At 46.6% G+C, this 72089-nt stretch overlaps 1 long non-coding RNA gene across 1 annotated transcript; it reads left to right on the plus strand.

Annotated features, from left to right (window-relative positions):
- The first annotated feature begins 29172 nt into the window (after positions 1-29172).
- On the plus strand, positions 29173-59168 carry LOC118892792. The gene is made up of 2 exons (XR_005019347.1): positions 29173-29718; positions 58846-59168. It is a non-coding gene; the product is annotated as an uncharacterized LOC118892792 (long non-coding RNA).
- Positions 59169-72089: the final 12921 nt, after the last annotated feature.

Here is a 72089-nt window from a genome sequence, read left to right on the forward strand (position 1 = left end):
ATTTGTTTTCCTCGGTCAGGGGGCCAAATTGGCGATCGTGGTCTAGTTGCTTAATTTGTGAGTGCTGGGAAGATGAGGCTAAGGAACGAGATCCCAGTCATTTCGGATAAGCATGGACTTGCCAGCTGGGAGAACCTAAAGGCTCACGCAGACGTCTCACTTTAGAAAATGGGGAAACTGAGGCCCAGAATGAGAAACAGACTGGCTAGCTCATGGCAGAACTGGGACTCACTCCTGGGCCTCTTGGCTTCCAGACCTGCTGTTCTTGCTGAGTCTCGGGCCCAGGAATGAAGCCTTTAAATGTCTTGAGAAAAATTTGGGTTGTACTTGGAAACTAATTTGTCTTTTTTAAATTTTTAAAAATTTATTTTTATTTTTTATTTTTATTTTTTTTACTTTGTATCTGTTAATCCCGTAGTCCATATTTGTCCCTCCCCTCTTCCTCTCCCCTTTGGTAACCACAGGTTTGTTTTCTTCGTCTGTGAATTTGTTTCTGTTTTGTATATACATTCACTTGTATTATTTTTTAGATTCCACATATAAGTGATATCATATATTTTTTGCCTTTCTCTGACTTATTTCACTAAGCTTAATGTTCTCTAGGTCCATCCATGTTGCTGCAAATGGGATTATTTCATTCTTTTCTATGGCTGAGTAGTATTCCATTGTATATATAGTGCATCTTCTTTATCCATTCATCTGTCAGTGGACATTTAGGTTGCGTCCATGTCTTGGTTATCGTGAATAGTGCTGCTATGAGCGTTGGGGTGCATGTTTCTTTTGGAATTAGTGTTTTCATTTTTTGGGGATATGTACCCAAGAGTGGGATTGCTGGGTCACATGGTAGTTCTATTTTTAGTTTTTAAGGAACCTCCATACTGTTCTCCATAGTGGCTGCACCAATTTACATTCCCACCAACAGTGTTTGAGGGCTCCCTTTTCTCCACATCCTTCCAGTATTTGTTATTTGCAGACTTTTTGATGATAGCCATTCTGACACGTGTGAGGTGATACCTCATTCTGGTTTTGAGGTGCATTTCTCTAATAATTAGTTTTAATTTGTTTAAAAAACACCACAACTATCTCTCATACAGTTAGGAATCTTAAAAATAAAAATGAACAATAACAACAACAAAAAAACCTAGACTGGCTTAAACAAGGAAACAGCAAATTTGGGGATTGTCCAAACCTAGAACCTACCCTTCATTCAACTCTACCCTACTGGTGCAATGGCCTTGACCTCCATCTAGGTCCCCTCACCACACAAGGTGACAATGGGTGAGACAGTTGCAGCCTTCACATCCACATACCGTCTCTTCCTGTGGCTATTCTAGAAGACCCCAATCCACCTCCCTTGCATCTCATTGGCCCAAGTTGGGTCACATGCCCATTTCTTTTTTTTTAATTTTATTGAAGTATAGTTGATTTACAATGTTGTGTTAATTTCTGCTGTACAGCAAAGTGGCTCAGTTATACATATATACATTCTTTTTCATATTCTTTTCCATTATGGTTTACTACAGGGTATTGAATATAGTTCCCTGTGCTATATATAATAGTTTGCATCTGCTAATCCCAAACTCCCAATCCTTCTCTCCCCCATACCCCACCTCTTGGCAACCACAAGTCTGTTTTCTATATCTGTGAGTCTGTTTTTGTTTCGTAGAAATGTTGATTTGTGTCATATTTTAGATTCCACATGTAAGTGATATCATATGGTATTTGTCTTTCTCTTTCTGACTTATTTTGCTTAGTATGATAATCGCTAGGTCCATCCATGTTGCTGCAAGTGGCATTATTTCATTCTTTTTAATACATGCCCATTTCCAAATCAGTTCCTGTAGCTCTTATTGGCTGAAGACTGGATTAACTTATTCTTCTTTTCAACATATATTTAAGAGCCTACTACATGCAGCATAGTGATGAACAAAACAAAGTTCCAAAAATGGACTTATATTCTAGCAGGAGGATATAGACAAAAACAAGGAAGAAAGTAAAATACACAGTATTTTGAGATGTGATAAGTAGAGAAAAATATGGAGAAAAATAAAGTAGAGCAGGGAGATGGAGAGCACAAGTCGGAGACGTTGCAATGTTAAGTAGTGGGGGGGGGGGTCTAAGCAGAGACCAAAGAAGGTAAGGGAGTGAGCCATGAGGGCATCTGGGGGAAGAGTATTCCAGGCAGTGCAGGCAGCCTGTGCAAAAGCCCTGAGGCAGGAATGTGCTTGATATTTTTGAGGAACAAGGAAACCAAGTGTCTAAAGTGAGGAGGAGGGTAGAGGAGTGAGGTTAGGGAGGTAAGGGGAACAGCAGGTGGTACAGCTCTTGAGGCCTGTGGTGAGAACTTTGGCTTCTACTTTGAGTGAAATAGGAAGTCCATAGAGGGTTTGAGCAGAGAAATGACATGATCTAATTTTAAAACAGAAATTTTCAATCTTGGCTGCACATTAGAATCACCTGCAGAGCTTTAAAAATACAGATGCTGGACTTCCCTGGTGGCACAGTGGTTAAGAATCCGTCTGCCAATGCAAGGGACTCAGGTTTGAGCCCTGGTCTGGGAAGATCCCACATGCTGCGGAGCAACTAAGCCCGTGTGCCGCAGCTACTGAGCCTGTGCTCTAGAGCCTGTGAGCCACAACTACTGAGCCCGTGTGCCACAACTACTGAAGCCCGCATGCCTAGAGCCCATGCTCCGCAACAAGAGAAGCCACTGTGATGAGAAGCCTGCGCACTGCAACAAAGAGTAGCCCCCACTCGCCACAACTAGAGAAAGCCCATGCACAGCAACGAAGACCCAACACAGCCATAAATAAATAAATAAATAAATAAATAAATAAATAAATAAATAAAAAAAAATACAGATGCCCGGATCCCACCCCCAGAGGTTCTGATACAATTGAGTGGAGATGGGGCCTGGGAATCAGGATCTTTAAAAGCTCCCCTGGAATCCACATGATTCCAGTGTACACCTGGGGTTGAGAGCCATGGGTCTATATGCCAAATCCTTATCTCTGACTTAAAACTCTCCCTGGATGTCCAAATTTGAGTTAACGTCTAACTCCAGGTCTCCATTTGGATGCCTAATAATCATAATAATTATCTCCGACTTAACCTGGCCTCAGTCGAATTCCTGACCCCTCCCCAAACCTGCTGTGCCTGTAGTGTCCTCTGTCTTAGTGAGTGGGTTTTCTATCCTTACAGTCCTCAGGACAAAGCTTGGCATTGTCCTTGATTCATCTCTTAGTCTCACATCGCACCTCCAATTCTTTAAAAGGTCCTGTTCACTCTGCCTTCAAAATATATCCAGAATAGGGACTTCCCTGGTGGCACAGTGGTTATGACTCTGCACTTCCAATGCAGGTGGCCCAGGTTCATTCCCTAGTCAGGGAACTAGATCCCACATGCATGCCGCAACCAAGAGTTCACATGCCACAACTAAGGAGCCCGTGAGCTGCAACTAAGATCTGGTGCAACCAAATAAATAAAATAAATAAATAAATATTAAAAAAAAAATATATATATATCTAGAATCCACCACTTCATATTATGTCCACTGCCACCCTCATCAAAGTGCCCATAATCTCCAGGTCTCATCGGGCCTTTAGCTGGTTCCCCTGCTTCATCTCCTGCCTGCAGCAGTGGTTCCCAACCCAACTTCAATGGATTCATGTGGGGAGATTTAAAAACTATGATGCTGAGTCCTCAGAGTCTGCTGGAACTGGTGGGCCATAGCCAGGCACTGAGAATTTTAAAAGCTCCCTAGTGATTCCATTGTGCAGACAGGGTTAAGAACCACTGAAATGGAATTTAAATCCATGAATTTGGCTGTGATCACCTGGGCAAGGGGTGTACTTCGAGAATCAAAGAGATGCACAGACTGAGTCCTGGGTTCTCCTACATGCAGAGACTGGGAAATGAGGAGGAACCAGGAAAAAGACCAAAAAAGAGACTGATCAAATCACTGTGGCAGAGTTAGAAGGACATTGACCAAATCAGACACACTACTTGAGTTGCCAGTGGGAGGCCAGAGTCCCCCAGCACCCAGGGCAGCACAGACAAACAATTGAATGGATACCTGAATCAGCTGCTCCTGGAGCAGGGAAGGAGCAAAATGAATGTTGGGTGGTCAAAAAATGTCTACTAGTCCAGTTTGTTTCTTCTGCATGTAGCTGCCCAGTTTTCTCAACACCATTTATTAATGAGGCTGTCTTTCCCCCATTGTGTATTTTTGCCTCCTTTGTTGTAGATTTCTTTCCCATATAAGTGTGGGTTTATTTCTGGGCTCTCTATTCTGTTTCACTGATCTATGTGTCTTTTTTTGTGCCAGTACCATACTGTTTTGATTACTGTGGCTTTGGAATATAGTTTGAAGTCAGGGAGTGTAATACCTCCAGCTTTGTTCTTCTTTCTCAAGATTGTTTTGGCTATTTGGGGTCTTTTGTGTTTCCATACAAATTTTAGAATTATTTGTTCTAGTTCTGTTTTGGTATTTTGATAGGAATTGCATTGAATCTGTAGATTGCCTTGGGGCCTATGGTCAGTTTAACAATATTAGCTCTTCCAATCCATGAACATGATATATCTTCCCATCTGTTTGTGTTATCTTCAATTTCTTTAATCAATGTTATACTGTTTTCCAAATATGGGTCTTTTACCTCCTTAGTTAGATTTATGCCTAAATGTTTTATTCTTTTTGATGCAATTGTAAATGGGATTGTTTTCTTAATTTCTCTTTCTGATAGTTCATTGTTAGTGTATAGAAATGCAAAAGATTTCTGTACATTAGTTGTGAACCCTGCGACTTTACCAAATTCATTGATGAGTTCTAATAATTTTGGGGTGATGTCTTTAGGACTTTCTATGTATAGTATCATGTCATCTGCTTTCTCACACCATATACAAAAATAAATTCAAAGTGCATTAAAGACTTAAATGTAAGACCTGAAACGATAAAACTTCTAGAAGAAAACATAGGCAGTACATAAGCTCTTTGACATTGATCTTAGCAATATTTTTTTGGATATGTCTCCTCAGGCAAGGGAAACAAAAGCAAAAATAAACAAAAGAGACTACCTCAAACTAAAAAGCTTTTGTACAGTGAAGGAAACTATTAACAAAATGAAAAGGCTGCTTACTGAAAGGGAGAAGATATTTGCAAATGATATGTCTGATAAGGGATTAATATCTAAAATATGCAAAGAATGCATACAACTTAACATCAAAAAAATGAACAAGCCAATTAAAAAATGGGCAGAGGATCTAAATAGACATTTTCCCAAGGAAGACATACAGATAGCCAACGGGCACATTAGTGATGCTCAACATCACTAATCATCAGGGAAATGCAAATCAAAACCACAATGAAATATCAACCTCACACCTGTCAGAATGGCTATTATCAAAAAGACAACAAACAATAAGTGTTGGAGAGGATGTGGAGAAAAGGGAACACTTGTGCACTGTTGGTGGGAGTGTAAATTGGTGCAGCCACTATGGAAAACAGTATGGCGATTCCTCAAAAAATTAAAAATAGAACTGCTATATCATCCAGCAATTCCACTTCTGCCTAGTTATTTGAAGAAAAGGAAAATACTACTTAGAAAAGATATATGCACCCCTATGTTCATTGCAGCATTATTTTTAATAGCCAAGATATGGAAGCAACCTAAGTGTCCATCAACAGATGAATGGATAAAGTATATCTATATCTATACACACACACACACACACACACACACACACACACACACACACACACACACAATGGAATATTACTCAGCCATAAAAAAGAATGAAATCTTGCCATTTGAGACAACATGGATAGACCTGAGGGTATTATGCTAAGTGAAATAAGTCAGACACAGAAAGACAAATATGGTATGATTTTCACTTACATATGGAATCTAACAAACAAAACAATGGACAAACATAACAAAACAGGAAAAGAGTCATAGATACAGGAAAATCAGATTGTCAGAAGAGAGGGGTGGGAGAAGGAGAGACATAGCTGAGGGAGATTAAGAAGCAGAAACTTTCCAGTTGCAAAATAAGTCATGGGTATAAAATGTACAGTGTGGGGAATATAGTCAATAATTATGTAATATCTTTGTATGGTGACAGATGGTAACTAGATTTATCATGGCGATCATCTTGAAATGTATAGAAATATCAAATCGCTATGCTGTGTAACAGGAACTAACATAGTGTTGTATCTCAATTATACTTCAAAACAAGCAAACAAACAGACTCATAGAAAAAGAGATCAGATTTGTGGGTACCAGAGGTGGGGAGTGAGGGGAGGGGGAATTGGATGAAGGCAGTCAAAAGATACTAACTTCCAGTTATAAGATATATAAGTACTAGGAATGTAATATACAACATGATATATAGAATTAACACTGCGGTATGTTATACACGAAAGTTGTAAATCCTAAGGGTTCTCATCACAAGGAAAAAATTTTTTTTTCTATTTGTTTAATTTTGTATCTATATGAGATGATGGATGTTCACTCAACTTATTGTGGTCATCATTTCATGATGTATGTAATTCAAATCATTATGCTGTGCACCTTTAACTTATTCAGTGCTATATGTCGATTATATCTCAATAAAAGTAGAAGAAAAAAAAAGAAATGTCGACTAAACCAATAATGATGATGACGGTCATGAAAATAAAAATAACGTTAATTGTATTAGTTAGCTCGGGCTGCCGTAACAAATACCACAGACTGGGTGGTGTAAACAACACAAATATATTTCTCACAGTTCTGGAGGCTGGAAATTTCAAGATCAAGGTGCAGCAGGGTTCAGCTTCTGGCGAGAGCTCTCTTCCTGGCTTGTAGGTGGCTGCCTTTTCACTGTGTTCTCACATAACCATTCCTTGTTGCATGCACATGGAGAGCTAGAAAGATCTCTCTCTTCCTCTTTTAAAAAGGCCACCAGTCCTATTGGATAAGAATCCCACCCTATGACCTCATTTAAACTTAATTACCTCCTAAGAGCTCTATCTCCCAATACAGTCAACTGGGGGTAAGGGCTTCAACATATGAATTTAGAGGGGACAAGATTTCAGTCCATAGCGTTAACACATCCACAAAATGGAGAGAACATTAATGCCTACTTCACAGAGTTCTTGAGAAGATTAACTAATAGCTGGCTCAATGCCTGGCACACAGCAGGAAGTCAAGGAATGTGGGCTATTGTTAGGTTGATTGTACATTGTTAGTATTTGCAGACTTAACCTCAAGTAAAGTTAGCCCACCAAACCTTCTATATTCCTTCACTTTTCCATCTTTCCAAATGCTGTTCCCTCCTCCCTTATCCTCTCCAGGCTAACTCCTACTCTTCCTGAAGGTTGCAGATCAGACCCCTCAGCTAAATTTCAGGGCCCCTCCTCTAGGCTCCACAGCCTCATATAGAAAGATCCCCCTCCCATCTTGGCCCTCAGCCCACTGCATTATAATTGGACCTGGTCCCCCATTTAGACTGTAAGCCCCATGAGGGCAACAGCTGGGTGTTAGCCTCTATAATCTCAGTGCCCAGCCCAGGGCCTGTTGCAGAAAAAGAGCTCAATAAAAGTTAGGTGAACAAATAAGTTAATTAATGATTGATTAATTATAACCATCAACATAAAACAGGCCTCAAAAAAGGCCCATTCTTACAGAATAGATGTGGCCTTCATAACCACACCGGAAAGGATGTTGCCGCTTTCTTAGGAAAGGAACCTGGTAGAGTGATTCAGCCACTGTCACTGGACTCATGGTCTCTTGGGGGGGAACCCTAAATCCCTCTCACTACAAATACCAGTTAAACTTACTTGGCTATAGGCCCCAAGATATTACAGCCAAGTGTGATATTAAGTGTGAATGCCTATCTGCCTTCCTCTGGCCTTAATCCAGGCCAAGCCCCAGGCACGCCCCAGGCACACCCCAGGGTTGTATCCAGCCACCTTTCTGTCCCACCTCCAGGCACATAGGGCAAACAGGAGCTCAGCCCAAAAGATAAAGTAACATTTAAGCCAACACCTGAAGAATGAATCAAAGTTATTTAGAATATTAGTCAAGATAGGCCAATTACTGTAACAGCCCCAAATCACAGTGGCTTAAGCTAAAACAAGTCTGTTTCTGTCACAGCCCAACAAGTTGGTGGGACTTTGCTCCACACAGTCACTCAGGGCCTCAGGTTCCTTATGTCTGGACTCTCCTCTAGGTCTTTGGAGTCTCCTCTCTTCAGAGAGTGGATGGGGAAGTGGGGCAGCACTGTTCCTGGGAAGTTTTAATAGGCTGAGCCTGGACATGGCAACATGCTCCACTCACATTCCATTGGTCTGAACTCAGTCTCTTGGCCATAGCCAACTGCAATGGCTGCTGGGAAATGTAATCCAGCTGTGTGCTCAGGAAGAGGAGGAACACGGATAGCGTTGCTGGAAGGGGTGCTCTAGATAGGGAACCATTGTGTGCAGAGGTCTGGAGGAAAGCTAGCAAAGCATACTGGGAAACTAGCACACCCTCAGCCTGGCTGTCACTATATGTAGAAGGAAGGAATGGTGACAGGAAGTGACTTGGGTATCGTGCTCACCCTGGCCCTTAAAGGGGGGCCACGGATAGGAGCTTATGCTCAAGAACATCAGTTTGGGTCAAAGAGCTGAAGTTCTTTCCAACTCAGACTATCAAGTAATTCTGTGAGCCTGTGATTGCATAGGATTTTTAAAATCATGCTTTAATTTTTTATTTATTGATAGGTAGTACACTCATATGGTTCAGAATTTTTAAAGGGCAAATGGGTAAATCATGAAATTTCCTTTCCACTCTATCTCTCAGGCACCCACTTCTCCTTCCTGGAGGTGCCCAGTGCTATCAGTTCCCTGTATATTCCTCCAGAGATGTTTTGTGACATGTAAGTACCATGTGTATTTACATTTTCCCTTTGCCCATTTTTGCACTAATTGTAGCATGCAATATCAAGTACCTTACTTTTGTCTGAGAGATTTTTTTCATGACAGTGTGTAAAGAGCATCTTCACCTTTTTTATGCCAGCAGAGGATTCCATTGTATGGAATCTTTTTTTTTGTTTTTTTTTTTTTTAAACTAGTGATTGGTGCAAGGTACAATGTTTGGTAGGACAGGAGTAAGTTGTTTTTCTCTATTGAAATTTTTTCTTCAGTTAGCAAATTTTCCACACAAAACACTCAGGAATGACTTTTTTTAATTTTATATATTTATTTATGGCTGTGTTGGGTCTTTGTTTATGTGCGAGGGCTTTCTCCAGTTGCGGCGAGTGGGGGCCACTCTTCATCGCGGTGCGCGGGCCTCTCACTATCGCGGCCTCTCTTGTTGCGGAGCACAGGCTCCAGATGCGCAGGCTCAGTAATTGTGACTCACAGGCCTAGTTGCTCCGTGGCATGTGGGATCCTCCCAGACCAGGGCTCGAACCCGTGTCCCCCGCACTGGCAGGCAGATTCTCAACCACTGCGCCACCAGGGAAGCCCCATTGTATGGAATCTTAAACCACCAAGATAGTCCCTTATTGATGGACATTTAGGTTGTTCCCAATTTACAAATTATCTTGCAGTAATTAAGTTTGTACATGTCACTTCACAAATGGGTGAGTCTATTGGTAGGAAAAACTCAGATGAATGGAACTTCTAGGTCAAAAGGTCACACTATTCAAACATGACCAGACATGAACCACCAGGCCACTCCCCCTGCCCTGTCTGAGCTCTTCTCTATTCCTCCCCAGTGATACAGACCTGGATGACACCCCTGAGAGGGACTGTGCCCTGCCATGCGGCCCCTGGTGTGGTTCAGTGGGCAGGAATCACCCCTCCCTTGGAAGATGGCATATACTCTCCTCAGAGTTTTGGTCAGAGACCTCTCAGTGAGGAACATCCCTTGGTCCCATGGCCCAAGCTCAGCGACACCTGTTTCCATGGCTTCCCTTCGCTCACTAACCCAGCCCCACACCCACCTTCAGCTCCAGCTGAGGAAGTTGTGGTAGCCAGAACAACGCCCCCTCTAAAGATGTCCATGTCCTAATCTCCAAAACTTGTGAATATGTTGCCTTACATGGTGAAAGGGACTTCACAGGTATGATGAAGTTAAGGATCTTGAGATGGGGAGGTGATCCTGCATTATCGGGGGTGGGCGCAATTAATTACAAGGGTCCTTAAAATATGGGAGAAGGAGGCAGAAAGTGAAAGTCAGAGAGAGACTGGAAGATGCTATACTGTTGGCTTTGGAGATGTAGGAAGAGGCCATAAGCCAAGGGATGTGGGTGACCTTTATAAACTGGAAAAGACAAGGGGATGTACACTCCCCTAAAGCTTCCAGAAGGGACATCCCCAGCCACCACCTTGATTTTAGCCCAGTGAGACCCGTTGGGACTTCTACCTTCACAACTGTCAGGTAGTACATTTACATTGTTTTAGCCACTATGTTTGTGGCTGTTTGCTACAGCAGCCATCAGAAACCAACAGCAGCCCAGTACTTTTTCTCTCCTGACTCTCCAGCCTCTCCCTCCTCTCAGAAGACCTGACCTCAAATCCCAGTTCTATTTACCCAGGGGCTGCTCTTGGGCATCCACAGTATCTCTTTGGGCCTTGGTTCTCTCATCTGCAAAACGCAGCTCATGATCAAACTGACCCCACAGGCCTGCTGTGAGGCTTAAATGAAATTGTGCTTGTGAAGTCTCTTAGCAACAGTGGCTGGCACAAAATTGGTGCTTGATGATATTTTTAGTTGTTGAGCATAATTCTGTAACTTTCATTTCTGCTTCTAGAACCACCTCCTGCTCTGGCCCTGACTAGGGCCCTACCCCTTCCTGAGGGGTCAGCCCCTTCCTGCAGTGCTTGGACCAGCAGGGACCCTCAGGGTATAAACTCTCTCCTTCCCACAAGTCCCGGGGGCAACACAGCCCTGACCACTGCCCTCATAGCCAGGAGGAAACTCAACCTAGGTTCAAATCCTTTCTCTGCCGCTTCCCAGCTATGTGATGTTGAGGGAGTTACTCCACCACTCTGTTTACTCCTTTGTAGAATGCCCACAGTGAGGTCTCGCCCAGGGTTAAGTGTAGTTGATCCTGGACTTGTAGAAGATGCTCATAGACACCATCAACCACTGGTCTCCCAAACTAAGGAGGCCTGCCTTCTCAGCCAGGACCCGATCCAGGTTTGGTGGACCCTGGAGCCTATACAATTTGTGGTCCCTCTTTAAGAAAGAGCATCCATTCTGGAACTAATAAGCAAGTATAACATGTTGCAGGACACAAGGTTAATGTATAAAAGTCAATTGCTTTCCTCTATATTAACAATGAACAAATAAAATTTGAAGTTAAAAACACAGTATCATTTACATGAGCACCCCCCAAAATTAAACACTTAGGTATAAATCTAACAAAGTATATTCAAGATCTATAAGATGAAAACTACAAAACTCTGATGAACAAAATAAAGAAAAAAAAACTAAAAAAATATTTGTGGATAGGAACACTCAATATTGTCAAAATGTTAGTTCTTCCCAACTTGATCTATAGATTTAATGCAATCCCTATCAAAATCCCAGCAAGTTATTTTGTGGATATCAGCAAACTGATTCTGAAGTTAATATGGAGAGACAAAAGACCCAGAATAACCAACACAATATTGAAGGGAAAAAAAAAAAAACAAACAAAGAGGATTGACACTACCCAACTTCAAGACTTACTAGAAAGCTACAAAGTAATCAAGACAGTGTGGTAATGGCAAAAGAATAGACAGATAGATCAATGGAACAGAATAGAGAGCCCAGAAATAGACCCACATAAATATAGTCCACTGATCTTTGAAAAAGATCAAAAGGCAAACAATAGAGCAAAATAGTCTTCTCAAAAAATGGTGCTGGAAACTGGACTTCCACATACCAAAAAATGAATCTAGACATAGACCTTACACCCTTCACAAAAATTAACTCAAAATGGGTCATAGACCTAAATGTAAAACACAAAGCTATAAAACTCCTAGAAGATAACAGAGGAGAAAACCTCAGTGAACTTGGATATGGTGATGCTTCTTCAGATACAACACCAAAGACATGACCATCAAAGACATAATTGATAACCTGGACTTCACTAAAATGAAAAACTTTGCTCTGCAAAAGACTGTATCAAGAGAGTTAGAGGACAAGCCACAGACTGGGAGAAAATATTTGCAAAACACACATCTGATAAAGGACTGTTATCCCAAATATACAAAGAACTCTTAAAATTCAATAGTAAGGAAACACACAACCTGATTAAAAAATGGGCCAAACCCACACCTCAGCAAAGAAGATACTCAGAGCATGTGAAGATACAAATGAGCATATGAAAAGATGCTCTACATCCTAAGTCACCAGGAAAATGCAAATTAAAACAACAGTGAGATACCCCTACACACCAGTTAGAATGGCGAAAATTCAAACACAGACAACACCAAATGCTGGAGAGAGGTTGTGAAGCAACGGGAACTCTCATATGTTGCTGGTGGGAATGGAAAATGGTACGGCCACTTTGGAAGTCAGTTTGGTAATTTCCTACAAAACTCTTCCCATGCAATCCAGCAGTTCTAGTCCTTGGTATTTACCCAAAGGAGTTGAAAGCTTATGTCCGCACAAAAATCTGCACACAGATGTTTATAGCAGCTTTATTTATAATTACCAAAACTTGGGAGCAACCAAGATGTCCTTCAATAGGTGAATGGATAAATAAACTGTGTTACATCCAGACAATGGAATATTGTTCATCCCTAAAAAGAAAGGAGCTATCAAGCCATGAAAAGACACGGAGGAGCCTTAAATGCATATTACTGAGTGAAAGAAGCCAATCTGAAAAAGCTACATGCTGTATGATTCCCAGTGTATGACATTCTGGAAAAGGCAAAACTATGGAGACAGTAAAAAGTGGTTGGGACTTCCCTGGTGGCGCAGTAGTTAAGAATCCGCCTGCCAATGCTGGGGACAAGGGTTTGAGCCCAGGTCCAGGAAGATCCCACATGTCACGGAGCAGGTAAGCCCGTGCGCCACAACTACTGAGCCTGTGCTCTAGAGCCCGCAAGGCACAACTACTGAAACCCACGTGCTTAAAGCCCGTGCTCTGCAACAAGAGAAGCCACCGCAATAAAAGCCCGCACAACAAAGAGTAGCCCCCACTCTCTGCATCTAGAGAAAGCCCACACGCAGCCAAAAAGACCCAACACAGCCCAAAAAAAGAAAAAAAAAAGAGTGGTTGCCGGGGGTTGGGGGAAGGGAGTGATGAATAAGTGGAACACGGAGAATTTTTAGGGTAGTGAAAATACTGTGTAGGATGTTATAATGACAGATGCATGTCATCATACATCTGTCCAGACCCATACAATGTACTACACCAAGAGTGAACCGTAATGTAAACTATGGACTTTGGGGGATTATGATGTGTCATGTAGGTTTATCCTTGATAACAAATGTACCACTCCGGTGAGTGATGCTAATAATGGGGGAGGTACTCATGTGTGGAGGCAGGGGGTATATGGGAAATCTCTCCATCTCCTTCTCAATGTTGTTGTAAACCTAAAACTGCCCTAGAAAAATAAAGTATTTTAAAAGAAAGAAAGAGCAAACTTTTACCAATGTGAAGTAGGGTCTTGGAAGACACCTGTGCCAGAGAGGGTCTCCATTAGCTTTTGCCTTCTACTCTCAACCCTTTCTCCTCCATGGTACCTGTGCTCAACAGCTTCCAGAAAAACCCCTCCAAACAGGCTAACTGTCAGGGGCAGTGACCACCTTGGCCTCCCTGCAGTCTCCAAGCTCCCTTGGTAAGTGAGCAAGACCTCCAATGAAACAGATGCAAACTCCCTCCCGAATGAGACCTGCTCCTCGGGCTAGAGGGAAGGTTGCCGAATTTGGCAAATCAAAATATTGGACACCCAATTCCATTTGAATTTCAGATAAACAACAAATAATTTTTTAGTATAAGTATGGACATTTTGCAGGGGACATTTAGCAGGCTGTCCTGTACGGTACCTGGCAGCCCTGTCTCGCAGGGTCCCAGCAAAGTCAGGTTCACTGCCATGGGAAGCAAAATTGATTTTAGCCGTGGGGCTCCTGACTCTTCTTTCCCAAAGAAGGATGTGGCTATTCAAACTCAGGGTGTGTCTTTCAGAAGCATTCCTGGTCTGGAAAGTGGGTGGAGATACCTGATCTTCAGCAGAAGAGTAGCCAGTAGCAGAAGGGATTTGGGGCAACCGCCCCCCAAGCAGGTCGGTGACTGAATGATCGACCTGGGATTGTGAAGATCTCACTTCTCTCTGAACCTGTTTCTCCACCTGTAACATGATGGCCCCTATGCTCTTGGACGGGGTGAGCATGAAATAGGAAAATATATATGTAAAATGTATGCCTAGGAGTCAGTGGTAAGTATCCCTATGTTAGGTTTTTGTTGTTAGCTATTTAGGAAAAAAAACATTTTCCCAAACTGTTGGAACTGCTTTGCTGAAGCTGGCAAGTGCGGGCTCTCGGGTCCACGTGGTCACCAGCCGGGCCCCCCTCCGTGCGGAACCCTCTGTTCTGTGTTGAATGAGCCTATGTCCTTTGTTCCTGCAGTGGGTTCTGGCAGGCTGCCCACTGGACTGTTTTTCCAGGGCTCCATCCTGGAGCCTCCCCTCGCTTTGCCTCTGACAGCTGCAGGCTCCATGGTCCCCGAGCACAAGCCACTGCCACCTATCCCCCGCTTCTGCTGTCCCTCTGCGCAAGCCAAGGCCGCCAGCCCTGCCCTCAAGCACACCGGGAGCATCTCTGGGGTGCCTCCACCTGTCCCTGAAGAGTGACCACGGCACACTGAGGTGTGGGTTGCACTCAACCTGGTACATTTTGTCTTACGTGAGCCTTGCGGCCGCCCCTGAAAACAAACATCAGCGCACCCACTTCTGCAGATGCGGAAACCGAAACTGGTGGAAAGAACACCACGTGAGCAGACACCTGTGCTGGCATTTTACATGCCTGATCTCATAGTTTAGAGCGGGCAGATTTTGTGGTTGTTGTTCCTATGAATGGAATACATTCAAACATTAGAAAAGCATGATATTAAAAATAAGTCTTCATTCCCAAGTTCAAGAGCCCTCATCTCTCTCTCAGCAGGGTTTCTCATTTGGGGCCAGATAATTCGTTGTGTGGGGCTGTTCTGTGCATTGCAGGATGTTGAGCAGTATCCTTGGCCTCTACCCACTGGGTACCAGCGGCACGCCCCGCCCCCTCAGTGTGACAACCAAAATGTCAGATGTCCCTGGGGGGCAAAAATCACCCCTGCCGAGAACCGCCGCTCTAGAAGAATCACTGTTAATAGCTTTCTGAAAATCTTTTTAGAATATTTCTAAGCACATGTGTGTGCCTTTATTTTATAAACAAAGATGGATTAATATATACAACTCTTATACACCACTTGCTTTTTTACTTAACAATATATTATGCGCACACACAAATCTGCATTTCGCCTTTGAAAAAACAAATGCATGTTAGTTCTTCGTGGGTCTAGCTGCGATTGATGTAACCAGTTTCCTAACAATGGGCATTTGAGTTGCTTCCAGAACAGTGCCACGAGTAAGAGCACAGAAATCGGGAGTCTGACAGACAGACTGGGGTCGAGGCACCACTCTTCCTTCCACTTAGCAGCTATGTGACCTTGAGTGGGTTATTTCATCTCCACAAGCCTCAGCTTCTCTATCTGTCAAATAAGAGGAAATGACTGGCTCCTGCCTCCTGTGGCTGTTGGGGACCAATGGCGAATGTTTGGGGTGCAGTCGGCACAGTGTCTGCCACTCGGATGAGTTCGCAGCTCTTTTATTCTGTATAATATTTGTCTTTACAACGAGCCTGAGATGGAGGTATTATTTTTGCTTCACGGCAAGGGAACTGACCTAAGGACCCCTTCTGCTGACCAGTCAGTCCGCCCACAGCCTTGAACCCCGCTGCCAATCCTGCGGTGGGATCACTGGGGCGCTTGGCTGAGGCACTGACATCACCGGCGTCGAGGTTGTGGGCGTGGCTTTGTAAATAAGTTTTGAAAATCCTTATCATCTTGTCTGTCCCTCTCCAGCCCCTTGAGTCAGCAGTACTGGCCCTGGAACAGACTTTCTGTGACATTTCCAGCTTTTTCCCCCCTACTTCCATTCTAATTTACCTCTCTGGGCTTCAGTCTCCTCATCTGGAAAATGAGGTTTAGAGGTTCAGTGATTTTTCAAGGTTCCTCCTAGCAGCAGAACCATCCTGGAACTCTGCTTTAAATGCTGCTGGGAGATTGATGACCCCATGGTGGCAGTCACACTTAATGAAAACTCTTATTGATTGTGCTTCTGTGTCCGGGGCTTTTCATATATCATCTTATTTTGGTCAAAGGCTCTGACAAAGAATCATTGAGGTAGACGGTGCTGTCCCTGTTTTTCAGGTGAGAAGACAGAGTTCCAGAGGTGTGCAGTGATGTGGTCGAGGACTCGGGGCCAGTGCTGGACAGAGCTGGGAATCAAACTCAAGCCCGTCTGGGTTCAAAGGCTGTGCCTCCTGCACCCCTCCTCCTGCCCCCATCCGATATCTCGTGGCTTACAGGTTTAGGTTTGTTTTGTTTTGAGGCAGACATTGTTTTGTCTGGACTACAATTCAGTTCAGGTTTATGGAAAAAAATAACATTCATAACAACACAGGTGACCTTCAAGTTTTAGCAGCAAGCTCGGTGCCTGGGGAATGATTTTTACAAACCCCGCTCTTCCTTTCCTCTTCCTTGTGAAGAGGAAGGCCTGTGCCCTGAGCATTTGCTTTAACTTTCACAAAAAGCAGCCAAAGGCAGGTGTGTCTCTCCAACGCTCCTTTGAAATGGAGGGAGTGAGGAACAGAGATGTTATTGAGGCTTGGGGCTGAAATTTGAGGGCAAATTGAAATCTTGAAGAAGTTGCCTGTGCTGATTTCCTTTGGACATTAAGAAGTCTGTCAGAAGGCTGCTAATTGTCAGGGCTTCCCAGAGTTCAGAGTAGGTTCCCAGAACGCGCTGCAAGAGAGAAGGACAAAGGCAAATGAGAGGAGGCTGCATGGCCCTGATTCCCTTTATTCTGCACGTGGCTTCAAATCTGGGCTTGTAGGAGCCTGGCATGATGGACACAGACACACGTGCAAACACTTTTGTATGCTGGTGAGTGCAATGAAGAGGGGGGTGGGGAGAGGAAGAGGCGGAGGAGGGGGAGCCTCAGAAGGCCTGGATTCGGGCTCAGCCCAACCACCGGCTAGCTCCCTGTGTGACCTGGAGGAAGTTGCTTATCTGGCGGGCCCCAAAGTCTCAGTCTCTAAGAGAAGATTGGACATTATACTATCTCACTCTTCCATTTGGGTCTAACAGAGATGACCTTGGCCAATACCATGTGGAACTCTGTTTCCTAGGAACATACTCTGAACAGCAGCAATAGGAAGGAACGATAAAAGTAGCTCAGACTTATTAAGCACTAAGTGTGGGCTACGCACTATGCAAAACATTTTGCATGGCTTATGTCACTTGTGTCTCCTAATAAATGCAAGAGCTGGATACTTTTATATCCTCACACTTAAAGATGAGAAAACTGCGGCTCAGAGAGGCTGAATCGCTCAAGAGCTAGAAAGTGGCAGACCTAGGATTCGAACTAGGCATTCCCTCTGCAGTGCAGCTTCAAGAGGCAGCCATAGGCCTGGATGCAGGGGTGGATATTGCCAGGCCTCATCGAATGGCCCGCACCCCAGGTTCCACAGAGCCAAAGGCTGACCTCCCCCAGCTGAGTGTCCCTGGCTTAGGCAGGCATTGCCGGAGTGTAACGGGATCTGCTTCGAGAGGCCCCAGCAGCCAGAAACCTGACCTGCTCCCAGACCTGTCCCTGAGAGGGGCTGGAGGACAGCTTGGGGCTTGGAGATTGGTTCACTCCAGCCCAGCTCTTCCCTGGCAGGCCAAGTGGCTTTTGGCCCTTGTTAATGGCATCAGCTCAGATCAGTGCCAGGGGGAGCCGCTGGCCATGTGGGGCACTCTGGGGGGGGGGTGGCCCCTGGTCCCTTTGGTTGACACACCACCTGGTTCGAGTTGGCAAGGCAGAAATTGCAGGTGGGAGGGCTGCCCAGGTGCAGGAGTCAGTTTCATTCCTGCATGTGCATTACTTGCAAACCCGAACCACAGAGCCTGCCTGCAAATTCCAGACCACGCTCCTGGAAGCCGACCTGATCGAATATTCATGGACACTGATGGGTTGTCGTCCTCATGAACCCCATGATCTGCATTTATTGCTTTGGCGCTATTTTATGAGAGTGATTTTCCCTCCTTTGCTGTGTGCCACATTTTCACCATCCTCCAAAATAATCCGCCTTAGAGCTACGTGCACAGCTGTGGCTTACCAAAATTGTGCTCAGGCCTCAACCTGGGAAAGAAAATTAATTTATATATCAGACACTGATGACAGTGATGGAAGCACTTAAATATTTGTAGAGGTGAATGGCATGGAAGGAAAAAAAAAATCTTCCAATCAGACACTGGGTTTAGTCAAGGTTTAACACAGAGTACTCATACAGCAGCACATCTATGAGTTAGATGACATTATTACCTCCATTTTTCAGATGAGGAAACTGAGGCACAGAGAAGTTAAGTAACTTGCCCAAGGTCTCATAAATTGCAAAAGGCAATTTGCTGAGCCCAATTTGTACTTATTTGGAAAATGAGGGATGATAATTCCTAATTTATTAGGTTCTTGGGAAGATAAGATTCTGTAAGAGAGGAGCGCTGAGCACATAGAATGTTCTCCTTCATCCTTCCTTCCCTCCCTCATTCTTTCTTTCTTTCCTTCCAATGTTGATCAAAGTCGCCATTATGTCAGGTCTAGTGCTAGGTCCTGGGGGTGATAGCCCAAAAAGTCAAACAGCACCCTCATCCTTCCTCTCTCCTGAGAGATTGCCATTCTGCTGGGAAGGGGGCAATAAACAATGACCCTCACATTGTCTCACACTCCCCCGGTGCCACGGGGGGTGTCAATATTTCCCCTCATGTGGCTTCTGCCTCCCCCCTGGTTCTGGAGGAAGAGGTGATTCTTACCGGCAGGCAGAATCAGAGAATCTTTGCCATCTGTTACCCCTTCCTTAGCATTTTATGTGAGCAAAACTCTGACCCAGGCAGAGGCCAGAGAAATGGAGTGTTTGCCCAAGGTCACACAGGGAGTAAGCAGCTTAGCCAGGATTTGAACAAGGCGCGTCTGACCCAAGCCCTGTGACAACGCCGTGCATTCCAAACTCAGGCCACTCTGACGGGTTCAAAGTCCCCCCTACTTTAAGCCCAAATCCACAGCCTGCCATTTGCATCCAACAGCTCCAACCTTGGATCCAGCCTTGCTTGCAGCATTCCCCAAATAGAAGTCACTCCTTTCAACTTGTCTCTGGCAAATGTTTGGCATCGTGACTCTGTCCTCACTCAAGATCCCTGATTCCTTCTATCTTCTTGTTAGAAAGGATGTTGAGTTCCTGTCCCTTTCCTGGGACACTTCCTAGACCTGCTACCCTTCATCAAAGAAGTCCCCTTCTAAGCAAGATACCTGAAGTCGAATGGGCCACTGCAGATGAGGGCTAAAGAGCGTTGTGACCGGCGTCTCACCTGCCGTAGTGAGCACTTGCTCTCAGCCTTCCTGCTGGGCACACGCAGCACAGGATCATCGTTGAGTCAACAAGAACCCCTGGCTGATGGGCACACCTGCTGCTGCTACTCAGGCCGACTGTGCAGGCACCCACGTGCTTGGAGCACCTCCTGGATTCCAGGCTCAATTCCCGTACAATGCTGCTCACAATCGTCACCCCCTCTCTCCAGCGCAGGTCTTATCAGCTCCATTTGCACATGAGACAGCTGAGGCTCAGAGAGGGGCTGTACTTAGAAGCACAGAATTAAGTGAAAGCCCCCAGTTTGGTATCCCAGTGGTCAAGTTTTGAGTCCCAACGGGCAGGACCTGTAACTACCCTGTGAACATCATGTGATTGGATTCAGTCTCTCATACATGCCACTCACGATATTTTAGGGTTCCGAGTATCTCAGCACCCTAGGTTGGGCTGTGACCCCTAACTTTGTAACTTCCGGAATTTAATCATCATGACAGTCATCAATGTCATGAATAAGACGCTGCTGAGTTCAGAGTCCTGAAGTTTCCGCTAGGGACCTGCCCCTCTCCGGCCTCTACCAACTCACTGACTTTTGAATCTTGACCCAAGGAATCCAGCGAACGTACGCTCATCCCCCCAAACTTCTCCAGCTTGTCCAAACGAACATTGCATGAGACCACTGTGGTGGACCTGGTTAGTTTTGAATCTACCTCTGTTCCTCTTCCGGTACTAATATTTTTATTTTCCTTTGGGGAAGATGGTAGATTAAAATATTGCTTCTAGTTCTTCATTCCCATAGAACAGGATTATACATCGTACCCTTCACCTCCTGAGTTTTCAGAGCTTCTCAGTCAAGTAGCTTTATCTCTCCATGGCACCACCGTTGGGCTTGGTCAAGAGACTTGCGCTGACCTATGGGATGTGGTTGGACACGAGGTGAGCAGCGTCTCAGTGTGCTTGTGAGGTTTGGTCTTCTGTATGCCTGTCATCTGAGATGAAAAAATCATGTCTCCTGGTCCACATGGGATGAGGAGCGAGTGGCGCAGACCCAACTCACCCTGGAGCCTGGAGCCCAGCCCGGGCGACCCCAGCAGGGGCATAGTTTGTCCTCAGATGCATGAGCAAGAAAAAAATGCTTGTTAGTGTAAGCCACTGGGTTTGGTGGCTCTTAACCAGGATTAGTGCAGTAAATCACCAGTTCCTGCAATGAAGCATCCCCCTTCCATCCTCAGTTGCTTGGATGGGGCTGGGCACCACCCAGGGGGCAGAGCATGCTCCAGGTGTGGTTAGCAGGCGTCCCTGCGCTGGTGACTCTCCATTTGCCACCCCCCTCCCATCCACTCTCTGCCCAGCTGCAAGCCCAGGGTCCCTTTCTCCCCTGCAGTCCCCACTGGGCTGGTAACACTGTTTTCTTTCCTTGCCCCTCAGGCCAACAGAAGGTATGAGATTCTCTCCGTGATCCTCCCAGCTGCCTCAACATCCCTGTCGGTTCCCTATCTCTCTCTCTCTTTTTTCTTTTGTCCTACCCAGTCACATGGAGGTTTTCTTGCCCTTTTGGAAGTCTGAGGTCTTCTGCCAGCGTTTAGTAGATGTTCTGTGCGAATCATTCCACTTGTAGATGTATTTTTGGATGTATTTGTGGGAGGGGGTGAGCTCCACGTCCTACTCCTCCATCACCTTGATTCCTCGCCTGTCAGCTTCCTAATTCACCCCATGTCTCCGTAAACAGACCAAGCAGTACTTACATACAGAATCCCCCCACCCCCGAGTGGACCCTCTACTGGGATTCGGTCTGGTCCAGTATCACAGTCTTGATTGCAAATCCCAGATGCCCGTGGGCAAGTTACTTAACTTCATTTTTTCCCCAGTTGACAAAATGAGGATTATACTGTTGCCCTTTTGAGGTTGTTGTGAGAAAGAAATCAGATGACAGATGGGCAGTGCCCAGCCTTGTGCTTGACTCCTCGAGGCTGCAAGACAGGTCATCTCTCCCAGCCCATCTTGCTATGGCTGGCATCAAATCTGGTGCCAGGCACACACTAAAGCATTAATAAATATTTGTAGTTTGAAAAGCTCTATGGTAGATTTTCTTCCTTTGACCTTTTGATTATTTTCCCTCTTGAAATAGCAGAATAAGGCCCCTAGTGCCATGGTGACGGTCTCTATAGAAATCCATAGCTTGTTCTCAGCACACCCACGGATGCCAGTGGGAGGCTGGCATAGATTTGGACCAATGGAGAGAAGGCATGTTTAGCCTTGTCCTGGTTACAAAGAACATTTTTTTTTTTCTTTCAAATGGACCTTCCTGTCCCCGATTCAGCATCACTTAGGTCTCCAAATGTGGGTTAATTTTCCAACAGCTCCTAGAAAGAGTGTATTTCCAGTCTCTCCTGGGACAGACAGAGGAGTTTCGAACAGGGTAAAGCAAGTTTCAGTGGAGAATATTTGGAGCCTGCCAAGGAGTCAGGTGGCTCTGATCTCATTCCTGCCAGGGGGTGGGAGTGTGTTTGCTTAGAACAGGTAATCCTTTTGGATGCTGTAATCTGAGGTTAGAAATAGACTTGTGTTGCTACCAGAAATCCCTGATGTTTTGGCCTGTTCTTTGTCAGGCTTGCCCTGGTCAAGGTTGGGTATGTATTTGCTTAGGAATGGAGGTCCTTTATGAAACCAGGGAGGGCCTCTGTCCCTTTAAGAGGGTCCTTGAGGAGAGACAGTCAGAGAATCACAGAGATGAGGGCCAGATGGCCAGTAAGCAGGATGACAGTGAGTTAGGGAGAGGACCAGCTGGGCCGTCTGCTTTAGTCACCTTGCAGCGGAGAAGCCTTCAGTCGGTGGCTGCAGTTGGAAGATTTGGGTGAGGGCTGGGCAGCCTGATCCAGGGACCTCAGAAAGGTCTGACTGGCCCCACCTTCTGCCTGAACTGGGGACTCAGAGTTCTAGACCTGGGGGACAGTCGGAAAGCAACAGGAAAAGTATGGGCTGTGGGGTCAGACAGCTCCGGGTTCAAATCCTAGCTGTGTTCCTTGGATGGTGATATAATCTGTCTGAGCCTCCAATTCCTCATCTGTGAAATGGGATGATAATCCCATCTCACAAATACACTGTGAGGTAAGTACAAATAATGGGTAGACTACCCTGCATGGGGCAAAGCTCAGGAAATTTTAGTCCCCCGCTCCTCTGGAGAGCATACTAATAACTTTTTAACCAAGAGGGGCATAAAGGAAAATCTTTCTCTGAGAGTCTGGAATCTTGGCAATTTAAAAGTGAAATCCCCAAATCCTGCTTAAATACCTTACTTAGAATGCAAGCATATCACTTAGGACTGACTGGTTTTTCAGCTCCCTGTAACAGAAAACCTAGATAATAGTGGCTTAAACAAGATAAAGATTTATTTTTCTCTCATAGGAAACTGCAAACAGTCGAGGACTGGAATGGTGGCCCCCTAGCAGTTCCCTCCAAGGAGCCAAGGCTCCTTCCATCTTTTGGTTCTGCTATCCTTACAGTGTGGCTTCCACTGTGAAGGTCATTGCATGGTCATAAATGCTGCCAGAGCACCAGCCATCATGCTCCCATTCCAGGCACCAGCAAGGAGAAAGAGAAGTATAAGAGTGTGCACCTCTCAGATGAGTCAGCATTTAAAAAACAAACAAACAAAAACCTACCAGAAACTGCATCCACTGATTTCTGCTTATAGCTTATTGGCTCCCCCTACAGCCAGGGAGGCTGGGAAATGGACTGGGTGAGTGGACCCCCCCGATAATATAGGGGTTCTATTAATAAGGAGAAATGGGAGAATGTTGTCCCTTCCATAGCCAATTCAAAGCTTCTTCAATTTCACTGGAAACGGCTGCCTAGGTCAATGCTGGGAATACTTCCCCAGGAACCAAAAGCATCTTGAGAACCTGGTCCTCCATAGGTTGTCAGCAAAGGTTAGTTCCTGTCTCCCTTCCAACCACCTGTTGCCCCCTACCGCTTCCATGTTAGAGAATCTAGCATTAGCTTACATCCAGCTTCAAATGCTACCTAGATTTAATGAATCAGAAAGGTTCAGAGTCAGAAGCTTAGGTGAATTACACACAGGTTCCATATGGAGAATTTACTAAAACCCTAAGACTGACCACTGAAATTGAAAATATTTTGCATTATCTCCCACCTACCTACCTTATCAGCTGCATTAGTTATCTATCACTGTGTAACAAATGACCCCCAAACTTAGTGACTTAGAAAACAACACGGGTTTATTATGTCACAGTTCCTGTGGGTCAGGAATGTGGGTGTCTTCTGTGAGAAGCTGGGGTCCTCTGGCTCAGGGCTTCTCACAAGGCTGCAACCAAGTTATCCGATGAGGCTGCAGTCATCTCAAGGCTCAACTCAGGGTCGATCTGCTTCCAAGCTCACTCGTGCGGTTGTTGGCAGGATTTAGCTCCTTGCTGGCTGTTGGCTGCAGGCTTCCTCAGTTTCTTGCCACGAGGGCTTCTCCGTAGGGAAGCTTACAATACGGCAGCTTGCTTCATCAGAACAAGCAAGTGAGAAAACCAGAGACAGAGTGGGAACAAGAGGTCTTTTATAACCTAATCTTGGAGGTGGCATCCCATTGCTATCTTATTCTATTTGTTAGAAACAAGTCACTAGGTCCAGCCCAATAAAAAGGGGAGGGAGGGGGGAACGTTATAGAAGCACCAATCAATGTCCTGCTTCATCACTCACCTTCACTCTCTGGGTTCCTGACATAGGAGTCTATTTCCTTCCATGAACAAGCCCAGCTCCTTTCTACCACAGGGCCTTTGCACATACAGTTCTGTCTGCTTGGTAGCTCTTCCCTTCCTCACTGCCTAATTTCAGATTTCTTCTCCAGCCTCATTTTTGCAGAGAAGCCTCTCCTGACCACCCTTCTCCTGAGTCACAGGAAGAAGGGGTGCCATCACTCAGCCCTGGGTAGCCAGGAGGTTACCTTCAAGCAGAAGCCTGGACCCTGACCATTCAATTCTCTTGTGTGGTTTGCTGCATTGGGACCCTTTAGCTGTAGCTGTAATCATCAAGCTGACAGACTTTGGATCTAGCTCACAGATTCTTTTTTTTTTTTTTTTTTTTTAACATTTATTTATTTTGGCTCCGCTGGGTCTTAGCTGCGGCATGCAGGACCTTCATTGCAGCATGTTGAGTTGCGGCATGAGAACTCTTAGTCGCGGCATGCATGTGGGATCTAGTTCCCCCGACCAGGGATCGAACCCGGGCCCCCCGCATCGGGAGCATGGAGTTCCACCCACTGGACCACCAGGGAAGTCCCTAGCTCACAGGTTCTTGACATCTCATACTGGGCTGCCCCAGAAGTCAAAATAGGGGAAAGAGACGGACCCCTATTTCAGGTCAGGACCCAGCTCTGAATACATGTGTTTTTCTGGCCAAGCTTCTTTTATCAACTGTATTCATTCCTTCATTCACTTGTAATGGGTATGATTTTCAGTCTACAAACTCAGGTGTGGGATAAATAGAAAATATGTATTTCTTTATTATACCGAACTAAGTTCAATTTCTATTTTGAGCCTCCATTTTGCCGGGTTGGATCACAACTGAGTCACAGTCAATCCATCCCCTCCATTCCCCAGCAATCGTATCTATGCTTGGTGTGCAAAGGTGATGGGAGGGAGGCCACCGGTCATCGATATCAGTTTCAGTGGCATTTATCTTTCAGCCATTGGTCAAGGCAGGTCACCATGTTTGTGCCCTGTCTCAGATCAGGTGACTCTGTTACCTCCGTGACATTCTGGGGCTCACAGGAGTCATTGTATTACTTCTTATGCCTCACAGGATTGTGGGAAACTCTGTGAGATGTCTAAGTTCCCAATCGCCTACATGCCATGTGGACACTTCTGCTCTTTGGGGCTTTCCTTCCTCCCTGGGGGTCCTCCTTCCCTCCTGGGTCCGCTCCCTCGGGGATCCCACAGGTTGTCCCTCTGGGAAATTTGTCTTTGTCCCCACACCTGGCCCTGGGAGCAGAGCATGCAGGCCTCTTTAGCCAGGACAGCGCCTTTCTCATTCCTCCCCTTCCCAGTCCTTTTCTGTACAGCCCGGGGGACATTTTTCTGGCCAACAGGGGAGTGGGGGGCACCTTGCTTTGCTCATCTCTTCCTCCAAATGTTTTTAACTAAGCCATGAGATCTTTCCAATCTCCTGAGAATCTCGTCTTAAAAACCCCAAAGCCAAGAAAGACTCCTGACACCAGGTGATAAGTGACGCCAGAGGGTGTGGAGGACCAGAGGAGGTGCCCCATCTGGGCTGACCAGACGGGAGGGGGTGGGCCTGGGAGGCCAGAGCTGAGCTGAAGAATGAGAGAGATAATCAAGGAAGGGGCCGTTCAGTCGAGGGAAGAGCCTGGTTAAAGGTGGGGAGGAATGGAGACGGGCCTATGGGTGGCTGCCGCCTGTTTGAACAGAATGCAGGTTGTGCCTTGGGGAGCAGCTGTAGATAAGATTGGAGGAGTGAGCAGGGATCTGGTAACAAAAGGTCTTGGATGTCAGGTCTAGACATTTGGATTTTATCTTCAGGAAATGTAGATCCATGAGAGGATTTTTTAAGCATGCGATGAGGCGGCCAGCTTTGTGCTTTAGAACGTTCTCTCTGAGCCAGGGTGGAGGATGGGCTGGAGTCAGGGTACCAGCCACCTGGACAAGGAAAGACAGGGCTGTAGTGGGTAGATAGGCAAGGCGAGCAGGGGACCAATTCCCTGGAGACTAGAGGGCAGGGCCACCCGGACTTGGTAACTGAGGGGATGTGGAGACATGGAGAGCCAAGAGTTCAGGACGACTCCACAACCTCTGATGGTGCCATTTACCGAGTTGGCAAGATGGCAACCCCAAGGTTGGTGAGGCGGTGAGAATTCGTTTAGTCTGAAGTCCAGTTTGGAGTTAGGACTCTGTGGGTAAGGAAGCTTCTTGGCAGAAAGCTCTAGAGCAGAAAAACTCATGTCAGAAGTGTGTCAGAGAGGCAGCCTCAGAACTCCAGTACTTTAATTAATTTATATATTCTTGGCTGCATTGGGTCTTCATTGCTGTGCGCGGGCTTTCTCCAGTTGCGGCGAGGGGAGCTACTCTTCATTGTGGTGCGCGGGCTTCTCATTGCAGTGGCTTCTCTTGTGGTGGAGCACGGGCTCTAGGTGCGCGGGCTTCAGTAGTTGTGGCGCACGGGCTTAGTTGCTCCGCGGCGTGTGGGATCTTCCCAGACCAGGGATCGAACCTGTGTCCCCTGCATTGGCAGGCAGATTCTTATCCACTGCGCCACCAGGGAAGCCCTCCAGTACTTTCTAATAGTTGCTATGGACCGTGGTCAACTAGGATGTTTCAACAGCAGATAACCATAACATGCACCCGTGGCCCAAATAAATACAGATGTTAGGATTCACTGAAGAAGGGAGTTCCAGGGCTGCTTTCAGGGGCCCAGCCATCCCAGCAGGGACCCAGGTGCTTGCTTGCTTTCTGCTCCACCATCCTCTGGACTTCTGGTCTTCCTACTGATGCCTCCTGCTAGCAGATGTGTGCTGTGTCCTCAACTTCAGTGTTTCGGTGAAGTACACCAGTTTTCCAGGACACATTACATTTTCCTGGTTCCACCAGTGTATCAGCATTGGCACTTGAGATGTCATTTATTTCTCATCCCAAGGTGGACAAAGTGCAGTGCGTCTAGCAGCATTTTAGTAAGACTATAAAACATTTGGGAGGTGATGGGGATACAAGGGGAGAGTGTAGCCTTTGGAGCCAAACAAACCTGCATTCTGGTCTTTCTGCAAGTGCTGAGTAGGTCACTTCCCCTCTTTGAATGTCCCTTTCAGCTTCTCTAAAACGGAGACAGTCGGGTACTGTGAGTGTTTGAGGAGATGACTTTTGTAAAGTGCCTGGCACGGTTCCCGACCCACAGTGGCTCTCTCCTTTGCTGTGCTCGCATCCCTTCCTTCCCACCCATCTGCTCTATACAAGCAGAAGTTGCTGTTTTAACGAATAACCGCCCCCCCTACCGAGGACCAAGTTCAATCCCATGAAATGAACTGATCATGGTAGAATTTCATTCAGATGCTGAGGGAGAGAGGGGGAGAGGGATTTGAGGTGGCAAGGGTAGGGAAAATATAGGTTGCTTGGCTAATATATATACTATATATATTTTAAAAATCTATTCTGTCCACAAGGGCTATCCCAATGCATAGAGCCAAAACTGGGAAGCAAGAGAGTGTCTTAAAAAAAAAGTCTTAGAACCCACCTGCATACCCTTCCCCCTCCCCGTGTCCTCAAGTCCATTCTCTATGTCTGCGTCTTTATTCCTGTCCTGCCCCTAGGTTCAGAAGCTAACACACCATTGTAAAGCAATTATACTCCAACAAAGATGTTAAAAAAAAACAAAACCCACCTGCATCATTTTAGGGTTCAAGCTATCAGAAATAGAACCTCCCTCGCCCTCAGATGGCTCTGTTCTGATCGTATGCCTGGCAAAGCTGTGAGTAAGCATGGAGGCTGCTTGCAAGGGAAGAGTGGCTGCCTGGCGCGGCGGATGAGTCACTGCTGCCTGCCCTGGCCCCCTGCCTGCGAGGTGGCCACTATCTTTGGACATTTTAATTTTCCTTTGTGGGGAGGGGTAATTACGGCCTCCGTGCCCTGTGGCTGTTTCCATTTTGCACAGCGCCTGGACAGAGGCAGAGATCCTTCAAGAACTCCTTTTTTTTTTTTTCAGGGACATTGGTGGGGGCTGGTGGCGGGGATTTGAGCCCGTCTGAGGTGCGCAGAAGCAAGGCTGGTGCAAGTGTAGCAACCTTTCAGGATTTGCAAGATGCTTAACTATGCGCCATCAATTACTGCCAAATGTGGTTGTTATGCAAAGTAGCTTAATTGGCCTACCGGTTGGTTGAGTTTTAAGCCCACGGATTGTACCAGTGCAAGAGAGGGGAAAACAGATTTGACAGATGCAGGATGGGGCTGTGTGGTTTATATGAACACAGAAGCAAAACATCTGGGGACAGAATGGGCCTTAAATGGAAAATGGTCAGGTGATAGACAACAGATCGATAGATAGATAGATCAATTGATGGATGGATAGATGGATGGATGGATGGATGGATGGCTGTTAGCTGAGAGGGACCGAGGAGAAATGCAGACATCAGGAGTTTGGGGTTGTGATATTTTTAAAATGCAACCATGACCATATGGAAGTTTCGCCAGACAGATGCTGGATACGGAGAAGTCAACCCGGAATTGAAGATAATGATTCACTCTAAAGAGTTACTCCACATTGTAACTGAAGCAGAGTTGGCTGTAGACATCATCAGTTGAGTTGTGTCACCAGGGGAAAATGTTTATTCATGGAGACTAGAGTTAGGTTTTGAGTGTGTGTTCAACAGATTCCTGATTTTGAACTGCCACCCCCAGGAAGCCAGGTAACCTTGGGTGAATTATTTAACTTCTTTGGATCTCAGTTTCCTCATCTACGAATGAATGCCTGTTTCGCGGAGAGTGTGGAATGTGGTAAAGGGCATGCCTGGCATATAGTTAGAACTTGGTCCATAGTTGCGATTATACTTTCATGTATTACTTTTCTCAACACACTTTAACTGTACTTGAGCACATACTTTGTGCCCAGCCCTTGCTAGGAACTAAGGATACAGACTTGTTTGATTCATTTCACAAATAGTTGCTGAGTACCTACGATGTGCTTGGCAGACACTGCTAAGCCCTGGAAACTGACTTGGGTGGAAACAGTAAAGACCCCTGCCCACAAGGTGCCTCCAGCCTGGGGAGGAAGACAGACATTCAAATAAGGAAAATACCTGGCACGGACAGGTCCTTGCCGAATGCCAGAACTTCAAAGGGCTCCAGTGCAATGGGCTCATCACAGGGATTATCAGCCCTTTCTGCAGATGAGAAAACTGAAGCTCAGAAAGGTGAAGAGACTTGCCCAGGTTCCCACACCTAGTGACTGGCAGAGCCTCAGCTGGAACACACACCAGCCTGACTCCAAAGTCCACGATCTTTCTCAACAGCACGCAGCTGCCAGGGTGTGTTTCAAGTTTCTGGATCAAGATGTCCAGCGAGGCAGGGTGGAGACTATGCACGGACACCAAGAGGTATTCAGTTTTCAGAGGCTCCAATTTGGGAAGGATGTAATTTGAGGGCTACAGAGGAGGGCTTTGAGAAGAGTAGGCTCCTACTGGCGGCAAGGGGGTGCTGGGTGCGTCTCAGTGTGTGTATGTGTGTCTGTGACCGTCTTTGTGTGCCTCTATTTCTGTGCATGTGTGAACGTGTGCATGTACCTCTGTGTCTGTGTGTTTGCATGAGGAGGGGAGGCGTGCAGGTATGTGTGTATGTGTACTTGTGTATGTCTCTCTCTGTGCGACTGTATATCTCTGCATGTGTCTGTATTTATGTGTGTCTCCGTGTGTGCATGTGTATTCAAGTGACTGTGTGTGTTTGAGTTGGAGGTGTGTGGATAGATGTGTGTCTGTGCCTATGCATTTGTGGGCATCTCTCGATTTGCATGTGTGTCTTTGGAGACGTGTGTGTGTGTGTGCGTGTGTGTGTTGGTGTCTGTGAGTGACTGTGCGTGTGTGCGTGCCTCTGTGGGTGTGTGTGGGGTGAGCTGCCTCCCTCCCCGTCTCCCAGGTGTTTCTGTGGAGCTAATCTAACTTGTGCTTCAGAACGGGGGAAACGACAGCGTCGGTGCCTTTCGCCTTATCTCCCAGGCTGCCGCTCTGCCAGAGGAAATTAGATTTGCTTGGCACAATCTGCTCCTTATGAGGTCATGTTGCTGTGATCTGCACGTTCTGCTCTCCTAGGTATTTGTCTTTTGATTGCTTGATGAATACCTGCCAATGTAGAGATTGAAAGAACATGAGTTTGGGTTATTTTTTAAAAAATAAGAAACATCCAGGGGTGGAACAGTAGCTGTCCATCTTCTTTCTGGACTTGGGAGCCATGATAAAGGAGATAGAGCTTTGGCTTTGGAATGGTAAGAGCTCTGTTCAAGTTTCCAGTTGTCCCCTTCAAAAGCTGTGTGACCTTGGGGAGGACACTTTACCTCTCTGAGCCAGGGTTCTTTACCTGCTAAATTCAGAAGGTTCTTTGCAGGAGCAAATATAATAATAGATGAAAATGTTCTCAGAAATCCACAAAGTCCTTAAATCCTATGATGTCGAAGCAGAGAGGCCGAGCGGGAAGACTCCGGGCTCGGAGGTCAGGCAGATGTGTGTTTGGATCCTGGCTCTATTCTTTTCCTAACGTATGACCTTCAGCAAGTTATGATGCCTCTCTGAGCCTCAGATTGGTTCTCCGTCAAACAGGATATTATTTATAAAGCTCTTAGCTCACTGCTGGCCACTGTGAGGGCCCCCCCAAACGAGAGTTGTTAATATTTTGGCTAGTGCAACAGGGGTGATGGAAGTATGAATACCTGCCCACTTTCAAACTGTCAGTGAGTGTAGGCAAGACATGGCCTCTGGAAGTGAGGGTGAAATGGACGATGTGATAGAAGTGATTTACTCTCATTTGTTTTTACGACTTCAAGATGCAGAGTGTTCTTGGCCTCACCATATTCCTGGCAAGCAATTCGCGTATCATCTAGAACTCAGAGGCTGTTCTAGTTGCAGAAAGGAGCTGAGACTGAGGCAGCCTCCAGCCCAGAGTGGTCCAGGCCAACTGCCGGGGGCCAGCTTTCCCACATGTCCAACCACATCCCTTCTACATGATCCCCTCACTCCAGCAAGACCTCAAACCCCCTTGCCTTGGAACATGCTGTTCCCTCCCCTGGAATACCCCTCACCACCACTCTAGCCCCAGATCGTCCGGGCTGGTCTCTAGGTGCCTCTGCTCAGGCTAAGACAGATGTCCCTGCTCTGTGTCCCTAGCCTACCCTGGATTCACCCCACCGCGCATGACGCCCGGGGCATTTGAATGGTCCGCTCTGTGTCTGGCTCCCTCCCAGCCAGTGCCCTCCAGGAGGGCAGAGACGGGGGACCACAAAGCCCTTGGTGGACATTTGCAGAGTGAACACATGGAGATCAACTGTCTTCTTTCATTTTCTGTCCCCACCTCCTTAGATGCAATGCCTTCAGATATCAATCTATTCATCTGGACCCGTTTCTGACAACCATTTTGCTCAATAACAGAGATCCTGGAGAGCTTTGCTTTGTTGATTTGGTTTGGTTTGGAAGCAGATGGGTTTCTCTCTGCTGGACTGCTTGTCTTTAATAAGAGTGCCACGCAGGCCAGAGGACAAAAGATGCCCAAGTGTTTGACTAGCTTTATCCTGTGTTTTAGGGCTAGCATGTGGGTTTGCCATAAGGACCGTGGTTGTCCATGTGGGCCTGTGACATCAGCTTTGGAGAGTGGTTGGGGACCTAGGTTCTGGGATTGGACTGCCTGGTCCCAAGCCTCTGAGCCTCCTTGTACCTCAGTCTCCTTATCTGTAAAAGGGGATACCCACCTCACAGAGGTTTTGTCAGCATTAAAGAAGATCATTCAAGTAAAGCCCAGTGTCTGGTGTAGAGTGAGTATTCAATGAAGGTGAGCTAGTATTTCTGTTGCACTGCATTTAATGGAATTATCAGCCCAGGACCTCCACTGTGACTGTAACAGAGAATGAGCATCTGCAGTGAGACATCAGCCTCCATCCTGCCAGAGCTGGGCTCCAGGGACTAGACGATGGAATTACTCTTCAATTTCAAATGAGTTTTTGTGATCAGGTGGGCATAATTCAAGGAGAGATATAAGGTCTATCTGTACCTGCTGAGGCGTGAGCCTTTCTCTCCCTTAACAGCCACCTGGCACACTTAGTTGGTCACCTTACTTGGTGCTTGGGCCACCTGATGACACAGAGCAGGGTCAGTAAATGACAGCTCTCAGGCCACATCTGGCCCACAGCCTGTTTTTGTAAATAAAGTTTTATTGGAACATAGCCATGCCCATTCACTTGCGTATTGTCTATTGCTGTTTTCGCACTATAATGGCAGAGTTCGGTAGTTGCAACAGAGACCACAAGGCTTGCAAAGTCTAAAATATTTTCTGTCTGGTCCTTTACAGAAAAGTTTGCCGACCCCTGGTGTTAGATTGAAGCAGGATTAAAGCTGATTGAGCTCAACCAGTACACCGGGCACCATCCGATCTCTCTCTCCCTCAGCCCTGACATCTGGTTGATCACCAAGACCAGATTACTTTGCCCCACTCTATCTCGTACATTTGGTCCCCCATCTCTTCCTCAAATGCCACAGCCTTAGTTAGCCCTGTCCCCGCCCCTCTTGGCTATCACACACGAGAGCCACCACCAGCCCGTAAGGTGTCTGGGTGAATTAGATAAGGATATCTTCTCTGGGTAGATGCAGCTCCACAGCACATCATTGGGCAGCAGGAGTGCCTCTCTGCAGGAAAACCCGCCACCTAACCCTATCGATTATACCCAGTCAAGCATGGCTCTTATACCTCTTGGTTCTATTGATTATACTGTCTCCTTGCCTCCCTGTCCAGGCAGCCCTCCACACCAGAGCTAGAGTGATCTTTCTAACCAACTATGTTCCTCTCCTGCTCGACCACTCCATGGCTCCCCCTGCCCTCAGGACAGAGCCGATGAACATGACATTCAAGGCCTGCCGTGGTCTGGTCTCGGCTGGTCTCCCAGTCTCATGGCTCACCACCTACTCAGCCCACATGACACCTGAGCGTTGTCATGCAATTTGAGGCCCCCCAGACCTAGACTTCCACACTTGCTCATACTTTGGGGATTGGCACAGTCCTCCTTAGTGAAATACTCTGCTCTGGAAAATTTCTAGTCATCCTTCAAATCCACCACAAGCATCTTCTCCCTGTTTTGTCCTCCCTGATTCTCCCAGGCAGACTTGGGCCCTCCTTCTATAGTTCAATTCAATCTTCACAAACCATGGTCCACAGCCCATAGATGGGTCAGGATAGCAGTGTAGTGGATCTTGACAAGCACGTCTTGAAAGATGAACTAGACTAGAAAACACAAAAGTACATCGCTCTTTGTCAGGTGTGGTTATAACATAGGATGAATAGCACAGACTCTGGACCTGGACTGCCTGGGTTCAAATCTATCTCTACAGTTGATTAGCAATGACCTTGGGCAAGTGATTTCATCTTTCTGTACCTCAGTTCCCTCATCTAGAAAACAATGATAATGATAGCACTTCCTTTATGGCCACCATGAAGATTAAATTAATATACTACTAAATATATATTTATATATTATGTATAAATATATATATCTATGTATTTACCTTGGAGATATTGCAGGATCGGTTCGAGATCAACACAATAAAACAAATATTGCAATAAAGCAAGTCACACAAATTTTTTGGTAACCCGGTGCATATAAGTTACGTTTATACTATACTGTAGTCTATTACGTGTGCAATAGCATTATGTCTAAGAAAACAATGAAACAATATACATACCTTAATTGAAAAACGATGCTATTAGAAAAATGGCACTCATAGACTTGCTCGACACAGGGTTGCCACAAACCTTCAATTGGTAAAAAACACAATATCTGAGAAGTACAATAAAGTGAAGCAAAGTAAAAGGCCATATATTATCTGCTTAGAAAGATCTCCGGGCACATGGTGGGTGCTATAAACATGTTAGCTAGTGTATGTGTGCACATGTGCATGTGCGTGCACATGTGTGTGACCGTGGTTTATGATGAGCATTATCTGAAAGCCTATGCTCTGGCTGCAATCTATTCTGATCCTTATTAAAGCAATTATTTGACTATGTTATGATTTTTTTTGTATTATTTTGCTTTTCTCTCTCCTTTGCTAGACAGGGACCTCCTGGGAGGCAGTAAGTGCGTCTTATTTATCTCTGCATTCCAAGCACCTAGCATCAGGCTTAGTCGATCGATGTTTTTTGAATAAATGAGAAAATGAGGCCGAGATGCTGAAGCTGAACCACCCCAGGGTCTCCTTCCTGCAATCGCAGGACCAGAATCCTCCAGCCCCTCCCCCCAGCCCCCACCTTCTCCTGGGAGAAACATGCCAAGCCTGCCTGGGATTTGGGCGACTTTCTCAGGCTATCTGGTCCCCACGATGAGAATACGTAACCACATCTCACTGTCAGCAAGAGGAAGAAAGGCGTGAGGGACCCTCGAGCAAGAAACGGAGCTTCCAGACTGATGCTGAGGAAAATGGAAACTCCAGCTGACCTAAGAGATTTCTATAATGAGAGAAAACCAATTTAAATGCAAATAGCCCACAGCTAGTTGGGGAAAGATTCCGTGCTGCCAGAAAGGCTGGGAAAACAAACACAGCCCTCATCACGAGGTCGATTCACCATTGGACAGGAGGATTGCTTTATCCGTTTAGGATTAAAGTCTAAACTAGTGACAAAAGTCACATGCGTTGCTGGCAGCATTTTCTGGTGCTTCATGGTGCCTACTGAGAAATGGGTGTCCCTAAGGGGGGCTGTCGTCAGCCACTATCATTTACGGAGCCCCTGGCAGGCGTCGATTGCCTGGCAAGGCATAGAGGACAAAAGATGTCCCATAGATGGGCACTACCTCTGAGGGGCTCACAGCCTAAGGACCTTTAGACCCTAAAGTCAATTCTGGGGCCATAATAAGAACTAACCTTTTTATGCAGCATTTACTATGTGCTAAGCCCATGGCTAAATACTTTATGTAATGGTAACTCAGCAAATTCTCACAGTGACCCTGTGAGGTAGGGCCTATTATTATTCCCATTTTATAGATAAGCAAACTGAGGTTCTAGGACCCAGACAGGGTTCCAGGACTCTGACTCATACTCCCCCTGATGTGCTGGGAAGAGACATGGGGTGCTTGTGCCCTGTTCTCTGCAGAGCAGAGGTGCCCGAAGTCAGGATGCCTGGGGACAGAGGCTGCCCCTGGCCTTGGCCTGGGGCAGCAAAAAAATAACCCTGTTCAATAAAACAAGAAGTGTGGGTTGCTCTGCCACTAACTGGCTCTGTGACCTTGGGGGTCACTTTCCCTCTCTGGGCCTCATTTGCCTATATAAAATGAAGGGGGAGGCCTCAAATTATTTTAGGCTATAAAATCATATTATTCTAGGACTCCAGCTACCTTCAAGAATAGCCATTGTCCAGCTGATAAAACACCTCCTCCACTCTCCTTTGTGCCCCAGCCACTGCCCTCTACCCCTGCTGGCCCATATCTGTTGCAACAGAGCACTTTAATTTCCTCCTTTGGTTTCATAATTCAAGGACAGCACCATCTGCCACATTAAATCCACAGTTTCTGATAGCCTCCTTCTAAAACAAGAGATGGATAAAGGCTTCATCTGGTTATTTCATGGATGAAGCAAGAGCTGGCAAAACCAAGTGGGGACAGCTTTGGCCTTGCAAGCTGCATTAATCCCCTGATCTTCTGGGAGGGCCTCAGAGCCCATTCTGTCATCTTCACCGCCTACTCTGGCCAAGTCATCATGATGATGATGATGAGAGATGACATTTACAGAGGCGCTTCTGAGTCAGGCATTTTCTTAAGTGTTTTGTGGGTTAATTTATTTCATCCCCACCACATCTCTGCAAAGAAGGGACTAATAATCATAGCCCCACTTAACAGATGGAGAAACTGAGGCCCAGGAGGCTTCAGAAACTTGCCAAAGGCTGAATTTGAACTGGCTGGGGAAATAAACAAATGCACCCAAAGATGGCCAGCCCTAGAGGAACTGGGCTTCATAGCTGAGTGTTCTGACTTCTGCTATTTGAGGAGTTGAGGCCACTCTCCTTTATTAAACATTCATTCAACACATTTGTATTGAGCCGCCCACAGTGTGCCAGGTGCTGCTCTCCAGGCAGCGGGGAACAAGCCCCATGGGGGCCCGCTCTCCTAGGGCTGAACTTCTCCTACAGGAGACGGGCCCCAAACAAGCAACTGAATATACAGACACAATCATTTTAGGAAAATACAATAGGGGGTGAGAGAGAAAGAAATGGGTGGATGGTCAGAGAAGGCCTCTTAGAGTGGAGAAATTTTGAGCGGAGACGTGGGCATTCAGCCGTGCCACTGGACTCCTCTGCCTTGGCATTAGGGACATTTGGGGCCTGATAATTCTTTGTTGTGGGGTCTGTCCTGTGCATTTTAGGATATTTAGTAGCATCTCTGGCCTCTACCCACAAGATGCTGGTGGCAGCCCACTGTCTAGTGTGACAACCACAACTGTCTCCAGATGTCACCAAATGTCCCTGGAGGATAAAGCTGCCCCTGATGGAGAACTGCTGTGCCATGAGGTCAGCAAAGCAGGCAAATGGGTGGAAGGGGTAGCAAAGTAGGCTGAGTATATAAGAAGCAGAAAGAAGACTGGTTTGGCTGGAGGGGAGTGGGCTCCTTTGAACTCTCCAGAAAGTCCTCATCAACACTTACAGAGTGTTACAGGAATTGCACCAGCTGTACCCAAGGACACAGCACATGCTCCAAGGTGGTCACGGTCAAGGTGCCTGGGGAAGGAAGCTGTCAGCATGGGGCTGTCCATGGTAACAGAATATTCCGGACATAAGTCCAGCAGAGAGCTCCTTGGAAGGCAGTGACCACAGAGCTGGAAGCCCTAGGGAAGGCAGTGTCTGGACCGCCTCGCGAAGAGGAGATAGCAGGTGACTGAAGCCCTCACCTTCCCAGCATCCTGGCCCTTCCGTTTCCATTAGCAGCCACCCCGCCACCCCACACCCCGGGCCCCATCCCCCATCGCAAACTATTTTGGTGGATTTCTAATCACGGTGCCCCCCTAGCCTAGCCAAGGGGCTGTCATGAGACCCAGGCTTGGCTATTGAATTCTTTCTTCCTGGAATTAGAATATTGGGCAGAGAAACCCAAGGGCAGAGAATGGCTCAAGACAATTTTTCTAATGGAAATGGAACAAGGCATGTTCTTTTGTTCTGGCATATTTTTTACTCTCTCAACTCCCTAAGAAGCAATCGTTTCTCTCTCTTCCAAGGCCTAGTTTTTCAGCTTTTCCTTGTAATACCCTTTCGATAGATGTATATCTATTTAATTTACCAGAGTGGGATTATGATGCTTGAAACCACAATTAAAATAGAAACAGTGCATTGTGAACAGGGAAAAAGAGAGGGTAGATTTCTGATCCATTGCACTTGGTACTTGATATTAAATAAGCTGTGTGTCCCTCTCTCTCCTAGCTGCAACCAGGAGATTCTCCAGGGCCAGAACTATGCCTTTTCCTCTTTGTACCCATAGTGCTCAGCTCAGGGCTGGCTTCTTTTTTGCATTCACCATGGCTTGTAATTACTTATGTCTTTGCGGGATAATTTGTTTACTGTCATCCTCTCCCACTATGCTGGAGGTCCCACGGAGATAGAGCATGTGTAGTCTAACCCAGCAGGGTGACCAACCATCCTGCTTTGCCTTTGTCCCAGGTGTTTCCTGGTTCTGGTCTTCCAGTGCCAGGACCAGGAAAATGCTCAGCGAATCGAGACAGTGGTCACCCCACCAGGGCCAGGCATATAGGAAGCCTTTGAGCACCATTTGTCCCTGACACTCAAGAACTACATGTTGAAATGGACAGTAGAGGCAGTCCAGCATAAGACATACTCTTTTATTCCATTACATTTCCACACCTACTATGTGCCAGGGAACAAACTTGCCAGAAGCAGGGGATTCAAGGAAGGACGTCCCAGCAGCCATGGCTGCAAATGCAGATTGGAACCAGAAGGGAGGGGCTTGCATGTCAGGCTAAAGAATCTGGATGTAGCACAGGTGTGGCAGATCCCAGCCGATTTAGAAGCAGGTCGAAGACCTGAAAAGGGGAATAATTTAGGAGCGATGCCTCAGCAGCTCCTCCCACGCTCTCTGAGGAAGGAAGCACTTGCAGGGGCTGCCGAACAAGGGGATGAAACCTGGGGTCGTTTTGTCATTTCTTCCGAGGATCTAGGCTGGGCAGAGAGGGGTCTTGGCTACTTCCTTTTTCAGTTGAAACATAGCCATCCAACCGCTCAGTTCAACATGCAGAAAGTCCACCCCCGGGAAACGTGAATTCATTTGTGGCTGTGTGGTGAATCACACATCTTGGCTTCTCATGGAGATCCAGAGACCGGAACTATTCCAGGAAGCCATCCTCTGGATGGATTTCACTCCTGCTCCATCAGCAGGTAAAAAACATGGATGGGCAGCCGACATACTTTGGGGGCCTGGAAATCATCAGAGAAGAACAGTTTTCTAATTCAGTCCCCTAGCCTTCAGAGAGGGCTAAGAATCTTCCTAAAATGACCTAACAAGTAAGAAGCAGAGGATGGGCTGGTCTCTCCTTAGCTTTTCTCAATAAAGAACTGAATCAGGGCTTCCCTGGTGGTGTAGTGGTTAAGAATCCGCCTGCCAAGGCAGGGGACACAGGTACGAACCCTGGTCTGGGAAGATCCCACATGCCACGGAGCAACTAAACCCGAGCACCACAACTACTGAGCCTGCACTCTAGAGCCCGCGAGCCACAACTACTGAAGCCCACGCACCTAGAGCCTGTGCTCCGCAAGGAGAAGCCACCGCAATGAGAAACCCGCGCACTGCAATGAAGAGTAGTCCCTGCTCGCCACAACTAGAGAAAGCCCGCGTGCAGCAACAAAGACCCAACGCAGCCAAAAATAAATAAATAAATTGGAAAAAAAAAAAAAAAAAGAACTGAATCGCATAGAAGGGAGCCCCTGGCAGACAGGAGAAAGTTCTAGAAGGTGAAGAGACAGAGAAATAAAAACACTGAATCATGTGATTAGGGACTTTTTCCTCTTTAAATTGTTTTCAATCCTTCTTCTTACACCAAGAAGACAATCTTACTGTGGTACTAATAGGTCTGTCACACCTCTCCAGATCTCTCTTTTAAATGGAAATCAAACAGGCTTCAAGAGCCCAGAGTCTTCAATGGGCAACCCTATTCCTCTAGAATTCAATAATACTGCTTTATTTTCATGATATTTCTTTTTATGAGTAGCTTCTATTTGTGGCTTTCCATTTATGGTAATGAGTACATCTCCCTTTTGAATAAATGTATTTTGAGTTTTAAATGTGAGACAAGTTCAAGAAAAATAATGAGGGAAAGACTAGACCCAGTGGTATACAGCTGTTGCACAATTATTGGTGGTCCTCAAACAATTGAAGCTTGAAAACAGGGGTGGAGGTCAGAGGTCCCATGACCCCAGGCCACTCACCGGAGGAGGCTCCATTCCTGTCATTAAGCAAATGTCAAGCCTGAAATGTAAAAAGTGGCTCCTTAAATGAATTAGAGACAGACACTGGAAAATGCCAGGGAATTCTTCCCATGACCTTGAACAGACAGAAACCTCCTGAGATGGGAGAGAGTAGATCTATTTGTTTAACCTGGCAAAGGACCCTCCTGGTGGGTAAGGGGTCTCCTTTCTAAACAAAAAGATGGACAGTGAATTTATATGTTTCCTATGAAAAACCACTGAAGCAGTAATAATGGCAGGCATGGTGGTAGAAAGGCAGTAGCAGCAGCTTCTACTGCTTGGCACCCTGTGCTAAGTTCTTCTGTGCTTCTGAAAGCTTCTCCCTTAATGCAAGCTCCTTATAATGCTAATGCTAACATTATCTGACATTTAACGAGCAAATACTATGTGCTGAGACCTCTTCAAAGTTCTCTATCCATTCATTTAGTCCTAACACCAACACTAGGAGACAAGTATTATTTTATTATTATTATTTTTAATCAGTCATTAATTTTATACACATCACTGTATACATGAGACAAGTATTATTACTCCCACTTTACAGATGAGAAAACTGAGGTGTTAAGAGGCTAAGCAGCTCCACAAGGGCATAGCGAGAACAGGGTAGAAGTAAATTCAAGCCCAGGCAGCTGGGCTCCAGAGCCTGCCCCCAACTATCACACTTCACAGAGGTGAACGAGTACAGACTTTATCTCCATTTTACAGAGGAGGACTCAGGGCTTGGAAGGTAGAAAAATTAACCTAAGATCATGCAGCTACTGAACTGTGAAGTCAGCTAAACCGCTTCCCGAGGGTAAGCAGCATTTTCCTGAAAGCAAGTTATTTCATTAATTAACAAATGTTTATTGAGCATCTACCATGTGGGCAAGACCCCTCTTCTTGCACACACGTGCTCTTGCACTAGTCATTTGCAGTTGGGGGCAGTAGGTCCCTCCCGCTCTCCCCCAAGCAGGGAGGAGTAATTCGGTGACTTCTTCCTGGGGCCTCTGGGTAGCTGGTTGCATCTAAGGCAGACCCGCCCAGAGGCTCGGCTATGTGGCAAAATCAGCCAACCTGGGCAAAGGCTGTAGAAACTTGATTCTGGTCCCAGTTCTAACATTTTCTGCCAGAGTCTCTGCACCTTCCAACCTCAATTTTCTCACCTGTAAAATGGAGCTCATTAAAATGGTCTGACTTAACTCACGGGGTCATTGCGAAAATCCAATGAGACAGCGTGGGCAAAAGTCTTTTCTTACTGCAGCTCCACATAATTGGCAGCCATTAGCTCACACTGGTGAATTTTTTTCTTTTTTAAGAGAAATTATTGTTTGCTTCTAACTGCCAAAGTTTGGGAGTTACAGAAAAACACACAGAAACAGATAAAAAATTGTTCATTACTCCACTATCCCTTGATGATCTCTATTAACCTGTTGATGTATTTCCTTCTGGTTCCATAAATATAAGTGTAAATATAATCATTGCCTGACTTAAAATCCAGTAGCATCCCACTGCAGTTAGAATAAAATCCAAACCCCTTGTAAACACCTCACTTTGGTTTTCAGACTCTACTTTATCTTGCCTCTGCCTGCCTCTCCCCTACCTCTTCTCTCCCTACTCACACACTATTTCTCTTCCTTTATTATTTTTTTTCTAGGACTCCAACTGCATTGTCCCTCAAGGCCTTTGTCGCTCTGCCTGAAAGGCTCTTCCCCAGATCCTCATGACTAGATGTTTTTAATATGCAGGTGGCAATCAAAATGTCAGCTCCTCAGATAATCCCTCCCTTGTTACTCACTCTAAACTAGCCCATCTTATATCTTCTTCATGGCATTGTACTACTCTCAGGAATTACCTTGTTTATTCCTGAACAGTCTATATGCTCGTTGTCTGACTTCCCCCCAATAATACACTAAACTTGCTCCCCTCCATACCCACAGTGCCCAGAATATTGCCTGGGACACAGCGCATTAACTACTTAATAAGTGAATGAATTAGATTAATGTACTTTCAAGCTGGGATAATATTATATTAATGTTTTGCGACTTGATATTTTCACTTAATATGGTGTGACCACAATGACTTTTAATGGCAGTGTAGTATTCCATTGAAGGGATATATCATCGTTTTTAACCAAGTCCGTGTTATTGACTAGTTGGGACATTTTTTTTTTTTTACTTTATTTTGTTGAAGTATAGTTGATTTACAAGGCTGTGTTAATTTTTGCTGTACAGCAAAGTGATTCAGTTATAATACATATTCTGTATTATATTCTTTTTCATATTCTTTTCCATCATGGTTTATCACAGGACATTGAATTTAGTTCCCTGTGCTATACAGTAGGACCTTGCTGTTTATCCATTCTATATGTAATAGTTTGCATCTGTTAACCCCAAACTCCCAATCCATCCCTCCCCCACTCCCCCTTCCCCCTGGCAACCACAAATCTGTTCTCTATTTTTTTTTGTGTGGGGGGGTACATTTCTGATTCTTGTGTTTGCAAGTGATACTATTGCAACTATCCTTGTACACACACTGTTTTGCACACCTCTATGACCATTTCCCTAGGATTAATTCCTAGCAGTAAAATCATGGGATCAAAGGGGGCTTGCATTCATCCTCTTGATATATGTTGCCAGACTGGCTTGAAGAAAAGTTGTACCATCTCTGAGTTTGCTTTGATGACCCTTAGCATTTGTTCTTCTTAGTGGAATCCTCTGAAGGCAAAGGGAATGTCATTATCTCCTTACCTAAGGTTGAGGCCACTGGGCAAGACAGGTGATGTCTACTGACTGCAGAAACCTCCTTCCTTTCCAGCAACAGGTACACCTTCGAGCACTGCTGACTAGGCCCAGCACGTGATTTGTAGGCATCCTCTAAGCAGTGATGCTCTAAGGCTAGAAATCACTTCAGCTGGGCTTGAGGAGTTTATCATTCTGGAAACTGATGATAGCCTGCCCCAACCAGATTCTGTCCCAACTGGATATTCCTCCTTTTGCTTCCAAAACACGCCTTGGGCTCGGCCAGCTGGCCTCTCGCTGAACCCTGCCCATACCTGGCCAAGTCCTGTGTGCTTGTGCTCACCTGCTTTCTCTATACCCTCCTCCATCTCCTTTCTCAAGGTCTAGTGCTACTCCCCGCCCCCAACTTCTATGAAGTCCCTCAGGGAGCCCCTTCCAGCCCAGAACTGTTATTACTCTGATGACCAGTCTCTCCTCTGGCATTTCATCATCTCACTGCCCTGTGCTGTCTAGTTACCCTTGTGCCTGAATAAGTTGAAATCTCCAACTGAGGGTTTTTCTCCCTCTGGGATCTGGTCCATTGTAGAATAGTCAGGACCTTTGGAAGAGTCAGGCCTGGGATTGAGCCTCGGCTCTGCTACCTACTAGCTCTGTGCCTTTGGATGACGTATTGAATCCTTCTGAGCCTCAGTTTTCCCGTCTATAAAATGGCATTATAATAGTACTGACCTGAAAGAGTTGCTCTGAGAATCCGATACTAAGTGCTTCGCAAAGTGCTTGACACGGAACAGTTGCTAAAAACAATGGAAAAATAAGAATGTTTATCTTCATTTCGTTTGTCTCTACCTCCACAGAGGCTGAACCAGTGACATGAACAATGTTAAAGGAAACATTTGTGGATGGAATGAACATATATAAGAATTCACTGTGTGTGTATTTACCTTACTAAATAGCACCCAGGGGGACCAGAACCAGCCATCTCAGGATCTAGGGGCAAAACCAGGAGAAAGGAATCTCTGTCATTAGCTGACTTCTTGCTAAGACCTGGGTCCAGTGCTCTCTTGAGAGTGAAGATACGTTATCTGATTTAATCCCCACACCAACCTGACAGGAAGATATTTTTAGGTCTCTCTGATAACAAAACCTACCCTTTTCGGACCATCTACTGTGTGCTAAACCTAGGCAAGACACTTTTAAAAAATGTTATTTCATTGAAACCCTCACACTATCCTTATGAGATGAGGATTATTATTCCTGAAGATGAAACAGGGTCAGAAAGTTTAAGAAAACCATCCAAGGGCTGACGGGTATTAAGAGAAGAGGATGAGCCAGGATTTGAAAAACAAAACAAAAACAGAAACAAAAACCCATTACCACCCTCCCCCCCAAAAAAACTAGAAACTTCTGCTACACCACCTGACTTATTGACATTCTCACAGAACAGAGCTCTGCATTCAGTTGGCGCTTAATGGGAAGGGGGTTGCAGTCACGTGGTGATCTTGGACCTTCTAACAGATGCTTCAAAGAGAGCAGTTTCTATTTCCGGTGCCCACCACGATCTCCAGGGAGGTTGCTCCCCGCCCCCTCCTCTGCCTATGTTCTTGTTTTTCTCCAGGCCCTATGACTCAGCACTCAGCTCCAGATGGCTTCCTGCATTGCCAGCCTTGTTGGCTGGGTTGCCGAGGCCCTGGTGCAGTAAACTAAAACCGAAAACATGTTACAACTAAGAATGGAAACCCTCTCTTCTCTGCCCTTTAATATGAAGACCGTGGGGTCCACGACTCATGCTGGTTGGTCCCTCTAAGGCCTTCCCTGACACCGTTCATCCCTTCTAGCCCCGAGACCACCACACTCCATCCCAGGGCATCCTTGATGCCTTGAAGATGGCACCCAGGGGCCAACCTGGGGGCCAGGTTCTGCCACCGCTTTGGTTGATTGACCTTAGAAAATTTTCTTTCTGAGCCTCAATGATCAGATGGGGACACTGATATTGCCTGCCTCTGAGGAGTGTAGGGTTAGGGTTGCCAGAAAAAATACAGAATGTCCAGTGCTGTAAACTGAATCCTTGTGTCTCATCAAAATTCATGTCCTAAATCCTAATGCCCGATGTCATGGTATTAAGAGGTGGGGCCTTTGGGAGGTCATGAGGTCAGAGGCTTCCTGAATGCGATGAGTCCTGATAAAAGTGACCCCAGGGAGCTCCCTTGTTCTTTCCACTACGTGAGGACACAGGAGAAGACGGCCATCTGTGAACCAGGAAAAGGGTCCTAACCAGACACCAAATCTGCCAGTGTCTTGATCTTGGACTTCTCAGCCTCCAGAACTATGAGAAATAAATGTTTGTTTTTAAGCCACCTAGTCTATTGGTATTTTGTTATAGCAGCCCTAATGCACTAAGACACCCAGTTAAATCTGCATTTCAAATAGACAAAGTTTTTTTTTTTAGTGTGAGTGTGTTTCAAATATTGTGTTCAGATTTAACTAAGGTGTCCTGTAACTTCATTAGCTAAATTTAGCAAGTCTATGTGGCGTATGGAGTGAGGTGACAAATGTGAAAGTTCTTTGTCACCTGTCAAGAGCTTAATAATGTCTTAACCATGAGACATGTGCATATCAACCCCTGGGCCACCAGCCTGGTCTGGAGAATAGAACAAATAGTCTTACCATCAGGTAATGGAGAATCTGTACCACCTCAGCCTGTGAATTGGGAAACCTGGGTCTTGTTTGTCAATCGACTGATCTTTGGACAGTTCACCTCTGGGGCTTCAATGCTTCCATCTTTAATTCTCCCAAATACTGGAATGAGAAACTTCGGGAAACTAGGTACCCAGAACTTTCCCTATGGCTGATTGACTGGCACATGTCTGGTCCAAATCTCCTTTTGACTATAGGGTTGAAGAAGAAAAAAACAGCATGACTTACAAGTGAATTATGCAGTGAAGGATGGATTTAGCTCCAAGAGCACTGCTTAACATAGAAGAACAAAAAGAAACAACTAGTATACCATATAGAGACTACTTGTTTATTTAGGGCTTTGGGTGTCTCCTCCTACCAGAATGCTGAGGGGAGGGATTTTTTCTGTTTTGTTCCCCAATACTTAGAAGAGTGCCAGGCCCAGGCAGTGTGGACTATTTGACTACCTGAAACCAGTTCAGCTAGCTACATTAAAGACAAATAAGCGTCATAATCTTTGGGGAAGGAACTTTTCTGAGACCAGTCGTCCTCCCTTCCTTGCTCAGGAGATGATATTCATGGCGCCACATGGCCCCAAGTTTATTTTTGTTTGTTGGTTTTTTGTTTTGTTTTGTTTTTATTTTTTGGCTGCACCACGCAGCTTGTGGGATCTTAGTTCCCTGACCAGGAATCAAACCTGGGCCCTCGGCAGTGAGCGCGCAGAGCCCTAACAACTGGACCACCAGGAAATTCCTGGCCCCAAGTTCCTTTTTGTTTTTGTCTTTTAAGGAACTAATTTTTTAAAAAATATATATTTATTTGTTTTTGGCTGCCTTGAGTCTTCGTTGTTGTTTTGCGCGGGCTTTCTCTAGTTGCAGCAAGCGGGGGCTACTCTTCGTTGCGGTGCGCGGGCTTCTCATTGCGGTGGCTCCTTTTGTTGCGGAGCACGGGTTCTAAGCATGTGGGCTTCAGTAGTTGCAGCACGTGGGCTCAGTAGTTGTGCCTGGCGGGCTCTAGAGCACAGGCTCAGTAGTCTTGGTGCACAGGCTTAGTTGCTCTGCGGCATGTGGGATCTTCCCGGACCAGGGCTCGAACTCGTGTCCCCTGCCTTGGCAGGCGGATTCTTAACCACTGTGCCACCAGGGAGGTTCCAGGCCCCAAGTTTTTAGAGCAATTTTTACCACCTGTCAACAAAATCTCCCCTAATCAGTGACCAACTCAAGTGTCCAAGGACTAGGGCCCAAGGGCTGGGTTGCCTGGTCTGCATTCCCCCAAACGCCTCAAAGATCTGCCGCCATGTTTGTTTGTTTGTTTTAAAAGAGATTTGTCATTGGCTACCAAGACACTAATGAATGCCCAGTACCCAGTGAGTATTTGGATTCCATGGCTGGCTGGCTCCACCAATAAAGGAAGGGTAGGCTGACCTCAGGAATTTCTTAGCATTCAGAAAGTCATCTTGGAATTTGCTTCTTACAAGCAACTCTCCAAAGGGGGGCCTGATATTGTTGGGGACATGGGAGTGGCTCACCGATTCTTGCAGCTGCATTTAGGTCCACTCACCTCGGTGTGGTCCTTCAATCAGCTCTACATGAACTGTCACTATGTCAGCATTCTCCCCCTTAGTTCTCAAAGCTGCTCCCCCATCTCCATTCCTGTCACCTGCCCTAATCCAGGCTTCCCCATCTGTCCCAGGACTTGCAGACTTTCCTCCTCAAATCCATCTTCCCCACCGCCCCAGAATGATCCTTTAGTAAACCAAGTGTCAGCTGCGGTCAGCTTGTCCCTTATCTCCCATTCTATAAAATTTAGGAAGCTCTCCCTAAAATGTTTCTTTGTAGGAGATAGGGGGACACTGGGGTTATACTCTCATGGCCATTTCTGGCTTTGAATACCTGCTTCCACCGAATTCGCCCAGGATAGGAATTGAATACCTTGCACACACATGGGTGCCATCCAATCATAGATCACATCAACCCAGCTGTGGCTTTGGCCCTTTTCCCTATCTCCCAACGCCCAAAACTCATACCAGTCATTTTTGTGAGCATTATACTTTTCCGAATTTTTCTGGATGGAGAAATTTATATGTCAGCAAAGCATCAACTTAAGTGTTTGTTTTTTTTTTAAATTTATTTATTTTTTTATCTGTGTTGGGTCTTTGCTTCTGTGCAAGGGCTTTCTCTAGTTGCGGCAAGCGGGGGCCACTCTTCATCGCGGTGCGCGGGGCTCTCACTGTCGCGGCCTCTCTCGTTGCGGAGCACAGGCTACAGACGCGCAGGCTCAGTAGGGGTGGCTCACGGGCCCAGTTGCTCCGCGGCACGTGGGCTCTTCCCAGACCAGGGCTCGAACCCATGTCCCCTGCATTGGCAGGCAGACTCTCAACCACTGCGCCACCAGGGAAGCCCTTAAGTGTTTTTAATTATGTACTTTGAAATAAATATGAAATGCATGAATTCATTCTCTTCATTTAAAAAAAAAAGTTAAAGCATCAGAGATAAAACTAATTAGATGGAACGGAAAGATGGAGGAACATGATTTCTCGACATCACCACTGAGTCCCCATCCAGCCCTGGGCTGCTTACCTCTTGGACTTCCTGTTGCGAGATACAAATAAACTGCTACACGCTAGGCTACTGTGAGCCAGGTTTTTTGCTCTTTGCAGTGAACACAATCGTATCTGACACATTCCTCATCCAGCACTGAACCTGCCGCTTCTCATCAATTTCTAGCCTCTTACCCATATTTGTTTTTCTACCTAGCATTTCATCACTAGCTGAAGATACACTATTTCTTAATGGTTTACAAGGTTGCTGTTTTCCCATAAGAACGTTGGCTCCCGTGAGGAAGGAGCTGGTCTTGCTCCCATGATATCCCTAGGGCCTAACACAATACTTGACATATAATAGGTGCTCCATACGTCTTTGTCAAATAAATGGGTGAATACAAATTTGATCATGTCCCTCCCTGTTTAGAGGATAAAATCCAAACTGCTCAGATGGGCAATCAAGTCCATTTCTGCCCTGGACTCTGCCTGTCCTACCTGCCCTGTCCCAAACCACACTTTTTGCTGTTGCTTATGTCTGCACTGCCTGCTGAGCCTTTGCCCAGGCTGCACACACACATTATTGAGCACCTACTCTATGCCAGGCACTCTTTTAGGTCTAGGCGAGAACTCAGTGAACCAGACAAATGAGTTTCCGTCCCTGAGGAGTCCAGCAGAAAGGACGGATGTTGGCCAAGTAGCTACAGTGTGTTCAGTCTTAATAAAAGGGGGGATAAGGGAATTATGAGAGCTCCTCAGTCTCTATGCAGCAAACTCCTATTCATCCTTTAAAGCCCAGTTCCAATGTTACCTCCTCTAGGAGGCCTTTTCCATGTCTCTGGCCTGAGGTAGGTGTTCCCCATAGACACTTGCTACACAGCCCAAGCCACAGAACTCAGCCCACTTTATTATCTTTTCCACCTCCTTGTGTGTCTCTCCAGCCAGCCTATGAGCCCTGTCTTACTGCTCTCTGTATCCCCAAGGTCCAGTGCAGGGCTCGTCATGGACATTTTTATGAGTTCAGCAACTGACCTGTCCCTTCCTTGGCCTGCCCCCATCCACCCCAGCCCCCTTTCCCTTGCTCAAGTTTCAGTCTGCCTTGGTCTCTCCCTTCCACACTCAGCTCCCCAGGCATTTCTTCATCTTGTTCTGAATTAACCCTTCCTCTCCTGAGGGAAACTGTAGATTGGGGAAGTACCAACTTCCTCTTGGGCTGTCTAAGCAAAGCTTACGTAAAAGGCCAAGAAAGATCACCCTATCTAATAGTGATTGATTTTATGCTTTTGTTTCCCTTTATTCCTCAGGCTAAGCCCCACTTGCCCTCCTCCCCTTCCTTGTCTTGCGTTGTCACCCAACTATACTCTCTTCCCAGAATACACCAGACTTCTCATGCCTCTGCACTGCTGCACATGCTGTTCCCTCAGCCAGAAATGCTGTTCCCCTACCCCTCCTTCTTAATGAAAGCAACCACACGCTTTGAGGCCCAGCTCATGTGTTAGCTCCTCAATATGGTTTCTCCGATGCCCCCTCTCCCCTCCCCAAGCAAAATGAATTGTTCCCATGGTGCTCTATGCTTTCTTGACTATGACCTCATCCCAGGACATCTTGGAGGTTCGTCCATAGTACACTTACTCTCAGACAGCGAACTTCTCACCATCTGGATCAGCGACAAGTCTGCGCCCAACCCCTCTTTGTCCTGCAAGTGTTCAGTCTAGGGCTTGGCAGCCTCAAAACCAAATAAATGATTGTTGCTGTGGGTGGCTGAGGTCTTGGACAGGGGGTGAGAAGGAGCGGCTACCCCTTCTGGTAATAGCACCTGGATTGGTCCCTGAGGAATCATCTCTCCCCTTTCCACCCATCTGGTTTGGGTGGTACTGATCAAGTCTCAGGGCAGAGCATATGATCCAAGGTAACCCAATCAGATAGCACAAGTGACCTCAGTGCTTGCCCAGTGCTGGTTAGGCCATCCAAGCCTGGCCAATCAGAGCATGGCAGCAAAATTAAAGATAAGTATGGAAATTGTGGGAAAGGAAAATGAAGGCAGAAGAAAAATGATACACCGAAAGTAGAGTCAGTGTCCCTAGAAAGTGTCCATGAAGTCCAGGATATTTGACGGTCTGGCTACTCATGGCTCTGTGCTTCCAAAGGACCAAAGTGTTCCTACCCTAAAAATCTGTGTGGGAGAAACAAGGTCCATCTAGAGTTAAACGAAGCAGGATGAGGCTGTGGTCAAAGAGCATGCACTTTGGAGTCAGACCATCTGAGTCTGAATCTTAGCCCTGCTGTTTGCTAACTGTCCTTTATCTCTCTGACCCTCGGTCTCTTCATCAAGAAGAGGAGAAAGAGGGGAATATCAATTGGCAGGGTCACTGTAATAAGTAGGAAGTGCATGTAAGTAGCAGTTATTCAACTACTCCTGTTATCCTATTGTCATTATTAGTTGGTGGTCTGGTACAATAATCCAGGGTAGGAATGCCAAGGCCAACGACGAGGCTTAAGCTGGGACGCAGAGAGTAAAAACAGAGAGAAGAGAGAATAAATATTATCCAGGTGGTGTTAGAAATCTTTTGTTAGCAAATGACAAAAACCCAACTTTAAAACATGCATAAGCAAAGGGGAACGTATTAGTTCACGTAGCTGAAAAGCGAGAGGTACATTTTGAGTTTCACAAATGGCTGCAAGGCTGGGTGTCCTGCTTGCACGCTTGTCTCTGGGGTGACCTCATTCTCAGGCGACCACCATGCGTGCAGAGGCTCTAGTTGCTACAAGCATCTAGCAATCCCTGTAGACAAAAAAGAACGTCTCTTTCCCAGCATTTCTGGTGAATATCTTGGAACTGAGTCTCACTGGTTATGGGTCCACCATGTTCCCATCCTAGAGCCAATCAAGGGCAAGAGAGAATGCTCTGATTGGCTACGCCCGGGCCATGTGACCAGATTTAGTGTTTGGGAGGAGGAGAGAATCTAACTTCACCCAGGCTGAGGGGGAAGCGGGTCTCCACGGAACACTGGGGTGTTGTCACCCAAGAAAGGGGGATATGCTGGGAAAAAAACCCAGAACAAGAGCTGTGCCCTACAGAAGGAGATTAGTAGGGCCCCAGCAAGGATTAGACGTGGAAGGCCAGAGAATCAACAAGCTCAATGCTAACCGGGCGGTTTTGAGCCTGCGGCCCCCGACTTTGGTCCCCCACTGGCATCAGGAACATGACTCAGCAGCGAGGCCGCCACACATGGGGTTTTGCAACTGACCTTTCCCCTCCTCCCCAGCCCTGAGTCGGTGTGTCCCAGCTGGACCCAGCCCCTGCCTGGAAATGCCTTCTGCCTGGAAATGCCCCCTGCCTGGGCCTCTGCCAGTTCCTGGGACAGGGAGGGTCTCTGGCCTCCTCACCCCAGCTCTCCCATTTCACTCTTCCTCCTTGCCCTGGGGCAAAGTCTGGGGATTGTTGAGAAAACGTTCAACCGCCACCTTGCACTTTGGTTGCGCAGCACGTGGCCAGTGCTGTGTGGCTCCCCCGCCCCCAGCCAAGCAGGGGAGAGACCAGGACTGCTTTGCAGATGCCCCAGTGCCCAGAGACAAGCATGGTCAAGGGCTTCTCAGCCTCCAGAGTGATAAAATAGGGATAATAATAACTGTCCCAATCAGTCCTCGGTCAGTAAATAGCAGATAAGGTCACGCTGAGAGCACACCCTTTGAGAGCGGGGGCTCCTGCCCTCAGTTGACCTTTCCTGAGCACCTCCAGCATTCCAGGCTTGAGTTGTTTAGTAGGACAGAGAGGAGAATTAAATCCAGTCCCTGCCCCCAAGTTGCTCAGGAGTTAGTTACTCTAGGAGACAGGTAGCAATCAGCCCACAGTACAGAGTTCTTTTATAGAAGGAAGCAGCAGGGGCTTGGGCAATACACAGGAGGCATAGAGGAGACAGCCTGGGGGCAACTGGGAGGGGCCAGGCCAGGGGGACAGGGACTGAGCTGACTTCCAAAGGAGAACTTGCCGGCTGGTTGGAGAAAGGAGGGAAAGGGCATCCTGGGGCAAGAAGCATGTGCAAAAGCAAAAGTTGCTTAGGAGGCTGTTAGTGGAGCCCAGGGCGCAGGGAGGGGAGATGCGAAGAGAGAAAATTGGAGCAGCAGATGGGACCAGTGTTTAGAAGTTCTAAATGGGGGAGAGGTCAGGTCTGATAGAGACCTCTGGTTCAGGTCTTTTCATCAGAAACAATTAAACAGAAGCTCTGGCAGAGTAAAGGTCTCCCTTCCTTAGGAAATTGACTTAGCGAAGATTTGGGGCTCCCGGGGAAACACACAGGGAAGCCTGACTTCCCGAGAAACCCCATCCCAGCCTCGTATATCCATTGGCACATCTGGTGCCAGTTTTTATTTCCTACATTGTCACCCCCATAAATCAGTCTCCTTCCTGAGAAGTCACAGGATGATTGGACTGTAGCAGTAGTCAGACGGAGAAGGCACATGGCTCCTGCCCGCCCCAGCTGGCCAGGTCAAGCAGCCAGGCAGATGCCCAGCCAGCAAAGCCTGCATGTGCTGAAGGGGCCTTACAGGAGGGCCTTCTCTTTCTGTCCCCTTGTTTTGCCATTTCAAAGTCAAATTGCTGTTTGTTTGGAAAAGGCGAAAGACCCTTGGCCATCTGTTCCTGGCTGTGTGACCTTGGCCAAAGCCTGTGAACCTGAGCTTCCTCAGCTGAAAAGGTGATGCGAAGGGGCCCTAGATTCAAAGCGCCTGTGTGAGGGGGAGGGTGCCACGCTCACTCCCTTCTCCCAACTCCCTCCTTCGAGAAGCCTGGGGGTCTCCTCTCCCCCACCAGACCATTGACTCTGTCACTGTGCAGCTGGGGAGACTGAGGTCCAGAGAGTTCTGGGACTGACTCAAGATCTCACTTGGAAATAAGAAAACCAAGAACCTGATGTTGTTTTCCTCTCCTTTCCCCCACCAGACCATGCTGGGGGCACCGGGTAGCAGCATACACCCCAGTCAGAGATTCACCCTAGATCAGGTCACAAACCATAGTCTACATATTTCAAAAGTCATACACCAAGTTAATGAACAACTAAAATATGCTTTACCGCCTAATGTGACGGGGCTTCCTAATGACCTGGAATTAGGCCTAACTCTGCAGTTTTACAGCAGAACATGGCAGCTGCCTTCCCATCCTCCGTGTTTTCTTGCGCCGTAAGGGGGCAAGTAGCCCACACATTGCCCCCAATGCCCGCCCAGCAAGCAGCACCCACTGGCCACCCAAGAGAAGATGGAATGGGGGAGAGGCCTGCAGAGACCTGGGAAGTGGGCTGGGACATTTAACCAGGAATCACAGAGTCCTGGGAACCCAGAGTCCCACTTGGAGGGGAGATGCATGGCCTCCAGCTGGGCACAGCCCCTCGTTCCCCAAGACTCCTCACTTGTGGGGAAGGAAGAGGGCCCGAGTGGGGTCCTCTGGACTGCAGGGCCCCAGGGCTGAAGTCCCTCTTGTCCTGGTCAGAGGGTGCTGGACAAGGAGTCAGGAAGAAAACATCAGGTTCTTGGTTTTCTTATTTCCAAGTGAGGTCTTGAGTCAGTCCCGTAACGCGCTGGACCTCAGTGTCCCCAGCTGCGCAATGACAGAGTCAATCTATCTAGTCTCTGAGCTTCCTTCTGGCTCTGGCCCAGGGTCCTAACGCTGACCCTGCCCTTCCTCGGGCCAGCGGGTATCATTCAGCAGCTTCCCTAGACCTTCCTGCCTGGGGCTGGCACCTCCGAGGGCACCGTTATCCTCAGGATTGAGCACCTGGGCTCCCTACACAGCAGGCGCAGAGTCGAGAAGCAAGCAAACTAACAAAAGCTTCCATTTATTTCATCTGTGACCTGGGATCATAAACACAGTCTTGCCAATACAGGTGCCCAGGTCTCCCAGGTGGGCCAGGCTTCATTACATGCCTGTTTACAGCCTGGTTGGTTCTCCCAAGCCAGGCCTGTAATCAGGATTTTTAAAGAAAATAAGTGAATTAGGCAAATGGAGAGGCCAGAGGGTTCCTGTGAGTTCTGCAGGGCTGGGGACAGTCCTGGTGAGGACAGATAAGGATGGAGGACGAAGGGAGGGGAGGAGATGGGGGGAGGGGCACAGGAGGAAGAGCAGAATCATTATTACCATTTAGTGAGTTTTACCAACTTTTATATAGATTTGCTCAGTGATTTAAGGATTTCACGGAGCAGTAGAATTCTCTCCTTTCCAATGCCTGATTTTGGGAGCTGAAAAATGAGTGAGTTGCTCATTTTTAATTTTGCCAAGGAAACACATTAAAAAAACAAATATCCATTCAATTGTTTATTCATCTGAGAAATACTTATTGAGGGTCGACTATGTGTCAGGCACTATTTCAGGGTTAGTGTGATATAGCTGTGAATGAAATAGACAAAAATCCCTGTCCTCGTGGGGAAAGTCAGACAATGGACCAAAACAGGAAATAAATAATAGGCCCGATGGTGTTAAGTACCACATGGAGGAAAAACAAGGCAAGGAAGTGGATAGGGCACACCACGATGGGCTGTACTTTTGAACAGGGGTCAGGGAAGGTGTCCTTGAGAAGGAGACATTTGAATAAAGTTCTGAAGCTGGTGAGGGAGTGAGTCTTGTGGGTGGACAGGTGAGTGGATTAAGGGTTCCAGGCAGAGCGGATGAAGAACAAAGGCCCTCAGCCCTTTCAACCACAAAATAATAAAAATAGAGGAAAGATATAATCTCAGAAGAAAGGCCAATCCTTCTTAAGGGAGGGCAATTGGAAACCTATTATGGTGATAAATATCACCACATCACTATCTATGTCTATGTATCTATCTACATAATATAGAGAGAGATGTATAGATATGGATACATATGTGTATATTCATCATCATTATTTTTCTCGTTATGTCGTGCAAGAGTAAAAAACTTGTCCCAAGTCAGTATTTGTCTGCAGATGAACATATGGCAATGTATTGTTTGCATTTTTTAAGTGAGGAATCTGAGCCTCAGAGAGGGAGATGGGCTTGCCCAGGGTCATAGCAGCTGGTACCCACAAGGTCAGTATTTTACCTAGACCCAGGGCCTGTGCTCTTAACCATGAGCCATGCTGGCCTGCTTTGCTGCCATACCTCCTGACCCCAGCCCCAGGCCTCCACAAGTGCTGATTAAAAGAACAGCTTGGCCATCTGGTTGAACCTGATTTTTGTTCCTTTTCTTCCCCAAACTGTGGGCCCAGGAAGTTGGGGAGGTATGGACAGCCACTGAGCTGGCAGGGCGGAGGGTTGATGGGTAGGGCTGCAAACTTTGCTCCTTTCTCGAGATCAGTGGGCAGCTCCCTGGCACTGGGCCTGCTGGGGCCTTTGTGTTGGCATCTGCCCCGATCAGGAAGTCTAGTTATGCTGGCCGGGTGTGGCCTAGGAGACAGCATTGCTTCAAACCAATTCATGCCAGTGAGCATGTTACAGGCATCTGCTCAGGGCCCCACTCCATGTTGGGAACTTTTTTTTTTTTTAATTTATTTTTTGGCTGCGTTGGGTCTTCATTGCCGCATGTGGGTTTTCTCTAGTTGCAGCGAGCTGGGGCTACTCTTCATTGTGGTGCGCGGGCTCTAGGCACGTGAGCTTCGGTAGTTGTGGTGTGCGGGCTCACAGTTGTGGCTTGCGGGCTCTAGAGCACAGGCTCAGTAGTTGTGGCACATGGGCTTAGTTGCTCCGCGGCATGTGGGATCTTCCCGGACCAGGGCTCGAACCCGTGTCCCCTGCTTTGGCAGGCGGATTCTTAACAGCTGCGCCACCAGGGAAGTCCCTATGCTGGGAATTTTGTAGGCCATCTCACTGAAATGAATCCTCTCCACAGCAGTGAAAGGTTCATTCAGTCATTCAGACCTTCATTCCACCAGAGTTTACAGAATGCCGTTTCACTCCAGAGAGCGCTGTCTGAGCCTCAAAGATGTGCCAGATATTGTGCCCTGCACTTGTATTCTTATTTAAAGAAGTATTAATTAACCTATCTATGAAACCAGAAACATAGAGACATAGAGAACAAACTGCTTGTTGCCAAGGGAGGGGTTTGGGGGAGGGATGGAGTGGGAGCTTGGGGTTAGCAGATGTTAACCTTTCATATATAGAATGGATAAACCACAAGGTCCTACTGTATAGCACAGAGAACTATATTCAGTATCCTATGATAAACCATAATGGAAAAGAATATTAAAAAAAGAATATATATATGTATAATTGAATCACTTTGCTGTACAGCAGTAATTAGCACAACATTGTAAATCAACTGTACTTCAATTAAAAAATAATTTAAAAAAATAATGAAGTATTAAATTAGAGCATGATATAAGGAGAGATTCTTTGGGGTGGATGGAGGGGTTTATTCAGATTGGAGGAGACCTGGAGAGGTTTTGAGAGGAAGTGAGATCTGGGCTGGATCCTGCAAAGCCGGGGTCTTGGAAAGTTTAGGTGGAGAAGAGCATTCAGGCAGGAGGAATGGCCCAAGCAAAGGCTGGGCAGCCAAATAAAGAAGGGTGAGTTTGAAAACCAAGAGCTGACCCTCTGGAATGGGATTTCCCTGCAGGACAGTGGAAAGAGAAGTGGTCAGTCGGAGAGGAGGCTGGGAAAGAAGGGTCCCCCACTGGTCTCCGCGTGCCCTTGGGTCAGTCACTTACCTCTCTGACTGTTTGCTGTCCTGTAAATCAAGCTTCATTATCCTCATCCCACCTGTCTTACAGGGAAGTTTTGAAGGTCTAGGGGACCTTATAGATTTTGCTATGCAGAGAAAGGGGTCACTTGCTTTCTTTGGCTTTCTTTTGGCTTTCCTTTAAGTTCCCACACCCCCTGTTTAACCTCTGTCCCGTTGGGCACGTGGGACCTCAATAGTGTCCTCAGGGCTGGTCTCCAGCCATAGCTCACCAGGCCCCCGAGGAGCTCCTGGAGGTCAGGGGTGTGTCCTGCCCATTTGCATCCCTGGGGCCCACACATGGCCTGTGCATGAGGAGGTGGTCAGAGCTGTGGGGTCAGCCTCACCCCAGTCTGAGTCCCCAGTCAGTCCCCAGTCAGATTGCCTGTGTGACTCCCAGGGAGTCACTTCCATCTCTGAGCCTCAGTTTCCTCATTGGTGAAATGGGTGTGATAACAGGGTGAGACTTAATGGGCAGTGGCTGGCGAGGCTTCCTGGCTGACCCATCCCAGTGAGTCCTCCATGACGAGCTGCGGTCACTGGTGTACACCAGGGCCCTCACCACCTTTCCCAGGAAATCCAGGGGCCAAGAAGGCTTTGCTGGTCCAACTCACAGGACTGCGAGGGCAGGAGGGGAGCCCACCTGACGGTCACTCCAGTCATCCTCTTGGTCGTTTACTGAGTCACTCACTCACTCATTCCCTTCCACAGATGTTTACTGAGCACCTTCAAAACACCCAGCACAGCACTGGGTGCTTTGTTGATGCAAAATGTGTGAGCCAAGCTTTCTAAGCTCAAGAGAGAACATATAAGAGAATTGAAACTAGCCAGCAGTTGATAACTATGTGTCCCCCCCTGGATGGAGCAGGCAGTGGTCTTTTGAGTTGAGAGACAGGAAAAGACACAGAAACTGGGAGTTGGGGGTGTGACAGGGGCACGCCTTAGGGAAGACCTCCCAGAGGCGGTGGCCTGCGGCCGGGTCTGTGGAACTCACATGGGTGGGGAGAAGGGGGCATTCCAGATAAAGGGAACTGCTCACTGAGCAAAGGTACAGAGGAAGGAACACCTGCTTGGCTGGATGGAACGGGTGGAATCTGGTTAGACAGGTGGCCAGGGTTAGGCCACAAAGGGCCAGGAGGCTGAATACTTCCTGGAGTCTGGGAGTCCAGACTGTTGACAGTATGACAATGTGATGCCATCAAACTCACAGGCTCCTGGAAGGTGGTTTGGTGGCCGGGTCAGCTATGGCTCCCCTCCATGCCCTTTAGGGCTCCTGCCTACTGGTTAGGGATTGGTAGGAAGAAAACGGTATTTTTGGATTAGCCTCTGCTTCCAATTCATGTGTGACCTCAAGGAGCTCACCGTGTTTCTTAGAACCTCGGTTTATAAACGTATAAAATTGGAACAACTAGGCCAGATGATCTCAATTGCCTTTCCAGCTCTGGGACTCTAAATCCTCTGACTGTTGATTCCAGACACACGTGTCACTGCAAAGCTACCCGTCCAGTTTCTTGGCAATCACCCTCCCCACCAGCCAGCCACATGGTCGGCCTAGGCTGCCATGTTTGTGCCACGTGACCTCTCCCCACTGGCCAAGCTAATTGGAGCGGATTCTAAAAGATTCCTGACCCTAAAGAGACATACTCCATCCATACTCCATAGCAATCAGACTGATCCTTTGGAGAATTTAAACCAAGATACCCAGGTCCTGGATCAATTAGATAGGGTTAGTCTATACCTCCAATATTCTGAAGAAAAATAACTAATATTTGTTGCACACTTGCTCCCCTGTGCTCTTTATTTCATTCTCACATCACCCTGCAAAGTAGGCTGTGTTAGTATCCCCATTTTACAGATGGAGAAACTGAGTTCCAGTGAAGTACCATACTTGTCATGTTATGGCATGCAGCTGGTTAAGATACATTCCAATTTTCCAGGAAAAAAAATTTCAATATATTTTTCCTCATACATATACTGAAAATAATTGTAAGGTATTTGTAGAAGAAACCATTTCATTTTGTTCATGTAAATACAATATATTGTATACTGAAATTCCAGTAAAAAATTCCAAATAAGTTCTATTTATTCTGAAATAAAGCATTTCTTGGAACTGGCACAAAGGATAAAGTATGTAAGAAATGAATCTAACATGGGCTTTGTATTACTGGGGAGGACTTCCACCAAGATCATGTGATCATATGCCATTAGGTCTATCTGTCATTCTAAGTCTTCATTATGGGCCTTTATTAATAATATAGACACATTGGCTATATTTAGTGGGGAGGGGAGAAGGAGGTATGTGGATGTAGAATTTGTCTACATTGCTGCCATTTGTCTATAATGTTACTCCATTGGCAGAGGCAGCAACAAAATTCCATAGATAGGATGTGACCTGGGTCTTTATCATTTCATGCTCCTGTCTCCCCAGGGCACGATGGAGAGCTGGACCAGAGCTTGAAGCAGGAAGAGAAAACCTGCAGACAATATGGCTCTGCCAGAGAGGGTGGATCACGTGATCAGAGAAGCCGCCCCAAGCATGGAGCCGCAGAAACACGTGGAAAGAAGGCTCTGGCTCCCCTGAAGCCGAGCGCATTTCCTACAGCCCAAGTCTGTCAGGCTGCTTTATATCTTGATGATTGGCTCCCTTTTCCAAGTAAAAGTCTGTTCCTAGCAACCAGACAATTCCTGATGAAAACCTCAGTGTTATGATTATGTCCTGTTAATAAATGTTACAGGGTATGAATCCATAAACTTGACTGTGCAAGAAATGTTGCATTATTATATTTCCTTGAAATCCAGTTAAAACTGACCCTGAGTCCACATTCTTGCCAAGGTGACTGGAAATTTGGTCTCAGTTGTTACTGAGGTGAGGGGAACCCTCTTCTTCAGGGCAGCCCACAATATGGTAGACTCCCATCTCAGATGGGTCTTCGGGGCATCTTTCCAGCCGCGGCTGCTGTCGAGCTCCTCGCTGCCCTTCCTGTGTGTTCCCCTTTTGGAAGGCATCCCTGCTACTGCTATACCAGGGTCTGGCCTCCATAAGTTAAATGTCCCCCCTCCCCAGCGACCTCCGCTGACACTGCTGATGTCCGCTCCCTTCCCTGTCTTGGAGAATCTCCCCTGTCTCATTGCACTCAAAGGCCCTTGGCTCTCTCTTCCCTGCAGGATAATAACCTCAAGTTCAGGCTTTTGAAATACAGAAGCCAACGAGGCAGACTGTCATTGAGCATCTTCTATTTATAGCGCGGGGCTACCTGTTGGCGCTGGAGAAAGGAGGAGTGAGTATGAGAGCACAAAACACAAAGCAACACCCCAGTGGGTAATTCCGACACTCTGCAGGTGTGTGTTCCTGATGGCTGTGGTGTCCACTGCTTCTGCCGACCTCCCTTTTCCAGGAGTGGCCCTGTGGCCACTGGACCCAGTTCCTCCACTGACATCTGTGTGGGTCACTGGAACTCCTGCCTGGAGCACAGACCTACTGGCTCTGAGGGATGAGGAAGAGAGGCAGCCCCTGGCCCACTTCCTAGAGACTGGGGTGCTGTGACAGGTGTGGTCAGCATGGGGACCCGGCGGCCCCCAGTGGGTTGTTGCTTCCTCAGACACACTTCCCAGAAACATCCTTCCAGGTCACTGCCATTGCTCCTGGATTCTTCCTTGGAGTAACTCTAGGTTTATTGTTATTCGATGTGCAAAAGTCATTTCCCTTAAGCTCACATCTGACCTCATCTCCTTGTTTAAAACCCTTGGCCTTAGGATCAACCCCAAACTCCTCCATGTGGCTTTCAACCCCTTGTGTCATCTGGTCCTCGCTCACCGTTCCAGTCTCAATCCACACATTTGCCCACTTCACATTCGCTCTCCGCTCCGGAATCCCATGCGTTCTTTTCCTCTCTTCCCCAGGTCCTCTGCCTGGGACTGTTTCAGCAGCAGCCTCATTGGCTGGCCCTCAAGCCATCCTTTAGTGTCAGGGAGCACAGGGAACACTGGCCCTAAAGGCCCTAGACCTGGGTTTGAATGCCAGCTCCACGCTGGCTGAATGTGTGACCTTTTATTCTCTGAGCCTTAAGCGTCTCATCTGTAAATTGGGCATCTGTAAATAACCCAGTTTCACAGGGCTGAGGTGAGGATTCAGTGAGGAAATGGATATAAAACACAGAGAAGGACTTCGCTGGTGGTCCAGTGGCTAAGACTCTGCACTCCCAACGCAGGGGGCCTGGGTTCTCTTCCTGGTCAGGGAACTAGATTGCCACATGCCAAGATCCGATGCAGCCATATAAATACATACATACATACATACATATTTTAAAAATAAATAAATAAAACACAGAGGATGGCTAGAAAACGTGCCCCTCTGCCATGTGCTCGGTGAATCAAACCTTCTCTCATTTCCTTGACTGATGTCCCCTCTTGGCACTCTACCCCCAGTTGAACAGAAGCAGAATATAGTTTATTGAGTTTAACTGGTGACTGACAAGAAGAGTCTTGGCCAGGAGTTTGAGTAATAAAGTGAAAAGAATGAAAGCGATAACCATCATTTATTGGCACTTACCGTGAGCCGGGCCCCGGCCCCGTGGGCAATGCTTGAAGACATCATCTCATTTAATTCACAGATCCCCAGAGCAGGAGAGTTTTTATTTATCTGTTTTTATGGACAACGAAACAGAGGCTCAGAGAGTTTGTGATTTATCCAATGTCCCAAGCTTATAAGTGGTACCGTCCAGTCGGAATTGAATCTGAGTCCAAATGTCAGGCAGTTAAACGCACCCATACACGTATACACACATATGCATGCTTTGCACTCACATCCACAAATGTGCGCACCCATATTCACGTACACACACATTCCATAGTGCGTTTTCGAACACCACCAGCAATTAACTCAAATCTCAGTGGACACCGACAGGGCATCCTACAATTTAACTCAGTTCAGGCACTATTTACCCAGTGAGAGCATAAGATCCCACAGGTTAAGGGCTCAGTCCTACAAGACTGTCCAGTCTCCCTTTCAGATGCCAATCACAAGTCCAAGTTGTCACCTGTGTTTCTGATCTGTCAGTTATGAATCAGAACCCATGACCGTCTCCTTGAGGTTCAACTAATTTGCTAGGGCAGCTCACAGAAGTCAGGAAAACACTGTGCTTACTAGATCACCAGTTTATTAGACAAGGATGTAACTCAGGAACAGCCAACTGGAAGAGATGCATTGGGCAAGTCATGGGGAAAGGAGCTTCCACGCCCTCCAGGAGTGCCCCACTCTACCTGCACGTCCGCGTGTTCACCAACTGGAAGTTCTCCAAACCCCATCATTTTGGGGTTTCATGGAGGCCTGGGGAGAGGGGGTGTGAGACTGAAAATTCCAACGCTCTCTATCACATAGGAGCCTGTTAGAAAATAAAATCCAAGTCCCTCTCCCCTCACATTAAAATCTGCATTTTAGAAAAATCTCCGAGTGACTCATACATATGTTAAAGTTTGAGGATAACTGTTCTAGAATCCTTGGTAAATAGTAGATGCTCAATAAATGTCTATCGAATAAAATAATAAAGAAAAAACCCCAGAAAATTCCAACCCTCTAATCCTGGTTGGTTCCCTGGTAACCAGCTTCCCTTCTCAGGGGCTTTCCAAAAGTCACCTCATTAACAAACTCAGGTGTGGTTGAAAGGGGCTTGTTACAAATATCCAAAGACAACTTTATTGTTCTTATCACTTAGCAAATTCTAAGGGTTTTAGGAGCTCTGTGTCAGAAACTGGGATGAAGACCAACTACATATTTATTATGAAGCACCATATCGCACACATACATGCACTCATACACACACGCCCCCGCACACATATGTACACACACATAAGGAAGGGTACAGGGGATGTATTATGGGGGACTGGACCTACGGCTGACTTGGAAGAAGGAGATGACACGAACAGTGAAGGGGACAAATGACGCTGCTCCGCTCTCAAACAGGGAGAGGAGAGCAGGCTGAATTTAGGACCCTGGCCTCTCCCCTCACCTTACTTCACGGGCACTGTGGTTTCATTGGGGTTTAAGGGGCTGCTGCCTTTCCTGAGATGCTCTTCCTCCCACAGCAGCCCACATGATTGGGGCCTGCAAAGAGATGTGCTCACTTGGAGGAGGGAGTTGGGGGGAGACTGCGCCCTGTGCCAGAGCCCCTCAGACCTTCACCTGACCTGACGCCAGCAACAGAGACACACTGACCCATCGGCAGAACACTTCCCTGATTTCTCCAGCTTCCTGACGCTTTGTCCATGGTGCAGGCACTTTTCATTTCCACAGACTGTGATGCACATGTCACTTGCATAAATTCTGATTTAAATTTGCTTTTGTAAAAGAGAAAATCTTAAAAAATAATGTCTGTGAATGCCTGTCAACATTTTAGTCTTTCAGACATGTCCTCATTTTAGAAGTGACCAGTCTCGTGCCCAACAGGCTGGCCCATCCGCAGTGTTACTCATCCATCCATTCATTCATTTTAAAAAATGGTTATGGAGCACCTACCATCAGCGGGTCACGGTGATAACAACCAGGAACCAAACAGACAATGTTCCTGAATCCAAGGAGCCACGTGGGGACATGGAAATCAGGTTATCACACAAAGGAATAAGCAAAATAATTTCAGGTAGTGGTGTGTTATAGAGATGATTCAAAAGGTTCTGTGATACCCAGAATAACTGAAAGCAGGGACGCAAACAGATGCTGGTATGCCAGTGTTCATAGCAGCATTATTCACAGTAGCCAGAGGTGGAAATACCCCAAGTATCCATCAACAGACAAATGAATAAATAAAATGTGGAACAGACACACAATGGAATATGACTCAACCTTAAAAAGGAAGGAAATTCTGACTGCAACATGCATGAACCTTGAAGACATGATGCTAAATGAAATAAGCCAGACACAAAAGGACAAACACCATATGATTCCACTTACATGAGTTACTTAGAATAGGCAAACTGATAGAGGAATTAGAATAGAGGTTGCTAGGGGCTGGGAGAGGAAGGGGGATGAGGAATTATTGTTTAACGGGTACAGAGTACCTTTTTGAGATGATGAAGGTTCTGGAGATGGAAGGTGGTAATGGTCGCACAACACTGTGAATGTACTTAATGCTTCTGAAGCGTACACTTAAAAATGGTTAAAATGGTAAATTTTATGTTATGCATATTTTATCACAGTAAAAAATACTGATTTTTAAAAAAAAGTTATATGGTAGAATGGGAGGTCTAATTTACCTAAGATGGTTGAGGAAGGCCTTTCTGGAGAAGGAACATTTGATCAGAGTGGAGGAGGCAACAGGATCCAGCCGGCTCGGCCAAACGATCGTAAGCGAGTGGGCTGAGATCATGTGGGAGAGGGGGGCAGGGCAGCACCACATGGGACTTTGTAGGCTGGGGTAGGGAGTGCAACTTTTATTCTAAGAGCAATGGGAAACTACAAAAGGACTGTAGCCGTTGGCACGACATAATCAATTTCACACTTTCAAAAGACCACTCAGGTTTCTGTGTGGCACAGAGATTGCCAGGGGATGCCGAGGGCACAGTGGGGAGGCGATAGGGCAGTACAGGCAACAGGTGAAGTCCATCTCCTAACACGTGTCACCCTCCGACACCCTCTCCCTGACTGTTGCCGCGTCATAGGGCCAGTGGGCCACATGTTGGGAAAGGAAGATGAGGAAATCAGAGTGTTGAAATCTGCTGGTGCCTCTGTCAGAGGCAAAGGCTCCTCACTGTTGGGGACGGGGCCTGGCCCACGCGGCCCCTCCATAAACCTGATTCACCCAGCTTGCCAGAGGAGGGAAAGGCACAGCGAGTGACCTGATGGCAGGGCCAAGAGCAGGCAGGCAGTGGCTTACAAAAGCACGGGTCTGAGAGTCTGGCAGAGCTGGCTTGACCCCAACTCTGGCACCAGCTGCATGCCTTGGGCAGATGAGTTCACCCCCCTTGGCCTCAGTTCCCTCATCTGTAAAAGCATGATAACCGTACTTAACTTTGCAAGGTTGTTGCAAAGATTCAGTAAGATAATGTGTGTTAAGCTCTTAGCACGGTATCTGGCACAGGGTAAACACTCAGTAAAGATTAGCATTCTCGTCATCATTATTTTGCTCCTGTAGATCTAAAACATTTATTCACTCTGCTCTGGGTACATTAGGACCATGAGACATCCCCATCAGAAGATTATAAATTAAGTCCCTTTGGTTAATAGGGTTGGCTCCTTTTTTATACTCTGTGAGCATCTCAGGGGCAGAGTCTGGATCTTCTTTGTTACTTTTCCCCCTTTGGGTCACACAGTAGGCTCGGCCACCTGTGTCCCTTAACACCTGGAGCTACATGTCCAATGCCTATTAGACGTGCTTCATTAAGGCAAGACCGCCCCTCGCCCAGGCATCACCGTGTTGACAGGGGACTGGTTAAGAATCTGGGCTTCAGGTACATATCCTAAATAATTGAAAGCAAGATCTTGGAGAGATACATGCACATTCATATTCATAGCAGCAGTATTCACAATAGCCAAAAGGTAGAAATAACCCACGTGTCCACTGATGGATGAATGGATGAAAAAAATGTGGTGTACACATACAGTAGAATATTATTCAGTTGTGAAAAAGAAGGAAATTCCAGTCCATGTTATAACATGGATGAACCTTGAAGACATTATGCTAAGTGAAATAAACCAGTCACAGAAAGACAAATACTGTATGATTCCACTTATATGCAATACTTAGAGGAGGCGAAATCGTAGAGACGGAAAGTAGAGTGGTGGTTGCCAAGCTGTAGGGAGAGGAAATGGGGAGTTGCTGTTTAATGAGTTTCACTTTTAAAAAATGAAACGAATTATGGGGCTGGATGCTGGTTGTGGTTGCACAACACTGTGAATATATTTAATACGACCGAACTGTACACTTAAAAATGGCAAGATAGTAAATTTTATGTGTATTTCACCACAATAAAAATTTTTTTGGAAAAAAGAAATGTAAGTAATATCATGTGTCTTCTGTGATCAAAACCCCCAATGACCTCTCTTTTTACTCAGGGCAAAACAAAGCCCTTACAGAGGTCCTCAGAGCCCACATCATTGGCCTGTTAACCCTGTGACCTTGACTCCTACCACCCTCCTACTGGCCCTCTGCTCCAGCCTCTCTGCACTTCCTGCAATTCTTTGAACAGGCTTAGCAGGCTCCTGCCCCAGGGCTTTTGCACTTGCCCTCCCGGAACCCAGAATGCTCTTCCTGCTGATATCTCTATGGTGTGCTCCCTCCACTTTTTCAGATCTCTCCTCACAGGTCATCTTATCAGCGAGGCCTTTCTGCCTCCCTTATGAAGGGGAATGTCTCTCTAGGACCGCCCCTCCCCCTCTATGCCCTTTACCTTGCTATATTTTTCTCCATAGCTTCTATCACCATCTGACGTGCTACGTATCACACTTATTAATCTTGATCATCATCAATACCCTCCCCCCATGAGATGTCAGCTTTGTGAGGGCCGGGATCTTGCCTGCTTCATGACCTACTGTCTTCCCAGAACCCATCTCAAGCACACGGTGGGTCCTCGGTACATATGTGCCCAGTGAATGAATGCATGAACTCAGTGTGCCCATCTGCAAAGAGGTGGTGACCTGCAGGGGTTCTCAAGCTGTAAAAGTCTATGAATGGGGACTTCCCTGGTGGTGCAGTGGTTAAGAATCCGCCTGCTAATGCAGGGGACACTGGTTCGAGCCCTGGTCCGGGAAGATCCCACATGCCGAGGAGCAAGTAAGCCCACAGCTACTGAGCCTGTGCTCTAGAGCCCGGGTGCCACAACTACTGAAGCCTGCTCACCTAGAGCCAGAGCTCTGCAACAAGAGAAGCCACCACAATGAGAAGCCCGCGCACCGCAACAAAGAGTAGCCCCTGCTCGCCGCAACTAGAGGAAGCCTGCACACAGCAAAGAAGACCCAGCTCAGCCAAAAATAAATTAAAAAAAAAGAAAGAAAGAAAAGAGTCTATGAGTGGTTGAGATTCACTGTGTTGTGTCTTTCCTAGAAGAAAGAGCATCGCTGTCTTAAACACCTCAAATCTAAACACTCCAGAGGAGTTTACTGGGTAATCCCACGGCCTGGCCCAACCAGGACAATGAGACTGACCGGATTTTTTCCCGATTTCTGCAGTCAAGTCCCTGTCTACAGCCAGCCCCTCTAGCTGGCACCTTTACTAAAAGGGTTGCTGTGTGCCCAGGGTACCAGGGTGGACTCCTGGATTCTCTGGGGAAAGGATAGGAGAAATGCAAACACTTCTCCCTGGGGTGCTGAGTTTGCCGGTGACATGCGGCAGAGCGCACAGCAAATTCTTTACAAGCAGAGCACGAACCTCTCTCCCAGCCTCTCCACTCAACGTGGGAATTTTCCTTCCTGTGCACTGTGGCAAGCCTGCCCTGGTCATGGCATCTGGCAACTTTTCCCCGAGTCCCTGGCTTTCTCTGTATGTTGCCATGGAAATGGGTCCCCGGCTCTCCAGAAAGACATATTCCAGCGACATTCATTGGCACTTCTGAGGCCCCGAAAATGCGTGCGCACGCGCATACACACACACACACACACACACACACACACTAACCTTGGTGCAATGGCTCTAGCTGCTCCGTGACACCACCAACATGAGAATGAGAGTCACATGGCAGGGACTTAAGACTCACATGGACGGCTCGTGTGGCTCACGCGCAAAGAGGAGGGGAAATAAGCTTGCTTCACAAATGCCATAATCTTTGCAGGAATCTCTTGCTCTCTCCCCCTTGCATTCAACTGAGAGGCAAAACCAGAAGAGGAGCTTTTTGCTCTAAGGCAAATCAAATCATTGTTCTAGGTCTCCTCAGTAGGGGAGGGAGACCAGTGCCTTGCTCTACATAAGGGCAGCTGTGACTGCTGTTCCCTCCCAGTGTGCCTGCCTGTGAGAAGGGTATGTCCGCCTCCCAGGCTGGTGAGGACCCATGCTCTGTTCTCAGGAGCTTTGGCTTCCCACAACTTACCAGAGGGGTCGTGGAGGGAGCCTCGTGTATTGGCACATGTGAGGCCACGGGGAAAACCCACTGTTTGGTGTTTATAGATGAGATCTGGATGTGCACATATAGCTCAAGTACACGCTTCACATACACACACATGCGTGCATGCCCACACCAGGCATACACCTACTGAGATCATTTCCACGAGCCGAACACACAGTGTGTATCTACGTACAGACATCCGGCCCTGCATACTCTCACAGGCACAAACAGACCCATATACAAGCCTTTTCTTCTACTCCCACACCTACCAAGCACATATTTGCTCATGGAGCACACTGATGGAATGTCAATTTACCAAAAGAGGACCCATTCTACCGCAAAATGATGAACTCCTCCACCTACGCAGGACCTACAGAGGTGGAGGACAAAATCTAGCTTTGTAAACCTGAGCCCAACACCCACTCGAGGGTATCAAAGCGTTGAGACTGAAAAAGTTGAGAGGAAAGACCCTCTTGGGAGAAGTCAGAATGCTCTCGGCCCCGCCTCAAGGCAAGAGATGGGAGGGAGTACTTCCTTCTCATCTGAGACCTTCAGAGGACCACTTGGAGAGCTTGGCCTTTGCCCCTGGAGTTTGGGGGAACACATAGGGCTGGTGTTTGCTCCCCATCCAAGAGGTCAGTGGTCAAGACGAGGCTGGGCTGGGGAAAGAAGAGCGGAGGGGTGCTGAGCTGGGAACGGCCATCACTCCAGACATTTGGTGGGGCAGAGAATGCATGAGCATTTCCCATGGGTGTGTGGATCGTGCAGAAGAGAGAGCTGGCTGGAGGCTTTGTCCAAAAAGGCCACCCAGATGCAATGACCCCAATGAGGAGTCTATAAGAGGTGAAGCTGGTACACAGCCAGCCAGCAGAGATGATCTGTGCCTTACAGTAATTGCCGTTGGGACACCCCCAATGGTAAGGTTTTCAAGGACCCATGGGATACCCAGGAGAGAAAGAGTCAGGCTTAACCCTCTGCCAGAGCCAGGGGAAACCAAAGCCAGGGACCATGGGTACCAGGAACCATAGAAAGATGAGCTCTACCCAGCCCCACCTTCCATTTTACCTGGAGGAGCCAAAGATGGCCTGGGCAGGGGCCCTAAGCAGACCCCAACTTGGGGGAGGAGACACACCTTCACTTTAAATAAAATTTGGAGTTCCTTTCATTATCCAAACTGGAAATTTTAATTATGGAAATGAGACTATTCTTGGGAACATAAGTGTCTGGGGAAGATTTGTTACTATGTAGGATAAGTGACCAAAGAAACGATGGCTGAATTTCCACCTCTCAAAGATTTTATCCAAGATAGCCGGGAAAAAGGAGTCAAGCTAACAGTTTACAAGGGCAGTCATAAGAAAAAAGGAAGTTCCTTGGTTGGTGCCTGTCACCGAAAGAGCTGTGCTTTTCTACCAAGAACTGCACCTCCATACAGGGTCAACCTGAAGAAAAAATCCAGCAGAGAGCTTTCTGTATCCAACCCACACTCCCACCAACACACAAACGCTGTCTCTTTGTGACGTTGGGCAATGCAATAATTTGATTTCTTCACCTAACCCCTGCCCCTCCCCCTACACATACACGGACTCACTCACCATTAACGCTATGGTTTTGCTGCAAACCAGCCACAGACAAGCTAGGAAAGAGGGTTTCGGCAACCTTTACCAAAATATACATTCTTTTTCCTTTTACATTCAAGGATACCACGTGAGAAAAACAGCAATTTGAGACCCCCGGATGATGATGTCTTCTCTTTTAACGTTTTTGTCTTTGGCCAAAAACGTCGTAGTGTGACCTTAGACCAAATATTAGGTTGAACCATAGAAACTGCAATGACCTGCAAAACTGACTATTTCATGTTTCTATCTAAAACTGTATCTTTTTGAGATTCTACGTATCAAATGAGGATAATAATTCATACCTAAAGGATTGTTGCACAGATGTACAATAAATACCAGGACCTAACTTGGTAGCCAAATCCACCAGTTTTCAAATGCATCTTTGCCAGAGATTGACGGGAACAAGGTGCCCTGCTGCCCAAAGCTGGGGCTTAGTTTTCCGATGTGTTATGCTCCCTAACGTCTGGGAGGGCAAAGGTCTTTAGAGTCCCTATTTTGTTCTCCGTTTTCAAAAGGGCTCTTTCTTATCCTCTGACCTTTCATTTATACAGCCTCTTATTCTTGTCTTAGGGATGGGGTTGCCAGCCCTGCCTTTCTGAGGATATCGTTGCTATTGTTCTTCCTCTTGTTCCTTGGCAGTTTACTTTTGCCCTCAGCATCATCTCTGTCACTTTTGTGTTCCCCTCTTTTCTGTTTGTTTTGCTCCAGAGGCTTTGGCTGCTGTTCATGGTTAAGAGCTGAAAAGCTGTTTGAAAACTCATCAGTGAGGCTTGTTGATTGGTGAGCTTCACTCTTGTGCAAAAAAGTGGTGAATTGGTTTTGCTCTTAGGCTAGTTAGCTTCCCTAGAGAGGAGTCCTTGAACCTCCTGCCTGGGGGTTATTACCCTGGTACCCAGGAGGGATCTCTGTATTCAATATGGAGACTTACATTTAATACCTCTGTAAAATAGTCTTTTGCACCTGACCTGAGCTGTAGGAAGGTCTCTCCAATTCATCTTTCCCCCAAAGATAAGCATCCAGGCTTTTGTTGTCTGCATTTACCAGCTGAGGGAAGGAATGGTGGTGGTGCTGATGGTGGTGCTGGTGGTGGTGGTGATGTTGGTGCTGGTGGTGGTGGTGATGTTGGTGCTGGTGGTGATGGTGGTGGTTGTGGTGATGGTGGTAATGTTGATGGTGGTGATGGTGGTGGTGCTGATGGTGCTGCTGGTGGTGGTTGTGGTGATGGTGGTGATGGTGATGGTGGTGGTGGTGGTATTTGCTGTCTCCTACTTCTGCAACCGTTCCTATTATTTTCAGCTCCACTCCTCACCCCATCTCCAAGCTACCTGCTATCCAATTCCTGTGATGTTTTCGGGTCCTCTGACTTCTCTCTTGTAGGCTTAGGTTAAAGCTTCCTCTGGTTGGCAAAGCTGATTACTATTCACCCGTATGTTGTCCCTTTTCATAAAATTAATCGATATATCTGAGTTCCTATTTTTTGGTAAACTATACCTTTTATATTCTTTTGTCATTTTAGTGCTGTTTGAGGAAAAAGCAGATGAAAATGAATGGATTTGATCCCTATTTTAAAATAAAAGTTCCCCACTGCTCTTTTATAAACCTAAATTTTGTTTCTTTTCATCTTATTTTATTTTCAACATGAAGAATAGGATCCGTATGCAAGCACCCTGAATGGTCCAAAACGCACTAAGAGCTACAAGCTTCTCCAAACCATATGAACTGAGACACCGGGGGCCTGGATTTCTCAGAAAATAAAACAGCCCTGGGCCACTTCAATTTTTTCAGTATTTCTGAGCAAATTTTTAAAAAATGAAGATCTGCTGAAACAAAATTTAGGAAAATTGAGATATATTTTAAACATTTGCATTTGCCAAATGTATGCTTTCAACACTGAAAAAAAATTCCAAAGCAATATAATTATGCTATTCACAAGATAATTACAGGATTTATTAAATATGTTAACTCATGACACACAGGCAGAGTGGTACAGTAATGAGATGCAAGCTTAAAGCACTGTGATGAATATCTTCTTTGAATTGTCTCAACTCAGTTAGAGGTAACATCAGCCTTCTAGCCCTTGGGACTTCCACGGATAGGGTGGCATGGAGTGTGCTTCCATCCTCCATGCGCCCCTGCCTCCGCCCAGCACTCACACCCCAGTGATGAGATGCGCCCCGAAACATCAGCTGGGCAGCTCCCACCAAAGGCGGCGAGAGCAGAGTAGCAGGAGTGGTGAGCAAATACTTGCCCCTGTGCCGTGGGCAGGCGAGCCAGACTCGCTCAGCAGCGTGCCACAGGGCAGCTGAAGCTTTCTTCTCCTGACTCTCATCACAGGCCTGGGTCTTACACATGACTGACTCTTTGCAGCTGAATGTCTCCTGGGCCCTGACAGCGGAAAAGGACTTAAATGACCAACATGGTATCTCCCTTTAAGATATTCAGGTTACCCAGACTCAACCCTACAAGGGCTTGGAAACTTCAGTGTATTCCTCTCTTTTCAGGCCACCCTAACATTTAAAGAAATGGTATACAAAACAGAAAAAAAAATTACCCCTCATCTCACTACTCGCCAGCCAAGTAAATCATCCAGATTTTCTTCCCATGTTCTCTGTGGATGCTATGATGATATAGATACACACACACACAGACACACACTTGCGTACCTTAAAATAAATAGAACACTGGCTCAGAAGTCAGACAGAGCTGGATTCAAGTTCTGTCTCCTTTCCTTATCAAATGCATGGTTTTGAACGTGTGACAACTTCTCTGAACTCCAATTTCTCATCTGTACAATGGGGATAATAATAGTATCAACTTCAAAAGATTATCTCAGAATAAAATAACATGACATAATGCATGGGAAATGCTGATCACAATGCCTGCCACATAGTAAGTGCTCAATAAACAGTAGTCAGTTACTGTCATTGATTCTTTAATTCAATAAACATTTATTAAGCATTTTTTAAGGTCAAGCAGCAGGAGAGAGAAAACAGAGTGCCTTTCCTCCTAAAATGCATCATCTAGGGCCAGA

Source organism: Balaenoptera musculus, chromosome 3 (assembly GCF_009873245.2).
Source record: "Balaenoptera musculus isolate JJ_BM4_2016_0621 chromosome 3, mBalMus1.pri.v3, whole genome shotgun sequence".
NCBI classification, from domain to species: Eukaryota; Metazoa; Chordata; class Mammalia; order Artiodactyla; family Balaenopteridae; genus Balaenoptera; species Balaenoptera musculus.